General features: G+C 35.0%; 1 protein-coding gene across 1 annotated transcript; it reads left to right on the top strand.

The window, feature by feature from the left end:
- Positions 1–17,783: 17,783 nt before the first annotated feature.
- LOC142230966 (uncharacterized) lies at positions 17,784–71,330 on the top strand. Its single transcript, XM_075301584.1, has 4 exons — positions 17,784–18,464; positions 22,920–23,242; positions 64,916–69,240; positions 70,642–71,330. The coding sequence occupies exons 3-4, from the start codon at positions 64,920–64,922 to the stop codon at positions 71,328–71,330; spliced, it is 5,010 nt and encodes a 1,669-aa protein (XP_075157699.1). The 5' UTR covers positions 17,784–18,464; positions 22,920–23,242; positions 64,916–64,919.
- The last annotated feature ends 759 nt before the right edge of the window (positions 71,331–72,089 follow it).

Genomic DNA, 72,089 nt, shown 5'->3' with positions numbered 1-72,089 from the left:
ATAAGACCTATGATTTATTTAATGGCCAATACCAATATTTAAGTTGTGTTTTGTATACGAAAATATTTAAAAGAATGATAACTTTAGCCAATATATTGTGGTTCACGTAGAAAAACAAGCGAGTAAAGTAGAAAGTAGGTACGGGGCCGACTATATCATAGGTGGCAGTCCGATGTTTTAGGCACACTTAGACTATTCAGTCCATTGTAATACCATACTCTAAACAACCCCAAACTTATTAAAATAAGTTTGGGAAATAAAACGCATTTAAGAAACTACGCTCGGAGAAGGAATATGATCACCCCAAACATGTTGCAGGAGCAAAATGTTATTTTTGGACGGTGAACATAGAACATGTTTGTCGAAACCAGGGATCCGGAGCGGAGCGGAGCGGAGCAAGCCCTTTTTTTGCCGGAGCGGGAGCGGAGCGGGAGCGGCATTTCTAAAATCCGGAGCGGAGCGGGAGCGGAGCGGTTTCCAAATGAAAAACCGCTCCGCTCCGAATAAAATATTACTTGAATGAAATGTGTAACTTTGAAATTACACTTTGTAGGTAATTTCAAATTTAGCTAGTACTTAGCGTAGTGTGAGTAAACGTTTAAAATGTACGATATGTATTTTTGTACGTACGTACATTGGGGAAAACACAACGTGTTTTTTAGTAATTGTTTTCAAAAACGGCAAATGTCAAAATATATATCTAGTATGTGTTGTAAAAGTAACAACAGTACTTTCGATCAATTTCATCCCGTATTACTACAAAGATGTTTGTAATGAACGTCAAATAAATGCAATTAAACGATCTTATTTATATTTAATTTTTTAGTTTTCGACACTGAAAAAAATATTGTCGTGAAGTCAAAGATTCCATGTCCTTAGAATAAGAATGCAAATTTGCTTAACATGAAAGACGCATTTCTCTAAAATAAAGTTTTTTTCTTGTCCAAAAGGCAATAAACTTTTGAATGAAGTTGTAATGTCCTTATAATTAAGTGATTTTACTTAAATATGTGTATCATAACATGAAAGATAAATTTTTTGAGGTAAGGTCAACGTGACTTTAATAATTAAGAAAAATTCTTTAAAATTAATAAAATTGTCATTAAATTTGTTTCCTTTTTGCATCTTGCCTACAAAGCAAAAAATCGTTAAAAAATAAGACATGTTTTTCAACACTTTATTTTAAAGACGCTTTTTACTTGAAACATAGCATAATTTCTACTGGAAGTCGAGTCTTAATATGGAAAAAAAAAATAACTCGTTAACTCGATTTTAGAGGATTTTGATAACAACTGACGAAAAAAAATCTAAAAAAATAAAAATTAACATTTGCTTCCCAGTAGCAAGTACATAACCCCCAAATTTAGAAGAGAATTACGTCTGTAAAGTATCCTTACTTGTATTCTCCGCTTCTTTGGCTCGGAATTAATACCCAAACTGTTAAAGTAAAGACAAAATCTTTGGAACCGGGCATGCTTTTTTTCATTCACATTTGCTTTACTATTGTACTATATCATAGCATTCTCTTATTTCTGATATTAGTTCTCGAAAATTTAATTAAAATTATGGATAGTTTCAATTTTGGTTGAAAAATGTGCGCATATACATTTATTATACAATAAAGGGGAAAAAAGCGAAATTAGGTAACACTAGATCTGAGTAAGAATATTCGTAGGTATACCACGGACTGATGTCGATGGAGGTTGTTGCAAACATAAACATGCACACACACATTGCAAATATAACAAAACCTCTTCTCTACGTCTGTTGCAAAACAAAAAAAAAAACTTTCGGAGAGTAGTTACTTCTACTCTGTGTATAGACTTTCAATTCCAATCAGCGTTGCGTTTTGGACCGATCGGACCAAAATTGGTCCAAAAGATTTCTATTTTTTAAATTTGGTCCGATGGTCAGACCAAAGAGAATTTGGTCCATTTTGGTCCATTTTCATAAATTTGGTTTCTATCACATATTAAATAGTAGATGGTGCACCGCAAAGAATATTGTCGGTAGGCCAAATATTTCACATGCTTAAAATACGAATACGAATTTTGCTTAGAATAGAAGACGTATTTCGCTGAAAAAAAGTTTTTCCTTGTCTAAAAGTCTCTAAACTTTTCAATGAAGTCTGTTTGTCCTTATAGCTAAGTGATTCGACATAAAAATGTGTATCCTAACATGAATGCAAATTTCGTTTTAATGAAGTCAAAATGGATTTAATATTTCTGAAAAAATCTTCAAAATGAATAAAATATTTCAACACATTGTTTTAAAGTCACTATACCCTAAACCACATAGTGGTTAGGGTATAATAAATTTGATCTGCCAAAAAATGTGCCTACAAGAAATATTGATTTTAGACCCCATAAAATCTATACCGATCGACTCAGAATCACCTCCTGAGTCGATCTAGCGCTTGGTGTCCGTCCGTCCATCCGTCCGTCTGTCAATGTATTTGTTGTTCACAGGATTTCGGTCGCAATTATTAACCGATTTTGATGAAATTTGGTACAGGGAGTTTTTTTGGGCACAAGGACGAACGTTATTGAATTTGGAAGATCAAATTTAGATATAGCTCCCATATATATGTATTGCCCGATTTCGACGAATGGGGTCACGTTGCACTTATTTTACTAACCGATCGTCGTCAAATTTAGCACAAAATAATCTTCTGTATCACCCTTTAAGTCTGAAAATTTCATCGAAATCGGTTCAGATTTAGATATAGGTCCCATATGTATGTATCGCCCGATTTTGTCAAATTAGGTCATAAAACCCTTATTTATCAACCGATCTTACTCAAAGTTGGCGAAATGTAATCTTCTATAGCACTAACTATATGTGCAAAAAATCATCGAAATCGGTTCAGATTTAGCTATACTCCCATATATGTACCGCCCGATTTTTATACCCTCCATCATAGGATGGGGGTATATTAACTTTGTCATTCCGTTTGTAACACATCGAAATATTGCTCTAAGACCCCATAAAGTATATATACTCTTATAGCTAAGTGATTCGACATAAAAATGTGTATCCTAACATGAATGCAAATTTCGTTTTAATGAAGTCAAAATGGATTTAATATTTCTGAAAAAATCTTCAAAATGAATAAAATATTTCAACACATTGTTTTAAAGTCACTATACCCTAAACCACATAGTGGTTAGGGTATAATAAATTTGATCTGCCAAAAAATGTGCCTACAAGAAATATTGATTTTAGACCCCATAAAATCTATACCGATCGACTCAGAATCACCTCCTGAGTCGATCTAGCGCTTGGTGTCCGTCCGTCCATCCGTCCGTCTGTCAATGTATTTGTTGTTCACAGGATTTCGGTCGCAATTATTAACCGATTTTGATGAAATTTGGTACAGGGAGTTTTTTTGGGCACAAGGACGAACGTTATTGAATTTGGAAGATCAAATTTAGATATAGCTCCCATATATATGTATTGCCCGATTTCGACGAATGGGGTCACGTTGCACTTATTTTACTAACCGATCGTCGTCAAATTTAGCACAAAATAATCTTCTGTATCACCCTTTAAGTCTGAAAATTTCATCGAAATCGGTTCAGATTTAGATATAGGTCCCATATGTATGTATCGCCCGATTTTGTCAAATTAGGTCATAAAACCCTTATTTATCAACCGATCTTACTCAAAGTTGGCGAAATGTAATCTTCTATAGCACTAACTATATGTGCAAAAAATCATCGAAATCGGTTCAGATTTAGCTATACTCCCATATATGTACCGCCCGATTTTTATACCCTCCATCATAGGATGGGGGTATATTAACTTTGTCATTCCGTTTGTAACACATCGAAATATTGCTCTAAGACCCCATAAAGTATATATATTCTGGGTCGTGGTGAAATTCTGAGTCGATCTAAGCATGTCCGTCCGTCCGTCTGTTGAAATCACGCTAACTTCCGAACGAAACAAGCTATCGACTTGAAACTTGGCACAAGTAGTTATTATCGATGTAGGTCGGATGGTATTGAAAATGGGCCATATCGGTCCACTTTTAAGTATAGCCCCCATATAAACGGACCCTCAGATTTGGCTTGTGGAGCCTCTAACAGAAGCATATTTCATCCGATCCGGCTGAAATTTGGTATATGGTGTTGGTATATGGTCCCTAACAACCATGCAAAAATTGGTCCACATCGGTCCATAATTATATATAGCCCCCATATAAACCGATCCCCAGATTTGGCTTGCGGAGCCTCAAAGAGAAGCAAATTTCATCCGATCCGGCTGAAATTTGGTACATGATGTTGGTATATGGTCTCTAACAATCATGCAAAAATTGGTCCACATCGGTCCATAATTATATGTAGCCCCCATATAAACCGATCCCCAGATTTGGCTTGCGGAGCCTCAAAGAGAAGCAGATTTAATCCGATCCGGCTGAAATTTGGTACATGATGTTGGTATATGGTCTCTAACAACCATGCAATAATTGGTCCAAATCGGTCCATAATTATATATAGACCCCATATAAACCGATATCCAGATTTGGCTTGCGAAGCCTCGAAGAGGAGCAAATTGCATCCAAATTGCATCACACAAAAATTGGTCCATATCGGTTCATAATCATGGTTGCCACTAGAGCCAAAAATAATCTACCAAAATTTTATTTCTATAGAAAATTTTGTCAAAATTTTATTTCTATAGAAAATTTTGTCAAAATTTTATTTCTATAGAAAATTTTGTTCAAATTTTATTCGGTTCATAATCATGGTTGCCACTCGAGCCAAAAATAACCTACCAAGATTTTATTTCTATAGAAAATTTTGTCAAAAGTTTATTTCTATAGAAAATTTTGTTAAAATTTTATTTCTGTAGACATTTTTGTCAAAATTTTCTTTCTATAGAAAATTTGTCAAAATTTTTATTACTATAGAAAATTTTGTGAAAATTTTATTTCTATAGAAAATTTTGTTAAAATTTTATTTCTGTAGAAAATTTTGTCAAAATTTTATGTCTACTTTGTCAAACTGAATTATATACGTATTGGATCGATCTTTTTTGATTTAATATATACCACGTATGGACTTACATACAATTTAGAAGATGGTGTTAGGAGGTTTTAAGATACCTTGCCATCGGCAAGCGTTACCGCAACTTAAGTAATTCGATTGTGGATGGCAGTGTTTAGATGAAGTTTCTACGCAATCCATGATGGAGGGTACATAAGCTTCGGCCTGGCCGAACTTACGGCCGTATATACTTGTTCTAAATAAAATAAAACTCAATTGAACAAATAATACAATGTTTGTACTATAATTTTCTCGAAGAGGAGCGGAGCGGAGCGTGGAGCGGAGCGGAGCGATTTTTTTTTTCTCGGAGCGGAGCGAGGAGCGGAGCGGTTTTTTTTTCTCCGGAGCGGGAGCGGAGCGGAGCGAAAAAAATGGACCGCTCCGGATCCCTGGTCGAAACCATGTCATTTTTTCGAAAATGTTTTTGATTTTGGTTTGTCGAGAAAAAACATTTTTGCGACAAAAATGTTCCACGTTCACAATCCAAAAATAACATTTTGTTCTTGAAACATGTTTGGGGTGATCATATTTTTTCTCTGCGTGTAAGGAGTACTTGTTTATTGGAGCTTTATCTAAATCTGAACAGAAATGCTTGATACTTCTCAAATCCAGAAGCTGTTGAAAAGTATTAGCCTACACTAAATTTAGATAAAATCGGTTAACACATGAGGGTATAGGTGGGTATTAAGTTCGAGTTTAGCCGCTAAAATCGTCATTTTTTCACGATTACTTTTTTGGATTTCTGGTCTGACACATAGATGGCGTCGCTAGTATTAAATGCATATTATTTTTATATAGTACCAACCTTCAAATGATTCGTGTCAAAATTTGACGTCTGTAAGTCAATTAGTTTGTGAGATAGAGCGTCTTTTGTGAAGCAACTTTTGTTACTGTGAAAAAATGAAAAAAAAAGAATTTCGTGTTTTGATAAAATACTGTTTTCTGAAGGGGAAAAATACGGTGGAAGCAAAAACTTGGCTTGATAATGAGTTTCCGGACTCTGCCCCAGGGAAATCAACAATAATTGATTTGTATGCAAAATTCAAGCGTGGTGAAATGAGCACGGAGGACGGTGAACGCAGTGGACGCCCGAAAGAGGTGGTTACCGACGAAAACATCAAAAAAGTCCACAAAATGATTTTGAATGACCGTAAATGAAGTTGATCGAGATAGCAGAGGCCTTAAAGATATCAAAGGAACGTGTTGGTCATATCATTCATCAATATTTGGATATGCGGAAGTTTTGTGCAAAATGGGTGCCGCACGAGCTCACATTTGACAATGATTCTGAGCGGTGTCTGCAGCTGTTAACTCGTAATACACCCGAGTTTTTCCGTCGATATGTGACAATGGATGAAACATGGCTCCATCACTACACTTCTGAGTCCAATCGACAGCGACCGGTGAACCGTCTCCGAAGCGTGGAAAGACTCAAAAGTCCGCTGTCAAAGTAATGGCCTCTGTTTTTTGGGATGCGCATGGAATAATTTTTATCGATTATCTTGAGAAGGAAAAAACCATCAACAGTGACTATTATATGGCGTTAGTGGGGCGTTTGAAGGTCGAAATCGCGGCAAGAAGGCCCCAATGAAGAAGAAAAAAGTGTTGTTCCACCAAGACAACGCACCGTGCCACAAGTCATTGAGAACGATAGCAAAAATTCATGAATTGGGCTTCGAATTGCTTCCCCACCCACCGTATTCCAGATCTGGCCCCCAGCGACTTTTTCTTGTTCTCAGACCTCAAAAGGATGCTCGCAGGGAAAAAAATCGCCGAGATTGAGGCCTATTTTGAGGCAAAACCGAAGGAGTACTACCAAAATGGTATCAAAAAATTGGAAGGTCGTTATAATCGTTGTATCGCTCTTGAAGGGAACTATGTTGAATAATAAAAACAAATTTTGACAAAAAAGTGTGTTTTCTTTGTTAGACCGGGGACTTATCAGCCAACCTGTTAGACAACTTAAAAAAAGAAAATATTAAGAATAATGGGATTCGCAAAGTAAAATGTGACCATATTGTGAAACTTAGAGCAATCGGAAGCGAATATGGAGATGAAGTTGAGGCCATAAAATCGAATAAAGGATCCAACGGTTATGGGAGCCCTAGCACAAATATTACAAAAAAAGCGAATTTATCTACAAAGCCTCCTTTGAGATTGACTCCCTTATTGTGTGATAGTAATAATGGCATAAAGGATGGGGACAAAGTGAGGGATAATTCTCCTAAAATAACAAAATTAATAAGAGTGAAATGTCACAACATACGACCCTCACAAGAAAATCAATCGACATTACAAAAAAATTAAGAAATATTTAAATAGAAGTCGAAAATCAGAAGATATTAGAAGGAGGCGGTAGTAAGGATGTAGAGAAAAGATTAACAAAACAGAAAGATGCCAATGAATAGGATTAAACTTGTGATGGTCTTGACGAGGATGAAGTGTGTGGTTCTTCTGGCGGTAAAACATTTTGTATTATAAAGCGTAATGACAATAAGACGACTTCAACGTTAGATGCAAACAATGTTTCTTCCAAACTTAAAAACTATAAGCTATTAAAATCTAGAGTTAATATGTTAATAGATACCTATACTGAAATGAAGGACACCGTTCGTGATGACTATTGGTCAAACGACAGTGGGAATAGTTCCTCACTACCACCAATTGCAAAGCAGAGACTTGCGCCAGCCGATTTTAAGCCGGCTTCGGCGAGCCGCCGCCGCCGAGATTTTGACGGCTGGAAACGGCTTAAAATAAGCCGCCGAACGAATTTACAAAGTCGCCGAAAATTGTCAAAAACTTGCTTTTTTGAGGTTTTAAAAAGTATAAAAACCAAAAAATGTATGTCCAATTTTACGTATATTTTATTCATTTACTGTATAAAGTATCCTATTTGTAGGGCAATTATATTGTTACGGAGCGCATGCACTTACGCACTACTTTAGGTTCGAAGTAGGTTATCGTAAAGTAAAAAGTGAATAATTAGTAACCAATATTTGAGTATGTGTGTGTACCTGTAGTTAAATTTTACAGTTATTCCAAATCCTACACCATCATTTTGAATATTGTGAAATAAAAATGACAGACAAATGTAAAATAACACAATTTTTCAAACGTGCAAGAATAGAAGATTCTTATGAATCTGAAGTTGATGAAAACAACGAGCAACAAAGTGATATCGCAGATTATCAAATGTTATTAAAAACAAAACGCGATTTTTTGCAGTAAGGCGAAAATTGAACTTACCAATAAACATGCGACTGGTTCGCTAGTATGGGAACATTTTGGTCAATGATATATTCTAAAGGTAAAATTACATACCATGCGTTCAATGCGTTAAATGCGTCCGATGATTGAAGAGTTGACATTTCTCTTTGTAATCAAAAGCTCGAATAGTCTGCCGCAAACAGAAAAAATCAACCCTTCCATCATCGCACGGATTGACGCTTGGTGTGTAATTCAACCTTAAAAGAAATATTTTGCCCAAATTGAATATGTGTAAACATTGTTATGAATATGATCCACCAACATTTAAAGGGTAAGTTTTTAAATGTTATTTAGTTATTCAATTAAACTTTTTTTTATTTTCTTTAGGTTTGCGAAAACAACATCGCAAATTTAGCAAATCATCTGCTATTCACACATAACATTGAAGTTGCTTCAAAGTACGTTGATATTTCCAACAAAAAAAACGAATAAATTTTTGTGTGGAGATGATACTATCCTCAACAAATCTGAAACCCAAAAATGTGCAAACGCAAGATTGTTGGTACAAATGTGCTGTCGCGATCTTCGACCATTTAACATAGTTGAACAACCTGGATTCGTCGAATATATTCAACACATCAAACCGGGCACGAACATGCCTCGAGCGTCAACTCTATCGTGTTCAGCTTTAAATGATGTTTATTCCACGTACGAATCTGCGTTGAAACATCACTTAAGTACGAGCCCAACTAACATAGCTATCGTACATGATATGTGGACGGCCTCTTATAAGAGGTTGAGCTATATTAATATTAGAACCCACTATGTTGAAAATTTTGAGCCCTTTTGCATATCTTTAAAAACAGAACAATTTTCACATCCCCCTAATCAATTTACAATAGCGACGAGTTTAGTGTTTAATTTTTGAAGAAGTTTTTTAGACTTTATTAATCGAACAATTGAAAAATAAATTTAAAAAATAGAAATTGGTAAGAGGTAAAGTGACTAATCTTCAACAATTACAAAAAATGGGAAAAAATCAGTATATATAGTTATAGTCATCACATTCACATCATAGAAAAGAACACTGTACAATTAAAGTAAACATGTTGATTTCTTAAAAATATTTTAAGGCGAAAAATTAAAATTCATTTGTTTTTGCACATCACCTGATTGTTTTCTAGTGATATCGGCCTTTTATTACCGAGTATTGTAATTGGTACAAAAAGTAATCGTCGTCGTCGCCGTCGCCACTTCACAGGAATACCAATTGAATGACGAGACGACTTAAAAGCGACAGACGACAAAAAGCGACGGCGACTTCAGGAATAAGGTTGATTATTAATATTGGTGGAAGCTGATAAGGAGGAAATTGTTCTTAATACAATGGAAAAGGAGTTAATAGATGCATTTTTAAATTTTCTGGAGACATTTGAAAACGCCATCAAATTTCTACAAGGACGTAAATCTCCGACATCTATCTTAGTAGTAGTATACTATGAAAAAATTATGGATGATTTGAAAAAGAAAACGCAGGCCGTTTCTTTTGACGAAGTCATAAAAATTTATTCATTCACAATTGCTCAATTTCCTGTTTGATTTAAAATCTTCAAGCTACACGTAATAGCATCACTACTCGATCCCACACAGAAAAATTGGACGGTGTTAGAAAAATGGATACAAAGAATTCCTGATTTTAAAGTTGATTTGGACTACAAATTGAATGAAAATTCAAGAATTTACAATACAAACAAACACAATCTTTTATATAAAGAAATTCAAATTCATTTTGCGACAGATTGTGATGTCCCATCTACTTCTAAGGGGAATAAAACTATGGTAATATAATTTTTCATAATATTTGTTCTACACCGAAAAAACATTTACAGCCAATTTCTCATATCCGAAACGAATGCTTTCGTTCGTCTGTGGTGCCCAAAACAGCTGAATTTATAAAGGAAAATCAGCTGGTTTTGGCATTTCAGTCGAACGAAAGCGTTCGTTTCGTATATGAGAAATTGGCTGTTAATTTTTATTTGTTTTAGTGTTCTGAAAATACTGCAAGGGACGAAGTTCTTTCATGTATAGCCTCAACTTCAAAAGCGACATAATCTAATAGTATAGATCTAGAAATCATTACATATTTCGATGCGGAAGTCGATGAAACTGATATATTTATTTGGTGGAAGAAAAATCAACAGGTATATTGAAAATTCCGTAGGTATCCGTTTTTCGAAGTTTTATTAATTTTAATTTTCTTTAATTTAGAATTTCCCGAAATTGGCAATGTTAGCTCAAAAGGTTTTGAGCCCTCCAGCTACTAGCGCTTCATTCGAAGAAGCTTTTTCTAGTGCAGGGGCACTAATAACAGCTAAAAAATCTCGGTTAAATCCAAACACTGTAAAGAAAGTGTTATTTATACATGACAACCATGATATATTTAAACATATAACAAAATAACCAGAAAAACTGTTTGTTTTATTGAAGCCGCCGATAACGCCTAAATCTATCGGCTGTGAGCCGGCTTCGGGCCGCCGCCGCATTTTTTTCGTCAGCAGCCGCCGACCAAAAGTACTAGGCGCAAAACTCTGTTGCAAAGTTACAAGATTCAAAGGGTACCAGATTACCGGAACCCCCTGACTCATCAAGATATTGTCCAAAATGCGGAAACAGGATGTGTAAAAATTAGTTAATGAACAATAGTTTTACGGGGGAGAGATTGTTATTTAATATTGTTAATTATTAATTTGTTTAGCAGGATGCCTTTGAAATATTTATTAATTTGAACTGAACAATTTTGATTGAAGTTTATAATTTATCTCTTTATTAATGTTGAAAATTTGTATAAATCGGATACGAAAATTGTAAGTTATTATTAATAAAGTAGCATTGGACGGTATGATTCTAAGGCAAAAGTGGGGGGAAATTGAGAACGCGATGTCTGGTGTCCACTCAGAGGTTCGAAAAAAGTTTCCCGGACCAAGTCCTCGACGGCAAGATGCTGGATGGTATCAAGGACGATATAAGTTAATAGCTTTTGCGGACCAGAGGTCTATGGATTGCTTTAAAGCTGCATTGATGCTAATTGGTGAAGTTTGGGAATCAGCCGCTTTGGAGTTAGTCGATAAAAAAGACATATCGGCTAAACCTAGAGCACATGCATGGATACCGGAAAACCCTCCTGATCCTGAGTCAATACTAGAGAGACTAAAAGAATGTAACCCAGATCTTCCAACCGCCGATTGGAAGGTTGCTGAGGTGGATGGACCAAGACGACATGCGGTGTTTATATTAAACATAGAGTCGCTGCCACATCTAGCCCAGACCCAAGGACGTGTAAGTTATGGTTTTGGACGTCACGTTGACCTCTAGGGAACTGAATGATAAGATATCTGAGTGGCAAGTTTTGAGGGAACATAGCTTCTCAGATCATCGCTACATCAGTTTCAGATTGGCTGTTCGTACTTCAAAGACCATATTTCCGCCAAATGTTAGGAAAGCTGATTGGAATATGGATATGGTATATGGAATCGTTCAATTTGATGATACCGGAAATGCCAGAGGCAAATATGAGCACTGTGCAAGACATCGAACACGCAGTGGAGCGGATTACTAAGGCCTTCAACATGTCACTGAAAGCTGCTTGCCCTAGAGGAAAGCCAAGGGGAAAAAATCGGCCGCCATGGTGGATTACGGAGTTAAGTAATATGAGGAAATCCTGCAGGCAGCTCTTTAACAAAGCAAAGTCCACAAGAGCTCCGGAGGATTGGGGCACTTACAAGATAAATCTGAGAGCATATAAACGAGAACTGAGAAGGTCTCAACAAAACTCTTGGGATGATTACTGTAGCAGTATTGAGAATACGTCAGAGGCTTCCAGACTACGGAAGGTACTAGCATCCACTAACACCGCTCTAGGTTTCATTAAAACATCGGAGGGAAATTGGACAACGTCCAGTGAGGAGACGTTGGAGGTACTTTTGGACACACACTTCCCTGGAAATTAGACGGTTGAACCATGTTCTGGCGGTGTAACAGAGGCTCAGCGGTCATTTCCTATAGAGGAAATTGTGTCGGAATCTAGAATAAAATGGGCTTTAAATAGCTTTGGACCATTCAAATCCCCCGGACCTGATGGAATTACTCCGGCGGAATTACAAGCAGTGGCTGAAAGAATTATCCCCTGGTTGACGGTGATATATAAACGTTGTGTAAACTTAGCATATATTCCAGAAAAGTGGAGGGAAACATAAGTCGTCTTCATACCTAAAGCAGGAAAAGCCTCTCACTCGAGTGCGAAGGATTTCCGACCAATCAGCTTATCCTCATTCCTACTTAAGACTCTGGAGATGACGATAGACATGTATCTTAGAACTAGTGTGGATTCAAGTTTGCTCTCGAAACGACAGCATGCATACTCGAAGGGCAGGTCTACTGAGACCGCATTGCGCATTGAGCTTTCAATAAAGCCGACTAGTTGGCTTTATTGAAAGCTCACTATCTGTCAAAGAATACACAATCGTGGCGTTTCTAGACATCGAAGGGGCGTTCAATAATGTCCATCCGAGCTCGCTATTAAATGGACTGACAACTCTGAATGTTGATCCATGTATACTTAGGCTGTTAGACGAACTTCTAATAAAGAGGCGTATTTCAGCTACACTAGGGCAAGCAAACATACGAAGGTATGTGAACAGAGGCACTCCCCAAGGAGGAGTTCTATCACCTCTTCTTTGGAATGTTGCTATAAACAACCTTCTGGTTTCCCTAGAAAAAGAAACGATAGGTGGCATACGCAGATGATGCGGCGCTAGCAGTCAGGGGAAAATTCCCATCCACAATCAGAGATATTATACAGAGAGCTCTCCGGATGACTGAGAAATGGGCGAAAGATAATGGTCTTGGTGTAAATCCAGCAAAGACAGAACTAGTCATGTACTGCAAAGATCGCAAAACTCCCACGGTTAGGCCCATTTCCTTAGGGGGTACTGAAATTCCCTTTGGTGAGTGTGCAAAATACCTTGGCGTTATTTTGGACAGGAAGCTGAATTTTGGGCCTAATATTGAAGAGAGGGCGAGAAAAGCCACGGTAGCTTTGTACTCGTGCAAAAAGGCAATAGGGAAAAAGTGGGGACTAAAACCAACAATTGTGCATTGGCTATAGACGGCAGTAGTTTGACCTATAATGCTATATGGTGTTATAGTCTGGTGGCCGGCACTTCAGAAACCGACTTGTTTAGATAAAGTTCAGTGTATGGCGAGCTTATGTATCTCAGGCGCATTTAGTAAGACAGGAACAGACTCCCTTAATGTCATGCTACATCTATTGCCTTTAGACATTTTGGCCAAACAGTCAGCTGCAACAACGGCTGTGCGGTTGCGCGAGCTATCGCTGTGGTCGGAAAAAATGTACGGTCATAGTTCGGTCCTCAAAGTAATGCCAGATGTGCCTAACGTACGTAGTGGATTACATCCTGGCAAAACCACTTTTCGACAAAAAGTTTGAAACTCTAATTCCCAACAGTGAGGCGTGGTGTACCCAGACCCCGGGGAATAAAAGATATATAGATTTCTATACTGATGGCTCCAAATTTAATGGACAAGTGGGAGAATATTCTAAAGATCTGGAAATTCGAATAGCGAAAAGATTACCTAATCACTGTAGTGTTTTTCAGGCTGAAATATTGGCAATAAGAGAAGTGGTGAATTGGCTGAGAAGTAATGTTCCAACAAATATTGGCATTAATATATACTCAGACAGTAAACCTGCAATAAAATCCTTGGACTCTGTGTTCCTTAACTCGAACGCAGAGTCCATCGACTGCCGCAAATCTCTCAACGAGATGGCTGAGCAGTACAATATTCACCTAATATGGGTGCCTGGCAATAGGAACATACCGGGGAACTGCGAAGCAGATGTATTAGCAAGGCTAGGAACTACCTTACATATTCCAGGGGAACTAGAATCTGTTGGTATGTCTCTGGCCACCTGCAAGCTCCTACTGCGTGAGAAGGCTGTTATGATGGCCAACATTCGATGGGAGAATTGCAAGGGTTGTAACGACACCAAGCAAATATGGCCCCATTTAAACTTAAACCGCACACTAGATATGCTAGTGCTCTCAAGGCGTCAGATAGCACTCCTGATCGCTGCCTGATCGGCGAATTTGCAAAAACTATAGGTGCGAAGTATAATGACTATTGTATAAGCTGTCATGATGTGGAGGAAAAGGAATCAATTAAACACCTCTTGTGTGAGTGTCCTGCACTTTGTGTAAGGCGTAAGCGCATTTTAGGAGCATATAGCTTTAGATTACTGGCGGACCTGGAAAACGTTAACTGTTTTTGGAGCAATCTGGTTGGTTCCACAAAAGTAAATAATAGAGAAGGTTCAGTGGTTAAGACTAGAAGTGCCCATATGTAATAGGTACTTTTAGTTAAATGTGGTATCACAATGGACTGAATAGTCTAAGTGAGCCTGAAATGTAATCGGGCTGCCACGTTAACCTAACCTAACCTAAGTTATTTTGATTGTATGTGAAATTTATTGTAACTCATAATTAAGTTCAGCAAAAAAACAAACGCTTACAATTGTCCATGAAGCTGTTTATTTAATTTCGTTAAGTTTTCAACACCATTTGTTTCACAATCTCTTCTTTTTAAGAGCATCCCGGTGTCCTTCTTCAATTATTTACACTTCCGATAAATGCAAGTAAAAGTAAAAAAAAAGCAAGTAAAAAAATAAAATTGTTCACCACTGCGATGATTTGAACCTGTCCCTGTTGACTTTTTTACTTCCATAGAAGCTCAAACGTGCAAATTACTAGAATTTTTTATTGAGTTTAAATGGAAATATATATTTCTAAAAAATATATGCGGAAAATAACAAAATAACGATGTACAACATAAAATCAATCTTTTGAAAAAATATTTATTAAAAAATATTTACCGCTGTTGAGATTTGAACCTGTTTTCTCTATTTTTCTTTCATACTAATAAAGAACATATCGAGAAGTAGTTAGTATGTTATGCTTTGATGTCATATTGCGATCATATCACAAACATTTGAATAGACATTTCGACGTTTTCAATGGCGTTTGTGGCTGAGTGTGCTAAGGCGTTCTGTTATGATGCCAACATACCCTGGTTGATATTTGATATTTAGAATATAAAAGTGTAATAAAAAATATTGATAAAAAATAAAAAGTGAAACTGGTGAAAAACCTTTTTTTAAGTTTCGTTTTTTAATTTCTTCATTCAAATTAACTGCCAAGGCACAACTTCTAAAACAATGCTCCGAAAAATTGTCTAAAATTATCCTACATGTTTTTGTAGTGTAAAATATACGAAATTCTTCTTTCTTATAAAAGCTAAAGTGAACTATAAGAAACGTAAATATCATTGAGTCCAAAATAATTACCATATTAAACATGGTGTAGTTCATTCTTGCTGTTTTTGAAAAACTTCATCTTTAGTTCACATTGAGCTTATTTATACGGTCATTTAAAATACCCACGTGCAATTCATAAAACTACGATATATGCTAGAAAAATGAAAATATCTTTGGGCTGGGTAAAATTAAAAACAAACTAAACCAAATTATTTTTTTGAAATAAACTAAAGTTAATTTAAGCATCATTGTAACGACAGATTTGATTTTTGTCCACCGAATGTAGAGAGCCTACGTAATTTGATACGATCAATGCCCCTAGAAAAACGACCACGAAATTTTTTAAGTCGATTTAACTTTATTTTAGTTCATGAAAATTAGTTGGTTTCAGTTCAATTTTGCCAAATGTGAGCAATTTTTTGTTATTTTAATTATTTTTTGCTTATTTTAATGACGTAAACTAAAAATGAGGAAAAAAGTTTTAGTTTAGGTTAGTTTAGTTCATATTTTCCTAAAATGGTAGAAGTTTGCCGAATATGAGTTCATCAGATTCTGAAATGAGTACATTTTACTTAATCTGTGTCTGTGTACAACTTCATATAGTGCTAAAGAAATTTTAACAATTTTTAATTGCAAATTTTCCTCCAAAATATAAAATTTTATTAAACAACAAAAAAAAATATTATTATAAATTTGGCAAAAATTATTAATTTATTTGTATCATGTTGCAATTTTCTAATATAAAGTCGATGGACCTAACTGTAGTTCGATGTAGACTAGAATTGACAAAGCAGCGCTTTAGTTTTGCCGGACCTACAGAGTATAACCTTTTGCCACCTCATTTAACCCTAGGGTAGGCGATACGCTTTCGATCACTAAGCGCTCAAAGTCAAATTTGGTCTGGCTAGACCAAGTAGTCTATCCTAGGGTTGAAAAGTGTCCAATGTTTATCAACTTTTAAGATTAATCTAAAGACATTTTTGTTGAAGGACGTGGAAACTTAGATATGAATTTAATTAGTTGCCAAATAGCTTCTATAAAGTAATTTCGCTGCTGAGGCAATTTAATATTTTATGTAGACTTATATGAATTTCTTAATAAAGAAAATATTTATAAAAAACTACATTTTCTTTCATGGCGGGTTCACTTTTTTCTGGGTGTTCGGAAATGCCATGGAATCATCCATACTTCCATTTAGCAAAATGTTAATAAAGAATACAGAAGGAAAATTTAATGATTTGTATGCTAATGAAACGTTCTTGTAGAAGAAAAATGAACTAAAAGTACTGAAAAATACCGTTGGCGCCAAATTATCTTCTTAATGTACAAAGATTTACGCAGATGGAAAGGACTATTTCATTGGGCTTTCGATATTTTTTATAAACTACCACAAAATAATTATATATTTGCAACAAAAATAAGTCAAATTTAGCATCAGTTAACGAAGGCAAATATCTGAATCGCTCGTCTTCACATTTTGCATATTACAAGTTCCGATTGGAATTCTTACTATGGTTGGGAATTCTATGATGATTTTCTTCGGCATAGTTTACGTTGATTTTATTTGTATAGCCGTTGGATTTTATATCCACTTTAATTGATGTTTTTGAGTTATATTTGCAATAGAGAAGATTTCATTGAATTGTGTAAAATTTCGAAAAAAAAGTATCTAAGGATCGAAATTGCACGAAACAAACCAACTATAGCCTTTAAGATTCAACTGGGTCAAATTTACATTCGCTATATATTTTTTAATTTCCGCATTACCATAGTTATTTTATTAATACTTTTGTTAATAATTAATTAATAGTTAATGCTGACAGAGTATTTGAAAAATATTCAATAAATCCCCATGTCTAAAGTACCGTCCCCATTCTAAACAAAAAAAAATACACCAAATACTGGCATACGACAACAGAGAATAAAACTAAAAGGGAGAGTGTTGTGCAGAAGAGAACCATAGAATGAACGAATGAGAGCGAGAGAGCCAAATTGCCAAAGACACTCATTGTTACAAAAAACAAAGTAAATAAACACACCAAGAAGAAGAGGAGGCCGATACGACGACACCAACAACAACAGTTCATTATGTTTTTCAGCGAAGTCATTTCAGCTAGCGGCAAACAGTCATCTGCAGCAGCAGCACTAGTACCAGTTTCGACTCCCAATTCATGTAAATTGGAATCCAGTATTGTGCCGAAAATCTTATAGATACCTTGTGTTCCCGGTTGGAATTTCGCATAAAAATTATATTGAGCCAAAGACTAGCAGCACTCACCACACATTCGATTGATGGTGTGTGTAATCGTGTGTGTTTCTCACGGTGTGCGTGTGTGTGGTTTGGTGGACAACAATTCGAAGAACCACCAAACTTAAATGCAAAATAAATATAAATAGAGAAGATAACAAATATGATTAACAACTAATAATGCAAAAGTGGAAAATTGTTAATGAAAAAATCATAATAAAACATGTGCCAGTATAACAAAAGTCAAAAGAAGAAGAAAATATTATAAAGAAAACCTCGAGGCGACGGTAAAAACGCGTTGTATTGCCCCCTTGCGGTTGAAAAAAAAAAGAAAATGTAAAAATTGTACGCCATGTAATTATGGATAGGAGAGGGGTGTCAGAAGACAAGGTAGTCTTTGTGAATGTGTGAGAAGAAAAATTTTAACAACAAAAAATGCAAAAAATATTTAAATAAAATTGTGTTAAAAAATAAATACAAATAAAAACTTAAAACTGCTTGTCATCAATAGTTGTAGCAGCCAGGGGAGCCCAAAAAAAAACCATAAACGCGCCCAGTTTTTAATGAGGTTTTTTATGATGAAATTTTCTTTGGGTTTTTCTTTTCATTCCATATTCAAGGCAATTTATACGAATTTGTTTAATTCTCGTTATACGCTGTTATAGCCCAATATATATTAATGATTTTTTCGCGTCTTTTATTTATTTTTTGGCATTATTTTTTCCCATTATAAACAATTTTTTCCATTGTCGATATTTTGTGTATGTGTATCTATGAATTTTTTCATGTAGTTTGTTTTTGGCTGTTCGGAATCTGTAAAGTATCTACAAGATATCCCATCAATGAGTAATGTGAGTGAGCATTTCTACATGTGCTCTATGTCTCTCTCGTTCTCAGTGTCTCTCACTCACACAGCATGTGGTAATAATGCAGAATACACTCAATTACTTTGATGGATGCAAAATAACATTGGAAAGCCGGGGTATATGTGTGAGTGCATATGTGAAGGAAGAGCGCGAGAGAGTGTTGCCCCCTTTGTGTGTTATTCAGCTGAGAGCAGTTGTGGCGGCATAGTATTGTGACGACATTGAAATAGATTTTTTTGTTATTTTGTTTATATTAAGAAATACAATTTGCATGAATTACCTTTTGTTTTGATTTTGTGTTTTGCAAAATAAAATGGAAAAACAAGAAATAAATAATAAGCGAATAATGAGAAAATAAACAGACGAGACACATAATCGATTTAAACGGCTGTTTGTCTACATGTGAATTGGAAAAATGAATTACAACAATTATAAATAATAAATTCAACCGGCAAAAAAGGCATAATAAATCCTTTCGTATAGCAATATTTTCAATTATTTCTTCGGTATCAAACAAAGCAACATTACAAGACACAAGCTTACGAAATATGGTAAACTCTTGGAAAGAAAATTAAAAAGAAAATAAATTAAATCCGGGCACCGAGTTTGAAATGGATCGGCTGAAATTGAACAGACAAAAATATAGTTGTGACAATGATAAATTATATTAATGTTAAATATGTTGGTTGCTCACAAGATACAGATGACATTTAGTGAAGGGAGAGTTTTTGTGCACAAGAACAAATCTCATTGAACATTTAGATGCAGCTCCAATAGTTTTAGTTAAAGGCCGGTATTAAGTTGGCATTATTGCTTTAATATAACCATTTTTTGTCGTCAATTTTCTTTAATAATTCATTTTACAGAAAATAAACATTTGCAGCACGAAGACACAACTTTTGTTCTGTTTTTGCAGATTTATTTATGATTTTAGCGGCTAAACTCGAACTTTGTACCCACACGCAGAAAAGCAATATGATCACCCCAAATATGTTTCAAGAGCACTAGTTACTTTTTCACGGGGAACATGTTATCGCAACCATGTTATGTTCTCCAAAATTATGTAACTGATTTCAGCAATCATAATATGTTGGCGAAACATGTTTGGGGAGATCATATTCCTTCTCTGGGTGCACCTTTAAGCCGTTATTTTAAGGATCACTTAACCACTTGTGGAATCACATTAAGGGCCGAATGGAGATTCTTTCGTACGCACAATTCTACGTTGGTTTCAATGAAGATTCAAATTTTGTCGTGAAAATAGAATAATTTATCAAAGAAGGAAAAAGTTTTGGTTAATTTTAGAAAATTTAGATTATCTTTAGAAAATATTAACTACACACAAAAAAATTTTTTCTGATTCAATCACCAAATTAATTGATCCAATTAATTTTTTAATTGAAATGTCGTCAATCACGAAAATGATAGTATCAATCACAGTTTTAATTGGGTATAGAAAAAATTCTTGATTAAAAAATTAATTGATTTTTTGTAGCAAATTTCAATTAATTTTTTAATTGATTCAATTAAAAATTTAATTGATGTTGATTGCAAAACTCAATTAATTTATTAATTAAACAAGGTAACTATTTTTAATTACTTTCTGAATTGGCTTAGAGTTTTTATTTGGATTAACAAATGATTGTTTGAAATACATTTTTAATTAAAAATTTTAAAAAAATCAGCACTTTTTATACCCTTCACCACTACTGTGGTACAGGGTATAATAAGTTTGTGCATTTGTATGTAACGCCAAGAAGGAAAAGTCATCGTTTAGTATACCGATCGTCTTAGAATTAAATTCTGAGTCGACTTAGCGATGTCCGTCTGTCTGTCTGTCTGTCCGTCTGTCTGCCTGTCTGTTGATGTATTTTTGTGTGCAAAGTACAGCTCGCAGTTTTAGTCCGTTTGTCCTAAAATTTGGTATGGGGTCCTGTTTCGGCTCAAAGACGATCCCTATTGATTTTGGAAAAAATCGGTTCAGATTTAGATATAGCTGCCATATATATTTTTCACCGATCTGGTCATAATTGGCGTGTATATCAACCGATCTTCCTCAAATTCCGTACATCCCAATATTTTATGAGTCTCGAAAAACTTGCAAAATATCATCCAAATCGGTTCAGATTTAGATATAGCTCCCATATATAGCTTTTGCCCGATTTACACTCCTTTGTTCACAGAGGTCAATTTTTTGCTCCGATTTAGTTGAAATTTTGCACAGGGAGTAGAATTAGCATTATAGCTATGCGTGTCAAATTTGGTGGAAATCGGTTCAGATTTAGATATAGCTCCCATATATAGCTTTCGCCCGATTTACACTCATATGACCACAGAGGCTAATTTTTTGCTCCGATTTAGTTGAAATTTTGCACAGGGAGTAGAATTAGCATTATTGCTATACGTGCCAAATTGTTTTTCTATATGTTTATATGTTTTTCTGATTTCGACAAAAATGGTCAAAATAGCAACATTTTCCTTGTAAAATCGCCACTGCTTAGTCGAATAGTTGAAAAAATGACTCTAATTTTCTTAAACTTCTAATACATATATATCGAGCGATAAATCATAAATAAACTTTTGCGAAGTTTCCTTAAGATTGCTTCAGATTTAAATGTTTCCCATATTTTTTTACTAACATTGTGTTCCACCCTAGTGCATTAGCCGACTTAAATTTTGAGTCTATAGATTTTGTAGAAGTCTATCAAATTCTGTCCAAATCGAGTGATATTTAAATGTATGTATTTGGGACAAACCTTTATATATAGCACCCAACACATTTGACAGATGTGATATGGTATCGAAAATTTATATATATATATATAAAGTGGTGCAGGGTATAATATAGTCGGCCCCGCCCGACTTTAGACTTTCCTTACTTGTTTCTAACTGAATTAGTCTTCCGAATTTGATTAAAAAGTTAATTGTATCAATTAATTTTTTAATTAAAAATTTTAAAATGTTCAATCATTGACTTAATTTACTTAATGTTTCTATCATGATTAAAAAGTTAATTGTATCAATTAATTTATTAATTGAAAAAATTGTCAACTTCAATTAACTTTTTAATTGGAAATATTTTGGTGCTATTTTTTTCTGTGTAAGCAGTATTGAAAATATTGACATCGCGCTGATATCTTAAAAAGTAAGTAAAAATTTTTCGACAAATTCCAGAAAATTTATTAGATATAATTATTTTTTTTCACTTGTTTAAGAAAATTTTGTAGTTTGAAGGACCAAAATTTGCAAGAGTCTTTAGTTCCATACGAAGTTCAAGGTGATCGCATTTATAGTAAAATTTACTAATTTAAGGAAATAATGAATATTTGTTGAGAAGCACGAATTTAGTAAATCTTTATGCTTCATTTGAGTATATGTAATTTTTTTCCGTTTTCTAGTTCATTTAACTAACATACTCAAAAAATAATTAGAGTAAAGGACATTTTCTCAAAACATAGGTTAGTTTAGGTTAGGTTAGGTGGCAGCCCGATGTATCAGGCTCGCTTAGACTATTCAGTCCATTGTGATACCACATCGGTGAACTTCTCTCTTATCACTGAGTGCTGCCCGATTCCATGTTAAGCTCAATGACAAGGGACCTCCTTTTTATAGCCGAGTCCGAACGGCGTTCCACATTGCAGTGAAACCACTTAGAGAAGCTTTGAGAACCCTCAGAAATGTCACCAGCATTATTGAGGTGGGATAATCCACCGCTGAAAAACTTTTTGGTGTTTGGTCGAAGCAGGAATCGAACCCACGACCTTGTGTATGCAAGGCGGGCATGCTAACCATTGCACCACGGTGGCTCCCTTCTCCAAACATAACAATTCCATGAACCAAAATAAAGTTACATTTGCTGTAGTGCAATAGAGGTTTCATTTTTTTTGAGTGTAAGAAGGATTTTAAAATGTTTGAAACTATCAGTTTCGACAGAGAAATGCAATAGGTATTTTTAGTTAACGTTGTCACTAACACCAAAACTTTACAATTACCAAATGTTAAAAAAAAAATCCGCTTTTTTAAAATCATAAATTAAATTTGCGTTACTCGTATAATGCCATTTGCCGGGATATGGAATGAAAAATCCAACAAAAAAAATTAACGGAAAATTTATACGGAAAATCGTTTATTGATAAAAAATTTTTCTATTATTTAAGCCATAAAAAAGAAAATATGAGCGGCGAAAAAGTGTAAAGAAAAATGTGAAAAATATTTTAATGAAGAATGCAACCATAAAAGTATTAAAAATAATATACATGAGAAAAATGATATGAGAAAGGTTGATTACAATAAAAATAAGTGCAAGAGTAACGAAGCCTTTTCAACAATGAAAGCTTTAAACGTTACCAAGTGAAACCGGGAATACCCACACTGTTGAATGAATAAAAGAAAGGATATAGTGAAGTCGTCTATTCAAAATTAATTTATTTGTTCCAGTAATGATAAACGGATTATTTTAGAAAAGGGTTCGCATGTAAAGGTAAGTCATTACTTTTGAGGCTATCTTACATGCCTTCTATACACATATACTAACATTTAATATGCTCTCAGTTTTGTTCGCAGTTTTTTTGCACACTGATCTTGACGTAGTCTTCATTATTGGGGTGATCATTAATTGACTATTATTCGTAGAACTTAAGTGACATAGATTGTCAAAGTATGATCATCTCAAATATGTTTCAAGAGTAAAAAGTTTATTTTTGTATGGCAAACATGTAACACGTTTGTCGCAACCAGGGCTGTGGAGCCGGAGTCGGATTCGGAGTCTGAAGATTTTGCTGGAGTCGGAGCCGGAGTCGTAAAAAATTTGCTCGATTCCGACTCCGGCTAAACCAAATTTTTTAAAACACTTCACATTTTTGTAACTAAGCAAGTTTTTACGCAAATTAGTTTCCATTGCGTTATTCATTCGATCAATGTACAGCATGATTTTAAATGAAAATCAACTTCCAATTACGGCTATCTTTCGATGTTTCCTAGAATGTTAGACTAGCAGATGGGCTGAATCGATCAATTTTAATGCCCGAAATTATTTTTTTTTTAATTTTATTTTAAGGCCATATACATATGTGGAATATTGACAGAACATTTTTTCAAAGTTGTTTTTTATAGAAAATTTTGTCAAAATATTATTTTTATAAAAGGTTTTGTCAAAATTTTATTTCTATAGCAAATTTTGTCAAAATTTTATTTCTATAAAAAATTTATTCAAAATTTTATTACTATAGAAATATTTTTTTCTATAGAAAATTTAGTCAAAATTTTATTTCTATAGAAAATTGAGTCAAAATTTTGTTTCTGTAGAAAATTTTGCAAAATTTTATTTACTAAAATTTTGTTTACTAAAATTTTTTTTCCAAAATTGTATGCTCACTGATACTCACTGCTAAGTCGAAAACTTGTAGAAATGACCCAAATTTTCAATTTTTTCAATGAATGAATCATAAATGCATTTTTGCGAAATTGTCTAAACAACTATAAATATTTCCCAAATATTGGCCGAGATTTTGTAGAAGTCTGATGTGAGATTTTATCAAAATGTAGATCTAAACACAAAGTTGTGCAGAGTATGTTATAATCGGCCCGCCCGACTTTAGACTTTCCTTGCATTTTTATTTTTTGTTAAAATTGTGTTACGTCCCATAACGTTAGATTTAAATTTAAAGTACATAGATTTTGTAGAAGTATATACAATTTTGTCTAAATCGATTCAGATTTAAATTCATGCATATGGGAATATAAACCTTTATATAGCTCGCAACAAATTTAAAGGATTTGAGATAGTATCAATAATTTTGGTCCACAAATACATAACATATACTGTTGGTATCTTCTCATATTATGATGGGTATTTATAGCATTATTTTATTTATTAAACATTGCCCTAAATTTGAAATATAGAGTTTAATTGGCATCTAATGTGAAATTAAGACCGTTTTTTTTGCACACATAAATAAATACGATACTTTATATCGATCCACTTACGGTACCCCCACAACAGAACTGCAAATTAGTGGTATTAAAATGAGATTTATTTATATTACCCGGAGTCGACTCCGGAGTCGGAGTCGAGCTGATGAAAAATGCTGGAGTCGGAGTCGGAGTCGAGCAAAATTGGCTCGACTCCACAGCCCTGGTCGCAACCATGTTTCTGCAATAATTTTATGTTTCGCGAGAAAACAAAATTTTTGTGGCAAAAATGTTCCATTTTTCCTAGACAAAGATAAGATTTTGCTTTTGAAACATGTTTGACACCTCATCAAATTGCTTTCGTTTGAAATATCTTATATAGTATTTGAGTATGTTGATTCTAGCAAGGTATAATGTAATGCATCGGCCTTGAGGAATGGGCTCAAATGGATAAATCCTTAGATAAAACAAAACATACTTAAATTCAGACAATTTGGTGAGGCGCCCAAAAAATTCAGTTACTCCATATGCAGCAATCTTCTGAAGAAAAGGATTGCAGGACTAGACCCTTCGTCACTAGAGAGGGGGAATAGTGGTAGACTCACAACTGCTAGTATTATCTTTTACAAAGTGGGAGAAAGGCAGATTGTGTTGCAGGCAATGTGATGGCATCTGAAACCTGAAACCTTGGGAAACATTTAGATGGAAAGAATGAAGTAATACAGATACTAATTGTAAAAGCGAAAATTACTCCTAATTAATGGACGTTTTTAGAAAATAAACTAAATATATGTTCTTGAGTACGAATCTCGTGTAAATCGTTTTAGCCCAAAATTTGGACTCTGTCCATAGGTGGAAGTTTTAAGCCCCGGCCGAAGGCCTCACAGCACGCAATACGAAAATATAGAGAGAAATAATGCTATTTGGAAGAAGACCAGATTGTGAAACTCTGATCTGGTTATGAATCGGGAGGGTTTGGCAGGACAAACGAAAAGGTGACACGTGTCAATTGTCCCTTAATTATAGATAAGAAACACGTCCGCATCGCTGTCACTCAATCACTGATTGGAAGGAATTGAGGCGGTTCAATCTGATCTTAGTTGGGCTAAAATATCCTAGGACTCTTTCCTCCGGTGCTATGGGCGGTGGTTGCACTGCATGAAAAGGATAAGCCTTGTGCATCTCACCACTTCAACTACATTGTCCTCAAACATCCTGTTCAGACATGCCTAGCATGCTGCCTGATCTAAATGCTCTCTTTTATAGTATTGGATCTAGATAGTGAAGATGAAACCTGTCGAATCCCTGGAAGCATTTAGGTGTTTTATCGTCTTTCGCTAAAATGTTTCTATTTCGGATCGCCAGGAAGTTTTCTGCTAGTAATATCTCAAACACTTCAACAATAAAAGCTCCAACAGTGATGTTTATACGATAGCTTCAGGATTTTTATTTATGTTAGGCAAGGTGCATTCATAGAGGTTAAATCATGAGACAGGTCAGATAGATTCGATCTGAAACGGTAGAATGAGGCATACGCTTTTCTGAACTTTCTCTTTACGATGTTCTCTTCTGACCTAACCTAACATCTTTACCCTGAGCCTCGATTTCAATACGCACTTTGTTCCTAAGAAGACATGAACAATTTCTATGAGTCTCAATAAGATATTCGGGTGATATGTATATATGTATGTGTACCAGCTTCAGGTTGTTATCACTTCTAAGCCGGCCGACTGAAAGCTGACCGATTTCCAGTGACAGTTCATTTTATTGTTTACAAACTTTGAAGATATGAAGATAAAGCCCTCCAGAATTTAAATGTGAATAAATCTTTTGTTTCTCTTAACATTGTTCGTTACTGTGGTACTGGCAGTGTTGCATCGCGCCCAAACAGTCGACAAAAGCGGTAACAAGAATAGAAATTATCCGAAAAGGGATAGAAAACTTGCTCGTGAATTGAATATATGGTGCACTGAAAAAAAAGCATACTCGGTTTCAAAGATTTTGTCTTTACTTTAAAAAAATTGGTATTGATTCCGAGCCAAAGAAGCGGAGAATACAAGTAAGGATACTTTTAAGACACAATTCTCTTTTAAATTTAGGTTTTGTGTACTTGCTTCTAGGAAGCAAATTTTAATTTTTCGCTTTCTCAGCTTTTTTTCTTCATATGCTATCAAAGTCCTTTAAAAAGGAGTTAACGGCAACTTTATTTTCCAAATTAGGACTCGACTTCCAGTAGAAATTATGCTATGTTTGAAGTAAAAAACTTCTTTAAAATAAGGTTTTGAAAAACATGTCCTATATTTGAACGATTTATTGCTTTGTAGTCAAGATGCAAAAATACAACAAATTTAAAGACAATTTCATTAAATTTAAAGAATTTTTCTGAATTATTAAAGTCAAGTTGACCTTGGCCTATAAATTTTTTCTTTCATGTTAAGATACCCATTTTTAAGTCAAATCACTTAATTATAAGGACAATACGACTTCATTGAAAAGTTTATCGACTTTTGGACAAGGAAAATAACTTTATTTTAGGAAAATGCGTCTTCTATGCCAAGCAAAATTTGTATTCGTATTTTAAAGACATGAAATCTTTGACCTCACGACAATATTTTTTTCAGTGTGAGAGCGGATGCAACACATATTTAAAAATGAACTTGGACTAAAAATTTCGATTTGCCACCAGAACTCCAGTGTCGCCGTTAGAGATAATGTGGGCCCCGAGCTAATTTCGCCGGTTATGGCTTTGCCGGTCAATTGGAACAAATCTCAGCTTATTTTAAAATTTAATGTATTTCATATGAGCCAACTTGTGAACCAAGTTGTCGGTTATCCGAAAAAATTGGTTAAGGGTGATTTTTTTTAACAGCATGCATGTAATAGGAGCGATGAAAGACCCTTTTGAATTGAAGGAAATTGTCTCAGACTGTCAAAAATATCAAGAGGATTGAAGAAGGTATGAGTGAAGAGATGGGGACGATATTGATACCATCTCAAATCCTTCCATGTTAATTCTACCGCCAGGCAAGATTTCACGTAAATGGTAGTAAAACTTTGACCTATGTGGTCATACGAGTGCAAATGGGGCTATATACGTTAGCTGCGTCTAAAACTAACACGATTTCAATGAAATTTAGCACACTTGACGATGCTACCAGTTGTACTCCTTGTACAACATTTGAAGCAAAGGCAAGACTCTGACATCTGGGTACAATTAAGTGCACGTCGAGTGCAAGAAATATATGAAAGCTGTACCTAAAGGTGGGTATTAAGTTCGAGTTTAGCCGCTAAAATCGCTAAAGTGAAAACTAAATCAGTAAAAAAAAGTCATACAATTATACAAATTTTGTAGCAAATTTTATTATAACTTGATGGGGAATAGCCCAAAGCAAATTTTCACAGAGTTTGTATTCCTTAAAGTGGATTAATTAAGAAAAGTAATCGTGAAAAAAATAGCAATTTTAGCGGCTAAACTCGAACTTAATACCCACCTTAAAGGTGAGTACTATGTTCGGGTTTTCCACCAACACACTAAATTAAAAGTACAAATATATTTATGAAGACGATTATATTTTGATCAAGTCTTGCCAAATAATGGATTGTAAAAGTCCAAGGAATTGATTGCAAATAATTTTATATTTCTAAATTAATCAATTAAAAAAAGTAACCGTGAAAACAAACTGGTTTTCAGCTTGAAAACTGAACATAGTACTCAGCTTAAATGTGAATTTTTCTGATTTTTACCAAATCTGGCGTGCTAGATAGAAAGTTTATTCTACTTCCTGTTCAAAATTTCGCGTAAATCGGAGTAAAACTTTGGCTCCGTGGTCATATGAGTGTAAATAGGGCGAAAGATATATGTATATGGGATCTATATCTAAATCTGAACTGATTTCAATTAAATTTAGCGCACTTGTCGGCACTATCAATTGCACTTCTTCTGGAAAACTTTAAGCAAATAAGAGTAACGCTCTGGATTCTGGGGTCATATGAGTGTATACACGGACGAAAAAGATCGTTTTTCATATGTTTGGGTGTAAAAGTTATATGTTTGGAATTCAAATTTTTTAAAATAATATTTTTAAATGCAAACATATAATGTTCATAAACTAGCATAACATGTTTGGGACATATATGTTAATATGTTGGAACATATTATGTTTGGGAGCCACCGTGGTGCAATGGTTAGCATGCCCGCCTTGCATATACAAGGTCGTGGGTTCGATTCCTGCTACGACCGAACACCAAAAAGTTTTTCAGCGGTGGATTATCCCACCTCCGTAATGTTGGTGACATTTCTGAGAGTTTCAAAGCTCCTCTAAGTGGTTTCACTGGAATGTGGAACGCCGTTCGGACTCGGCTATAAGAAGGAGGTCCCTTGTCATTGAGCTTAACATGGAATCGGGCAGCACTCAGTGATAAGAGAGAAGTTCACCACTGTGGTATCACAATGGACTGAATAGTCTAAGTGAGCCTGATACATCGGGCTGCCACATAACCTAACCTAACCTATCATATTATGTTTGGGACATAAAATATTTGTAAATATAATATGCTTAGATGCAAACATATATTAGTTTAGGAATAGCCTATAAACATATATGTGTTTAGAAAGAGAGACCTAGAGAGTATGCTGCAAGTAAAATAATTAAACTAACCAATTGGCGCTTTAAAACTATATCTAGACAAAGAAAATGTCATTAAAATTTTTTACTACCAGTGTGTGAGGCTGTATCGAGTGAAAGATTTATACGGGACCTAACAGGTTGGCTGATAAGTCCCCGGTCTAACAAAGAAAAACACATTTTGTTTGTCAAAATTCGTTTTTATTATTCAACATATTTCCCTTCAAGAGCGTTATAACGATTATAACGACCTTCCTATTTTTTGATACCATTTTGGTAGTATTCCCTCGGTTTTGCCTCAAAATAGGCCTCAGTTTCGATCACTTCTTCTTTGCAGCCAAATTTTTTCTCTGCGAGCGTCCTTTTGAGGTTTGAGAACAAGAAAAAGTCGCTGGGGGCCAGATCTGGAGAATACGGTGGGTGGTGAAGCAATTCGAAGCCAAATTCATGAATTTTTGCCATCGTTCTCAACGACTTGTGGCACGGTGCATTGTCTTGGTGGAACAACACTTTTTTCTTCTTCATATGGGGCCGTTTTGCCGCGATTTCGACCTTCAAACGGTCCAACAACGCCATATAATAGTCACTGTTGATGGTTTTTCCCTTCTCAAGATAATCGATAAAAATTATTCCATGCGTATCCCAAAAAACAGAGGCTATTACTTTGCCAGCGGACTTTTGAGTCTTTTCACGCTTCGGAGACGGTTCACCGGTCGCTGTCCACTCTGCCGACTGTCGATTGGACTCAGGAGTGTAGTGATGGAGCCATGTTTCATCCATTGTCACATATCGACGGAAAAACTCGGGTGTATTACGAGTCAACAGCTGCAAACACCGCTCAGAATCATCAACACGTTGTTGTTTTTGGTCAAATGTGAGCTCGCGCGACACCCATTTTGCACAGAGCTTCCGCATATCCAAATATTGATGAATGATATGACCAACACGTTCCTTTGATATCTTTAAGGTCTCTGCTATCTCGATCAACTTTATTTTACGGTCATTCAAAATCATTTTTTGGATTTTTTTGATGTTTTCGTCGGTAACCACCTCTTTCGGGCGTCTACTGGGTTCACCGTCCTCCGAGCTCATTTCACCACGCTTGAATTTTGCATACCAATCTATTATTGTTGATTTCCCTGGGGGCAGAGTCCGGAAACTCTTTATCAAGCCAAGTTTTTGCTTCCACCGTATTTTTTCCCTTCAGAAAACAGTATTTTATCAAAACACGAAATTCCTTTTTTTTCCATTTTTTCACAATAACAAAAGTTGCTTCACAAAAGAAGCTCTATCTCACAAACTAATTGACTTACAGACGTCAAATTTGGCACGAATCATTTGAAGGTTAGTACTATATAAAAATAATATGCATTTAATACTAGCGACGCCATCTATGTGTCAGACCGGGGACTTATCAGCCAACCTGTTATATCTAAATCTGAACCGATTTCAATTAAATTTAGCACACTTGACGGCACTATCAATTCCACTTCTTCTGGAAAACTTTAAATAAATCAAAGTAACACTCTGAGTTTTGGGACCATATAAGTGCATATGTGGCTCTGTAGTCATATGACTGTAAATCTTAACCGATTTATAAAATTTAGCACACTCAATTGTATTTCTTGTTGACAATTTTAAGCAAATCAGGAGTCTCTCTAGATTCTGGAGTTATATAAGTGTATATCGGGCGAAAGATATTCGCGGGCGCCATATCTAAATCTATACCGTTTTCTTCCCAAATCAATAGGGATTAATCTGACCCAAATTACATAATTGTGTCTAATTTCGATTGGCCAAAAACTGCGACCTGCTCTTTAATTACAAAAGTTTGTTAGCAGACAGAAGGACGGACATCACTAGATCGTCATAGTGGCCGGCACTGAGCAAGATTACCAAAGACACCTTTTGTCTATCTCGTCCTATTCTGGGTGTTGCAAACATATGCTCTAACTTATAACACCGTGTCCCACATAGACGTTCAGAATAGAAATATGGGTTAATTTTAGTAAAATTCAATTTTATTAAAATTTCATAAAAATAAATAAATTTTCTTAACATCCATTTGGCTGAATTTGCTTTTCATTATTAACGGCATACCTTCTTCATTATTATGAAAAATTATGTTTTTCTTCGAATACCAAAAACTCTTTACTAAAACGAATGAATTGCACTTAAACTGCTATGAAAATAATATCATCATAATTTCTGATGTCTACGATGCATATGTTTTGTCTTTAGATATTTTTGGAGAGTGAAAATTTAATGGTGAAACTCTTGGGATTAATTTTCTTATTAGATTCTTTACATTTTGTATATTTCACTTAAATTTCAATCTTCGGTGCAACATTGTTTTGTCGGAATGGTTGGCCGAGATGGTGGTAGTTTTGTTTTGTTATTTCATTTCACACATTTCAGATTTCTACCGACAATAACAACAACAATGAACAGACATGTGTTTGCAGATTCAGCACAAATAGCTCTTGTTTTTAAAACTCTCTGCTCTCTCTCTCTCTCTGTAATTCCCTTTGTGGTGGTTCAATTGAAATTGTACTGTATACTTGATCATTTAGGCAAAGATAGATTGAAAATATTTCGTAAATAAATGTTAACTCCTTGGTCATAGAGAGAAAGAGTGAAATTGTGTTTGAAATGTGAGGCGCGTGCCTGGTGAGAAGCAATTTGTTGTCATCTGTCAAAACCTGCATTGAGAGTAATCACCATAGTTGTCATTCTTCTAGAATCTAGATTCATTCTTTTATAATGTTGTGTGTGTGTGTATAGGTGTATGACTTAATATTTTTTGACTTTTGATAGTAAAAAATACCAGTGTTTTTGTTATTGCTTCTGTTTTGTTTACTGGCAGATGTAAGGCAAATAACCATAGAGGTAGAAGAAGCAGCATCCCCAAAACACACATATTCACACATCCTAACACACATATTCACACATCCTCGTGTGCATCCATATGTATTTTCGTATATTTATGGAAATTGGATTATGAAAGCGGAAGTTCTTTAAAATTCATATTCCTCGACTCAATGCACGTTGTCTTGTTTCGTTTTTGTGTTGTTGTTGTTACTGTGAGTTGTTAAATTTCCATTTCCACAAAGAAATATCACTACAAAGTGAATGGCCTCTGAAAAATAGGACATTTCAACTGAACAATTTTGTTTTGATGTTGAGTTTTATGCATTTAACAACAGAATGTTTCATCTGCCGATAATGGGAAGAGCAAGGAACCGTTATCCGCATAAAACAATTACTTTTTCTAACAGGTTAAGGTTTTTTCCACCAAAATACTAAATTAAAAGTACAAATATATTTATGAAGACGATTATATTTTGATCAAGTCTTGCCAAATAATGGATGGAAAAGATGCAAGGAATTAGGTTAGGTTAGGTGGTAGCCCGATGTATCAGGCTCACTTAGACTATTCAGTCTATTGTGATACCACATTGGTGAACTTCTCTCCAAGGAATTGATTGCAAATAATTTTAATTAATTCAAAAAAGTAACCGTGCAATCGAGCTGGTTTTCAGCTTGAAAACTGAACATAGTACTCAGCGTTAATTGAAAAAGTCCCCGGTACATTGTACAGATTTCGGAATGTAAAATTATGAATTATTATATTTTAATTAATTGTACCCAGCACCATAGGATGGTGATGGAGGTATAATAACTTTGTCATTCTTTTGTACCACACCGATTTTATAAAGGATATACAGTGGGGAACAAATCCGAGTGCATGTTTTCATTTTTGCACTCTTTATTAAATAGAAAATGTCTAGTTAGCCTCTCAAAGATTGGGCCGTTGATAACTGGAAATAGGTTATATGGTCAGATGAAACAAAAATAAACCTTTTTCTATCCGATGCAAAAAACCTTACTGGTAACTACCTCAGAATATTACTGGAAATCACCCAGTAAAACACCACGTCAACCAAATCGTTAAACATGGAGGGGAAGACATGGGGGGGGGGGGATGAAAATCATGGGTATAAGGAATCATGAAAAAAGTAGACAATTTTGATATTTGGCCAATTGTTTTTAAACAAGACGGCAAACCTAAGCATACTTAGGTTAGGTTAAAGTGGCAGCCCGATTAAGATTCAGGCTCACTTAGACTATTCAGTCCATTGTGATACCACATTAACTAAAAGCACCCATTACATATGGGCACTTCTAGTTTTAACCGCTGAACCTTCTTGATTATTTTTCTTTGTTGAACCAACCAGATTGTTCCAAAAATATTAGCAGACTGCTTAAGTTAACGTTTTCCAGATCCGCCAGTAATCTGAAGCTATATGCTCCTAAAAGTTGCTTGCGCTTTACACAAAATGCAGGACACTCACACAAGAGGTGTTTAATTGATTCTTTTTCCTCCGCATCATGACAGCTCATACAATAGTCATTATACTTCGCGCCAATAGTTTTTGCAAAATCTCCTATCAGGCAGCGACCCGTTATAGCAGATATCAGGAGTGATACCTGACGTCTCGAGAACATTAGCATATCTAGTGTGCGGTTTAAGTTGAAATGGGGCCATATTTGCTTGGTGTCGTTACAACCCTTGCAATTCTCCCATCGAACATTTGCCATCATAACAGCCTTCTCACGCAGCATGAGCTTGCAGGTAGCTAGGGGCATGCCAACAAATTCTAGTTCCCCTGGAATATGTAAGGTAGTCCCTAGCCTTGCCAACTCATCCGCTTCGCAGTTCCCCGGAATGTTCCTATGGCCAGGCACCCATATTAGGTGAATATTGTACTGCTCAGCCATCTCATTGAGAGATTTGCGGCAATCGATGGCCGTTTTCGAGTTGAGGAACACAGAGTCCAAGGATTTTATTGCAGGTTGACTGTCTGAGTATATATTAATGCCCACATTTTTTGGAACATTACTTCTCAGCCAATTCGCCACCTCTCTTATTGCTAATATTTCAGCCTGAAAAACACTACAGTGATTAGGTAATCTTTTCGCTATTTGAAGTTCCAGATCATTAGAATATACTCCGAAACCCACTTGTCCATCCAATTTGGAGCCATCAGTGTAGAAATCTATATATTCTTTATTCCCCGGGGTATGTGTGCACCACGCCTCACTGTTGGGGATTAGAGTCTCAAACTTTTTGTCGAAAAGTGGACTCGCCAAAGTGTAATCCACTACGTTAGGCACATCTGACATTATTTTGAGGACAGAACTGTGACCGTAACCATTTTCCGACCACAGCGATAGTTCGCGCAACCGCACAGCCGTTGTTGCAGCTGACTGTTTGGCCAAAATGTCTAAAGGCAATAGATGCATCATGACATTAAGGGAATTTGTTCCTGTCTTGCTGAATGCGCCTGAAATACACAAACACGCCATACGCTGAACTTTATCTAAACCAGTCGGTTTCTGAAGTGCCGGCCACCAGACCACAACACCATATAGCATTATAGGTCTAACCACTGCCGTGTATAGCCAATGCACAATTTTTGGTTTTAGTCCCCACTTTTTTCCTATTGCCTTTTTGCACGAGTACAAAGCTACAGTTGCCTTCCTCGCCCTTTCTTCAATATTAAGCTTAAAGTTCAGCTTCCTGTCCAAAATAACGCCAAGGTATTTTGCACAATCACCAAAGGGAATTTCAATACCCCCTAAGGAAATAGGCCTAACCGTGGGAGTTTTGCGATCTTTGCAGTACATGACTAATTCTGTCTTTGCAGGATTTACCCCAAGACCATTGTCTTTCGCCCATTGTTCAGTCATCCGGAGGGCCCTCTGAATAATATCTCTGATTGTGGATGGGAATTTTCCCCTGACTGCCAGAGCTACATCATCTGCGTATGCCACCACTTTTATCCTTTCTTTTTCTAGAGTAACCAGAAGGCTATTTATAGCAACATTCCAAAGAAGAGGTGATAGAACTCCTCCTTTGGGAGTGCCTCTGTTCACATACTTTTGTATGTTTGCTTGTCCTAGTGTGGCTGAAATACGTCTCTTCATTAGCAGTTCGTCTAACAGCCTGAGTATACATGGATCAACATTCAGAGTTGTCAGTCCATTTAATATCGAGCTCGGATGGACATTATTGAACGCCCCTTCGATGTCTAGAAACGCCACGATTGTGTATTCTTTGACAGATAGTGAGCTTTCAATAAAGCTGACTAGTTCATGTAGTGCGGTCTCAGTAGACCTGCCCTTCGAGTATGCATGCTGTCGTTTCGAGAACAAACTTGAATCGATGCTAGTTCTAAGATAAATATCTATCATCCTCTCCAGAGTCTTAAGTAGGAATGAGGATAAGCTGATTGCTGAGCCTTATGCTGAGCCTTTCTCAGTTCTCGCTTGTATCCTCTCAGATTCTTCTTGTAAGCGTCCCAGTCCTCAGGGGCTCTGGTGAACTTTGCCTTGTTAAAGAGCTTCCTGCAGGATTTCCTCATATTACTTATTTCCGTAGACCACCATGGTGGTCGATGTTTCCCCCTTGGCTTTCCTCTAGGGCATGCAGCTTTCAGTGAGATGTTGAAGGCCTTAGTAATCCGCTCCACTGCGTGTTCGATATCTTGCACATTTCTCATATTTGTCTCTGTTATTTCCGGTATCATCATATTGAACGATTCCCTATACCTATTCCAGTCAGCTTTCCTAACATTTGGCGGAAATATGATTTTGGTGATATGAACATCAAATTTGAAACTGATGTAGCGATGATCTGAGAAGCTGTGTTCACTTAAAACCTGCCACTCAGATATCATTTCATTCAGTTCTTGCGAGGCCAAGGTGATGTCCAACACGTCTTGCCTGTTTTTAGTGACAAAGGTTGGGACATCTCCCTTGTTGCAAACTACCAGATTAGTACGCAAAATAAACTCTATTAGCGACTCTCCCCTTGCATTAGTATCACTACTTCCCCATATACTATGATGTGCATTCGCATCGCATCCCATAATGAGTTTCGTCTTTGTTTTCAGTGACTCCTCCACTAAGGTCTTAACGGCATATGGAGGCATCTCCCTGTCATGTCCCATGTAGACCGAAGATACCCAATATTTGCATTTGGCTATTTCTAAACTTGCAACGACAGTGTCTGTATTGCACATTGAAGGAAGCAGAAACAAGTTGAGCTCGTTTTTAGCCATTATACAGGCTCGATTTACATCATTACCAGTATACTGCAATAGTTTGAACCCCGGAGTACTTAATTCACATATTTTGTTTTTATAAACATATGGTTCTTGAATAAGAAGAGAACTTTTAAGGCAGCACATGCAGCCTTACAATGATGAAGATTTATCTGGAGGATCCGTAGGACCATCGAGATTTTCAACAACCGTCACATCAGCCGCTTCAATCGAGTCATCAAGAATGTCCTCTTCAGAGATATCGGTGACTCTCGCAATAACCATAGGTTCAACTTTGGTGAGTTCTGAGGCAATAGAAGCCTCCTCACGCATACGGTATCTATCCATGTCTTCAAATGTCTTGGTATCCCCCTCGACTTCGCAAGAGGATCCGCTTACTTCTGATTCAGACAGAGGCTTGTCCATTTCTGAATCCTTTAGCTGATCGTTTTTATACACCTTCATTTGGATATAATGAAAGCCATAACATACACGGCCCTGGGACTTTGCTAGATGTGGCAAAGACTGAGTGTTCAATATAAACACTGCATGCCGTCTTGGCCCATCCACTTCATCCAAACGGCCAACCTTCCAATCAGCTGTTGGAAGATCTGGATTGCATTGTTTCAGTCTATTTAAAATAGATTCAGGGTCAGGAGGGTTTGCAGGTATCCACGCATGTGCTCTTGGTCTAGCCGGTATGTCTTTCTTCTCGACTAACTCTAGAGCAGCTCCTTCCCAAACTTCACCAATTAGTATCAAAGCAGCTTTAAAACATTCTATAGACCTCTGGTCCTCAAATGCGACTAGCTTAAATCGTCCTTGATACCAACCAGCCTCTTGGTGTCGAGGATCCAGCACCTGTGAGTAGACGCCAGACAAAGCATTCTCAATTTCCCCCCATTTTTGCTTTGGAACCATACCGTCCAATGCTCCTTTATTTATGATAGCCATCACAAGGCTGTCTTTAGCAACTGAGGCAAACGATCGTTGATCCCTTTTGGAGGATGGCAGCTCATCCGGTGATCGTTCCCTTTTTCCAGCCTCAAGAATTCCTTGAGCCCATTTTAAGGAATCGCTTTGTTTAGCCGACAACGTGCTTCGGTCGACTGATCCTAATTTCTTTAGGATAAACAAAGCATTTCTGCGTTCTTTGAATCTCTTTCGTGAGGGATTACCTCCTTTTGATGCCGTTACCTTGGAAAAGGTCCGACTTGTCAAATTGTCGCCACCTGTCGACCCGTCTACAGGTCGACTAATTGGGCCTAACTCTTGGTCATTGCCCAAATTTATAACTCCAGTCGATACCCGTCCACTGGGCCCTGAAGTTAGCAACCCAGTGGATGTCTTTGAATTTCTCTGCATGGTGGCCTAATATCCCACCACACTTGAAATTCGTAGTAGGTACTTATTACGATGATTTTATCCGCTATTAAAAAACACGTCCGTTCCGTTCGACGGTTGAAATAATAAGCATACTTACAAAATAGTAAAGAAGTAGTAGTCGGAACAAAGCTTTCCAATGCTCAAATGGCCACCACAAAGCCCCGATTTCAATCCCATTGAGAATTTAAGGTCTCTGGCTAAAAGGCGCTAGAAATTAACCCAAAGAGCAACAAAAAATAGCGATGAGCTCTAGAACCAAGTTCAGCACAATTAGTCTAGAACCAAGTTCAGCACAATTATGTTCCAACAGAAATAATGAAAAACTCAGTAGAAAGTATGTCAAGACGAGTTAAAACCGTAATCAGAGAATGAATGTCAGCCTACGGCTGACACTAAATTTTTGCCTCCGGCGGCGGCGGCGGCTTGACAACTAAGCCGACATAAATTTGTCTATTCGGCGGCGGACAATTATCCATTATAAAACCAATTTTAAGTTATCCGAACGGTAATGAGATTAGTTGTACAACTAATCTTATAATCAATTGATTGATTGTGGTTGGAAGGTTCAAAATGTTTGGCAAAAATACAACGATTATTAATTAATTTTTTATTATTATACCCTAAAAGTGAGTAGTTCTCACTAAAATCCGCTAAAATCAAAATAAATCAGTAAACAAAAAGTATAAAATTATACCTCTCTGAGCAAATTTTAATAAAACTTGATGGGGAATAGCCCAAAGCAACTTTTTATAAAGTTTAAATTCTTTAAAATGGATTATTAAAGAAAAGTAATCGTGAAAAATGGCGATTTTAGCGGCTAAAGGCCAGCATTAAGTTGGCATTATCGCACTAAATTGGCCATTTTTTCACGCTTACTTTTCTTTAATAATTCATTTCACCGATTAATATTTGCATTGGATTATTCCCCATCAAGGTATAATAAAATTTGCAATAAGAAGATATAATTTTTTGGATCTGCCAAAAAATGTGCCTATTAGAAATTTTAGACCCCATGCAATATACACCGATCGATTCAGAAACACCTCCTGAGTTGATTTAGCCCTTGGTGTCCGTCCGTCCGTCTGTCCATGTATTTGTTGTTCGCAGGATTCCGGTCGCAATTATTAACCGATTTTGATGAAATTTTGTATATGGCGTGTTTTTGGCACCGGAACGAACGCTATTCAATTTGAACAAGTATATACGGCCGTAAGTTCGGCCCAGGCCGAATCTTATGTACCCTCCACCATGTATTGCGTAGAAACTTCTACGAAAGACTGCCATCCACAAATTTCAACACACTCGGATGAAATTTGCTCCTCCAAGAGGCTCCAAAACCAAATCTCGGGATCGGTTTATATGGGGGCTATAAATGATTATGGACTGATATGGACCACTTTTGGCATGGTTGTTAAATGTCATATACTACCACCACGTACCAAATTTCAACCAGATCGGATGAATTTATATGGGTTTATATGGGGCCTATATATAATTATGGACCGATATCGACCAATTTTTGCATGGGTGTTTGACGCCATATATTAACATCACGTACCAAATTTCAACTGAATCAGATGAATTTTGATCTTCCAAGAGGCTCTGGAGTCAAATCTGGTGATCGGTTTATATGGGGGCGATATATAATTATGGACCGATATGGACCAATTTTTGCATGGTCATTGGAGACCATATACTAACATCATGTACCAAATTTCAGCCGGATCGGATGAAATTTGTTTCTCTTAGAGGATCTGCAAGTCAAATCGGGGATTCGGTTTATATGGGGGCTATATATAATTATGGACCGATGTGGACCGATTTGTGCATGGTTGTTAGAGACCATATACTTACACCATGTACCAAATTTCAGCCGAATCGGATGAAATTTGCTTCACTTAGAGGCCTCGCAAGCCAAATTTGGGGGTCCGTTTATATGAGGGCTATACGTAAAAGTGGACCGATATGGCCCATTTGCAATATCATCCGACCTACATCAATAACAACTACTTGTGCCAAGTTTCAAGTCGATAGCTTGTTTCGTTCGGAAGTTAGCGTGATTTCAACAGACGGACGGACGGACATGCTCAGATCGACTCAGAATTTCACCACGACCCAGAATATATATACTTTATGGGGTCTTAGAGCAATATTTCGGAATAACAAAGTTAATATACCCCCATCTTATGGTGGAGGGTATAAAAATCGGATCAAATTTAGATATAGCTGTCATATATATGTATCGCCCGATTTCAGCAAATGGGGTCAGATTGCGCTCATTTACTAACCGATCGGCGTCAAATTTGCCACAAAGTAATCTAATGTACCATCTTTTAAGTGTTCCACATTTCATCGAAATCGGTTCAGATTTAGATATAGCTCCCATATATATGTATCGCCCGATTTTCCAAAATTTGGTGTTAAGTCCCTTATTCATAAACCGATCTTACTCAAAGTTGGCTTACTCTAATCTTCTATAGTACTGATTATATGTGCAAAAAATCATTGAAATCGGTTCAGATTTAAATATAGCTCCCATATATATGTACTGCCCGATTTTCGAAAATTTGGTCTTAATAGCCTTATTTATTAACCGATCTTACTCAAATTTAGCACAAAATAACCTTTTGTGGTATCAACCAAACCTGTAAAATATCATCCAAATCGGTTCAAATTTAGATGAGCTATATATATGTATCGCCCGATTTCGAAGAATTTGCCCCTAGATTTTTGACCATAGTGGCCTCATTTATTAACCGATCGAATTAAGCGATTTCCTCTTTTTATACCCTAAACCACATAGTGGTCAGTGTATAATTTAATAATGGAATCAGTATTTGTGGCATACTAACTCTATAAGTTCAGAATAAACTATAGCTCCTAATATCAGACATTTCTGTTCAGATTGTGATAAATCTCCCATACACATGTACCTATTTATGTTATTAAATATGGAAATACGGTTTATTTCCAAACCTATACCATGCCCCACAAAAAATTCAGTAGGGGTGGTTTAGGGTATGATATAGTCAGCCTCGTCCGACTTTCTACTTTACTTACTTGTTTAAATTAAAATTTTTGATTAATTGGCAGCTAAATTTGAGTCAAGAAGAGTCAACGCAATCGGCGGCGGCGTCTACTGGCAATAAATAGTCGTCGGCGCGACTTGGCGGCATCATTCTCTGACCATAATTCGAAGCAATGGACTATGCCTTAAATCTATAACATTTGATTTTAATGTATTATGCATAATGTGCTTATTTGTATTTTATTAAATGAAGAAGTAGAAGGGAATATAATTTATCAGAATGTTCAGATTTGTTTGTCAAGAAATAACATAAAGTATAAATGAAAGAAGCAAATAAAGTATACTCGTAAGTGGTAAACATGCCATCGGTTTTGATACCCACTCTTGATCAGGGAAAAATTCTAAGACTATATAACGATGTTCGTCTACCTGTCTGAAATTTTGCATAAACTCTTTTGTCTACAGGCAGGTGAAGTTTGAAAATGGGCTATATCGGCCCATGTTTCGATTCATCGATTTGACTTCGTCAGCGCCTATCTATATGACGCCTTTCTTCCGATTATCATGAAATTGGAAACCTAGAAATTTGGTTTATATCGGTCCATGATATAGCCTCTCATAAATACCTATCTCACGAGATGAATTCTTGAGGACATGGAATCCGCAATTTTCATAAGATTTGCTTGAAATTTTAAATCCGATGGTATTTTGGGGCCATAAACAGCTGTGCCAAATTTGGTATATATCGGTTCATGGTTTGATATTTGATACCGATCTCTCGATTTGACTTTTTGAGCATATAAATGCCGTTACTTTTATCCGATTTTCATAAAATTGGAAACCTAGAAATTTGCTGCATATCAGTCCATGTTTTGATATAATGTTCATATAGACCGAAATTTCGATTTAACTACATTGGGGCATGCAATTTTTATCAGATTCGCTTGAAATTTTAAATCCGATGGTATTTTTGGACCAAAAAGAGCTGACCAAATTCGGTATATATCAGTCCATGTTTTGCTGTAGCCCGCATATAGACCGATCTCCATATTTGTCTTCTCGATCAATGCTTCGGTATAACTCCCTAATAGACCAATCTCCCGACATGACTTCTTGTAGAAATAGAAACAGATTAACACGACCCGTTTCGATCAATAACCTTTCATTGTATAAATCTACAAAATTTGGGTCTCGACTCATATGAAAGGCAATATTTTCATAAGATTTTCTTGAAAGTATAGACAGAAGTTATAGAAATTAAACCAAAATCTTCTTACAAATCTAAAATCTAAAACTGTACCATTAGAACCAATTGTCTTGAAAGAGTGATATGTTTGACTTGAAATTCTAAGTCAAACAGAGTTAGAGTTAAGTGATTCTACTTTAAAATGGGTATAATTACATGAAAGAAAATGTTGTTGTACTAAGGACAACTTGGCATTAATAATTCTGATTTTTTGTTTTCAAAATTTTAAAATCTTCTTTAAATTCGTTGAATTTTAGCATATTGGTAGAAAGCGAATAGCGTTTGAACTAACGTCATTGCACCACCGTGGTGCAATGGTTAGCATGCCCGCCTTGCATACACAAGGTCGTGGGTTCGATTCTTGCTTCGACCGAACACCAAAAAGTTTTTCAGCGGTGGATTATCCCACCTCAGTAATGCTGGTGACATTTCTGAGGGTTTCAAAGCTTCTCTAAGTGGTTTCACTGCAATGTGGAACGCCGTTCGGACTCGGCTATAAAAAGGAGGTCCTTGTCATTGAGCTTAACATGGAATCGGGCAGTACTCAGTGATAAGAGAGAAGTTCACCAATGTGGTATCACAATGGACTGAATAGTTTAAGTGAGCCTGATACATCGGGCTGCCACCTAACCTAACCTAACCTAACATAACGTCAAATTGGCTATAATAAATCTGAAAGAATTCTTCAATATTAATAAAATTGTCTATAGAAATAGCAGACGTACTTGAAGACTTAACTTTAATGATGTTTTTACTTGAAACCCTACAAATTTTATATTTGAAATCAAGTTTGAATTTCGAATTTTACAGTTGCAGTTGCGATGAAGAAGAACGGGCTCAGGGAATACATAAGAATACCCGGACGGCGGAGCACAATCCCTTCAAGTTGCTCTGTGGACTGCTAGTAGCAGTAGATGCCTTGTCATTGGGGTAGAGAGAAATTCGCCACTGTAGTATTACCATGGACTGAATAAACGATTTGCCAGTATACCCAACTTAACCATCGTTACTACGGCCGTTAACCACTTTCCACGACCTATTGAGGATTCTATCCAAAAATGGTTCTAAGTACTTTATTATCTTCACACAAAGAAAATTTCATTAAAATTGAGCCAACGAAAATTTTTCATTGATATAACGAAAAATGTTAATTTATACAATGAAATAAGTCATTAGTAGTACGAAACGTTACATTGATTAACAGAAAATTCGTTATAATAACGAAAAATTTCATTGTATTAACGAATTTGTTTCATTGGCTCACTTTTAATGAAGCATTTCGTTAATATAACGAAACTTTTTCTATCAGTGTTAACACATGAATATGCAACATATGTAACTTAGAATATAAATTTGTATTACCACCACGGTTGCCACAATTGGTAGAATTCTACCCAAATTAGTAATCTTTTTTGTTAAATCTCTATAAAAATAAAATTTTGGAAAAAGTTTCTATAAACAAATTTTTGTGAGAAATTTTTCTATAGAAATAAAATTTTGACAATAAATTCTATAGAAATAAAATTTTGAGAAAAAATTCCACAGAAATAAAATTTTGAGAAAATTTTTTATAGAAATAATATTTTGAAAAAAATTTCTATAGAAATAGAACTTTGACAAAATGTTCTACAGAATTAAAATGTTGACAAAATTTTCTACAGGAATAAAGTTTTGACAAAAATTTCTATAGAAATATTTGTTTGGTAGATTTGTGGTAATCTTCAAATTTTGTTAGATTTTTTTTTTGGCACGAGTGGTAACTGTTGTTACCACACATTGTTAAAGATCAAGCCTTGCCGGCTTCTAATTTCCTCCTCTAGAGCCACCAAAATGTAAAAATTATTACAAATTGTGTTGAGTGAAAATGTCCTACATTGTGTTACACACATAGAAAAAATCATGAACGGCGTGGTCATTTCGAAACGATCCGTTCAGGAAAGTGAATCAATACACATGTGTTGTCAAATTGAGAACAGACGGGAGTCAATCTGACAACGTAAAATTGACACCATGTGTTGTCAAAACAACAACCAGCGTTCATGATCTGAAAACGTAATGGTTACGAATTTATAAACAAAATTAAAAAAAGATTTCCGCTACCGCGACTCGAGCCTTTGTTGCCTGCACATTGCATCAACGGCGGAGTTACCATAACAACGTCTAACGATTATTTCAAGACTTTTCATGGCCAAAGAAAACCGTATACCGTTCATGAAATCGTGAACGCCCGTGGACGAAATCGTGAACATTCCGTTTTGATTTTTTGTAAACGTTTCCGTTTCATTTTGACACCGTCCGTTCACAATTGTGGAACGCAATTTCTATACACTCCACCATAGGATGTGGGTATATTAACTTTGTCATACCGTTTGTAACACATCGAAATATTGCTCTAAGACCCCATAAAGTATATATATTCTGGGTCGTGGTGAAATTCTGAGTCAATCTGACCATGTCCGTCCGTCCGTCCGTCTGTTGAAATCACGCTAACTTCCGAACGAAACAAGCTATCGACTTGAAACTTGGCACAGGTAGTTGTTATTGATGTAGGTCGGTCGGTATTGCAAATGGGCCATATCGGTTCACTTTTACGTATAGCCCCCATATAAACGGACCCCCAGATTTGGCTTGCGGAGCCTGTAAGAGAAGCAAATGTCATCCGATTCGGCTGAAATTTGGTATATGGTGTTTGTATATGGTCTCTAATGACCATGCAAAAATTGGTCCACATCGGTCCATAATTATATATAGCCCCCATATAAACCGATCTCCAGATTTGACCTCCGGAGCCTCCTGGAAGACCAAAATTCATCTGATTCAGTTGAAATTTGGTACGTGGTGTTAATATATGGCCTCAAACACCCATGCAAAAATTTAAATTGAAATCGGTCAATAATTATATATGTAGGCCCCATATAAACCGATCCCCAGATTTGACCTCCGGAGCCCCTTGGAAGAGCAAAATTCATCCGATTCGGTTGAAATTTGGTACGTGATCTTAGTATATGGTATCCACCAACCAGAAATGGTTCATATCAGTCCATAATTATATATAGCCCCAATATAGACCGACCCCGGGATTTGGTTTTGGAGCCTCTTGGAGGAGCAAATTTCATCCGAGTCAGCTGAAATTTGGTACATTGTGCTAGTATATGGCCCTGAACAAGCATGCCTAACTAGGTCCATATCGGTCTATAGTTATATATAGCCCTCAGATAAGTCGATCCCCAATCACACAAAAATTGGTCCATATCAAATTCATAATACTATATAGGCCCCATATAAGAAATTTTAGGACACCACAACGCAAGTAATTCGATAGGGAGCCGCCGTGGTGCAATGGTTAGCATGCATACACAAGGACGTGGGTTCGATTCCTGCTTCGACCGAACACCAAAAAGTTTTTCAGCGGTGGATTATCCCACCTCAGTAATGCTGGTGACATTTCTGAGGGTTTCAAAGCTTCTCTAAGTGGTTTCACTGCAATGTGGAACGCCGTTCGGACTCGGCTATAAAAAGGAGGTCCTTTGTCATTGAGATTAACATGGAATCGGGCAGCACTCAGTGATAAGAGAGAAGTTCACCAATGGGGTATCACAATGAACTGAATAGTCTAAGTGAGCCTGATACATCGGGCTGCCACCTAACCTAACCTAACGTAAGTAATTCGATTGTGGATGACAGTCTTTCGTAGAAGTTTCTACGCAATCCATGATGGAGGGTACATAAGATTCGGCTTAGCCGAACTTACGGCCGTATATACTTGTTTTTTATTAGTGTAGGGATGACATAGGACTGTGCAGAGCCCAGAGCCCAATATTTCGAACGGAGATTTTTGAGAATGGTCATTCTAGCATGGCGATGTTGAAAAATGTACGAAGCGTAAAAAGAACAAACCATCAAAGCAAAGAGGAAGTTTTCCCTGAGGAGAGCGGCGAATGCAGTGGCAACTTCCGATCATGACCATTGAGTAGCGTTTCTGATGCTAGAAAGTCTTGGGCGAGTAGGTTAGTTTAGGTTCATATGGCAGCCCGATAAATTCGCTTTCGCCTTATATAAAATGCAGAAGGCTCGCACAAGAGGTGTTTAATTGATTCGTTTTCCACCGCATCATGACAGCTCATGCAGTAGTCATTATACTTCACGCCAACCAGGGCTGTGGAGCCGGAGTCGGAGTCTTGGAGTCGGAGCCTGAAGATTTTGCTGGAGTCGGAGTCGGAGTCGTAAAAATTTTGCTCGACTCCGACTACGGCTAAACCCAATTTTTAAAACACTTCACATTTTTGTAACTAAGCAAGTTTTTACGCAAATTAGTTTCCATTGCGTTATTCAGTCGATCAATGTACAGCATGATTGTAAATGAAAATTTTCAATTACGGCTATCTTTTTATGTTTCCTAGAATGTTAGACTAGCAGATGGGCTGGATCGACCCATATTAATGTCGATATCAATTTATTTGAAATATTTCGAACAATCGAAATTATTTTTTTTTTATTTTATTTTAAGGCCATATACATATGTGGAATATTGACAGAAAATTTTTTCAAAGTTGTTTTTTATAGAAAATTTTGTCAAAATGTTATTTCTATAAAAAGTTTTGTCAAAATTTTATTTCTATAGCAAATTTTGTCAAAATGTTATTTCTATAAAAAATTTCTTCAAAATTTTATTACTATAGAAATATGTTTTTCTATAGAAAATGTAGTCAAAATTTTATTTCTATAGAAAATTGAGTCAAAATTTTGTTTCTATAGAATATTTTGCAAAATTTTATTTCTAACGTAAAGAAAATGTTGCAAAATTTTGTTTATTACACAAAAGTTTTTTCAAAATTTTATTTCTATTGATAATTTTATTTCTATAAAAATGTAAGTCAAAATTTTATTTCTAAAGAAAATTTTGCCAAAAATTTTATAGTAATAGATTTTTTTATTAGAAAATTTGGTGAAAATTTTATTTCTATAGAAAATTTTGTCAAATTTTTATTTCTATAGAAAATGTAGTCAAAATTTTGTTTCTGTAGAATATTTTGCAGAATTTTATTTACTACACAAAAATTTTTCGAAAATTATTTTTTTATTGATAATTTTTTCAAAATTTTATTTCTCTAAGAAAAAATTTTCAAATTTTATTTCTATAGCAAATTTTCTCAAAATTTTTTTTCTTACTGATGCTCACTGATACTCACTGCTATAAAAAATGTATTCAAAATTTTATTACTATAGAAATATTTTTTTCTATATAAAATTTAGTCAAAATTTTATTTCTATAGAAAATTTAGTTAAAATTTTGTTTCTATAGAATATTTTGCAAAATTTTATTTCTATAGAAAATTTTGTTTGCTACACTATTTTTTTTAATTGTATTTCTATTGATAATTTTTTCAAACTTTTATTTCTATAAAAAATTTTGCCAAATTTTATTTCTATAAAAATTTTATTCAAAATTGTGTTTCTATATATTTGGTCAACATTTGATTTCTATAGAAAATTTTGCCAAAATTTTATTTCTATAGAAAATTTAGTCAAAGTTTTGTATCTGTAGAAAATTTTGCAAAATTTGATTTCTATATAAAAATGAATAGTGAAAAAATGAATGCAAAATGTTATTTACTAGACAAAATTTTTTCCAAAATTGTATGCTCACTGATACTCACTGCTAAGTCGAAAACTTGTAGAAATGACTCAAATTTTCAAATTTTTCAATGAATGAATCATAAATGCATTTTTGCGAATTTGTCTAAACAATTATAAATATTTCCCAAATATTGCCCGTGATTTTGTAGAAGTCTGATTTGAGATATTATGATATGATATTATAATCGGCCCGCCCGACTTTAGACTTTCTTTGCATTTCTATTTTTTGTTAAAATTGTGTTACGTCCTATAACATTTAAATTTTAAGTACATAGATTTTGTAGAAGTATATACAATTTTGTCTAAATCGATTCAAATTCATGCATATGGGAATATAAACCTCTATATAGCTCGCAACAAATTTAAAGGATTTGAGATAGTATCAATAATTTTGGTCCACAAATACATATACTGTTGGTATCTTCTCATATTATGATGGGTATTTATATCACTATTTTATTTATTAAACATTGCCCTAAATTTGAAATATAGAGTTCAATTGGCATCTAATGACCTATTTTGCACACATAAATAAATACGATACTTTATATCGATCCACTTACGGTACCCCCACAATAGAACTACAAATTAGTGGTATTAAAACGAGATTTAGTTATATTACCCGGAGTCGACTCCGGAGTCGGAGTCGAGCTGATGAAAAATGCTGGAGTCGGAGTCGAGCAAAATTGGCTCGACTCCACAGCCCTAACGCCAACAGTGTTTGCAAACTCGCCTATCTTAAAGCGATCCGTTATTGCAGCTATCTGGAGAGATATCTGACGTCTTGAGAACATATGAGGTCATATTTGCTAGGTGTCGTTGAACCCTCGCAATTTTCCTATTCGCCATCATAACCAAAGATAATAAAAGAGGAAGATGGGAGATTGGCTACTGAGCACATTAAACCATTTACCACATTAGTTTAATACTCAAACCAAACGCGTATACGACAAGTATTGACATAGCATTAAAATGCAAATAAAAATAAATTAATAGCACGAAATAAATTTCCATAAAGGGGAAAATGTAATTTTTGTTTGTTACCTAAAATTTTACATTGCTTCATTAAGAAAATAACATTTTTCATTTAAAACACAAAAACGAAAAACAACTAAAAGATTACAAACATGTATTAAACTAATCTGGTAAATGCAACATTTGGTATGACGCAAGCCAATTTCCTATCTTCCTCAAATCTATAATCTTTGATCATAACAGCCTTCATCCGCTTCGCAGTTCCCTGGTATCTTCCTGTGGCCAGGGAACTACATTAAGTGAAAATTCTACTGCCCAGCCATCTCGTTGAGAGATTTGCGGCAGTCTATGGCCGTTTTCGAGTTATTGCTAATATTTCAGCCTGAAAAATATTATAGTGATTAGACAATCTTTTCGATATTTTAAGTTTCAGGTGTACTTCGAAATTCACTTGTCCATCCAATTTGAAATTTGACTTATAAATCCACAATTTAATCTATATATTTTCAAGCAACTCTACAAGTATACGACGGGGGATTTTCTTAGAAAACTGTTACATTTTATCCATAGTGGTGGGTACTTAAGACTTTCACCCGCAAATTGGGTCATAATACTATTAATTATTAATTTATTTTTAAGAGAAATGGACCTCAATCAAGCAATTAGAGAATGCATCGCAGTTTCAGTGGTGCTATTATCGCTAATGCGTGTTACTAGGTGGAAAACAAAATTTTAAAACTGAAATAAGTGAATTCACTATATTTAATAACCATCTTAACCACCATAATTTGTCACCACAAAGCATTTTGCGTGACGTTCTTTATTTATTATTCATTATTTTTTATTATTGTAGTTTCTGCATTTGTCAATTGTATTGTGTTTTCTTATTGTTACTACCTTCCTCACACTTCACCCCTAGGCAGATTTAGTACACAACATGTTCGAAATTCATCGTTTGTTTATCTTGTCGTAGTTCGTAGAACTCAGCGGAATGCGCATGGCAGCAAGTAAGAACTACTTTGTCATTACATTGGCTGTTAAGGAGAGCTTGACCGAGACAGAGAGAGAGCTATGTAGTTACAAACCTGTGGTAGTATTTTAACATGGTCTGTTAATAGAATCTGTTGTAAAATGTTATAATCAAAAATGAAATGAGAATGTAAACAATATAGGCACATACTATATAGTGGCAGAGAAGCAAGTGAGAGACGTGGGAGGGAAGACACGAAATAGTGAGAATCAAAGTGGAACCGAGAGAATTAAGAACTTGGCATGTGACATGCAACAAATTGCAAAATAGCGCCACTTGCCCCAAGGCATTTTGTAGATACATTTCAGATTACATGTAATTACCATGTACCATACATACAAATGTACAAACCTAACATATATATACATGCAAATGTTTATATATACATAGATAAATAGCTGTAGCTATATTGTGTTCTTGGGAAATCTTTGTGTACATGGTCATGTAAAAGTTAATTATTATAATTATGGTTTATTGTTTTGTATTCATAAATAAAGCTGTATCGTTTTGTTTTTTATTAATATTACGAAAAAAGAAAAGCTATTTTTCATTGGTAGTTAACAAAGAAGGTAGTTTACACCATGTGTTACCAAATTCGCACTGGTACATCTCATCAACTAGAAATGACCGTTATATTATATTTGATTTAATGATAACAACATTTTCTATTGAAATAAAATTTTGGTAAAATTTTCTATAGAAATAAAATTTTGATAAAATTTTCTATACAAATAACATTTTGGCAAAATTTTCCATAGAAACAAAATGTAGGCAAAATTTGCTATAAAAATAAAATTTTGGCAAATTTGACGAATCTTCTATAGAAATAAAATTTTGGCAAAATTTTCTATAGAAATAGAATTTTGGCAAAATTTTCAATAGAAATAAAAATTTGGCAAAATTTTCTATAGAATAAAATTTTGACAAAATTTTCTGTAGACATAACATTTTGGCAAAATTGGCTATGGAAATAAAATTTTGACAAAATTTTCTACAGAAATAAAATTTTGACAAAATTTTCTATAGAAAACAATTTTTGGCAAAATTTACTATAAAAAAATTGGCAGAATTTTCTATAGACATACAATTTTGACACAATTTTCTACAGAAATAAAATTTTGCAAAAATTTCCTATAGAAATAAAATTTTGGCAAAATTTTCTATGGAAATAAAATTTTGGCAAAATTTTCTATGGAAATAAAATTTTGACAAAATTTTCTATAGAAAAAAATGTTTGCAAAATTTTTTATAGAAAACAAATTTTGGCATAATTTTCTATAGAAATAAAATTTTGGCAAAATTTTCTATAGAAATAAAATTTTGGCAAACTTTTCAATAGATATAAAATTTTGGCAAAATTTTCCATAGAAATAAAATTTTGACAACATTTTCTATAGAAAAAAATGTTTGCAAAATTTTTTATAGAAAACAAATTTTGGCAAAACTTACTATAAAAAAAATTGGCAAAATTTTCTATAGTCATAAATTTTGACACAATTATCTATAGAAATAAACTTTTGCAAAAATTTCCTATAGAAATAAAATTTTTACAAAATTTCTTATACAAATAAAATTTTAGCAAAATTTTCTATATATATAAAATTTTGGCAAATGTTCTGTAGAAATAAAATGTTGGCAAAATTTTCTATAGAAATAAAATTTTGGCAAATTTTCCTATAAAATAAAGTTTTGGCAAAATTTCCTATAAAAATAAAATTTTGAAAAAATTTTCTATAGAAATAAAATTTTGTGAAAATTTTCTATAGAAATAAAATTTTGGCAAAATTTTCTACAGAAACATAATTTTGGAAAAATTTTCTATAGAAATAAAATTTTGGCAAACTTTTCTATAGAAATAAAATTTTGGCAAATTTTTCCATAGAAATAAAATTTTGACAAAATTTTCCATAGAAATAAAATTTTACAAAAATTCTTATAGAAATACAATTTAGCAAAAATTTCTATAGAAATAAAATGTTGGCAAATGTTCTATAGAAAAAAAATGTTGGCAAAATTTTGTATAGAAATAAAATTTTGGCAAATTTTCCTATAAGAATAAAATTTTGAACAAATTTTCTATAGAAGTAAAAGTTTGCGAAAATTTTCTATAGGAATAAAAATTTGGCAAATTTTCTACTGAAGTATAATTTTGAAAAAATTTTCTATAGAAATATATTTTTGAAAAATTTTTTATAGAAATAAAATTTTGGCAAATTTTTCTATAGAAATAAAATTTTGGCAAATTTTTCTATAGAAAAAAAAAAATATATTGGAAAATTTTTCTATACAAATAAAATTTGACAAGATTTTCTATAAAAATAAAATTTTCTATAGAAATAGCATTTCGGCCATCAGCAGAAATTTTGATAATATGTTCTGTAGATATCAAATTTTGGCCAAATTATCTATAGACGTAAAATTTTGGAAATATTTTGTATATTATTTTCCTTAGGCATTAGTGAGACCGGCATACATTCAATATTGGACGAACATTTAATTAACAAAAAACTATTTCGCGTTGGATCTCACACAATTTTTCAATCGTTCAAAAAAAAGTTTGTGTCGCATGACCGAGAGAAATGCTCCAAAAATACGATTGCGGTGCTTCGAAACACGTCTATCACATCGTGACACACTGAAGAAAAGCATGCCCAGTGCCAAAGATTTTGTCTTTATACTAATGATTTTGGTATCGATTCCGAACCAAGGAAGCGGAGAATTGAAGTAAGGAAATTCCCTTTAAAATTTGAGCTTTGCGTACTTGATTCTAGAAACATATTTTAAATTTCTTAGTTTTTCTAGGCATTGTTCAATACAGGTTATGAATCGTGTATTTATGTGTATGAGCTGGAAAGTAAACAGTAGTCTACTGTTCGATGCTTTCAGAATGTATGTTTCGGCGATACCTCAATCAGATTATTAATATTTGTTTTTGCTCTCTAATCCCAAAATATAAAAGGCAACTCTCGTACCATATTTAGGCATCGCATTGCACTGGATTAATTGAGAGTAGAGTCCACATCCACGTTAAAAGAGATATCCACTTTGGCTTTCGATTTCTAGAAAATTATCCCATTTCCATTAAAAAAAATCTTCTATCGCCAACAGTGATTTGACGTCAAACCGTATATCACTCTGCTGATCCACAGACTATAATACCAAAATGCCAAAAAGAATACAGTAACAACCTCAAAAATTCAATTTCATTTTATGTCACAAAGTCCATCACCATAATCAACCACTGGCTGTTGTGATTGTTGTCCTTTGGTGTTGGCAAAACCGTAAGCATGCTATGATGATAACGATCATCGTCATTGCCATCGTCATCATGAGTTAAAGTCCTAAAACTGGCGTTCATGAGGGCGTATGAATGACGATTTCCGTGAAAAACACTACCAGCGTGTCGGATTATTTACTTGTTTTCACAGTATATCTGCGTGTGTTCGTATGTGTGCGTGGGTGAGTATTGTTGGCACACGTTTGTGTGTGTGTGTATGAGCTTTTGGAGCATCTGGAAAATGGCAAATATGTGTTACCGGAACCTTATTGCACTATGATGAACGAAAAGGGGTGTATACAGCAGGAAGGATATTCATTTTCCTTTTCCATGCCTTCAGCATTGAAATGTTTCCCACGGAATGCCCTTACCTATAGTTCTACGAATGCTCTGCCGTGACAACTTTACGAAAGTAAACGGTTTCATGACGGAAATGTATTCCAACTAAACCCCGAGCAATTGTTTACAAACGCACGCACCTAGCCAGCCAAACAGCCATAACATCCTTGCATACAACCAGCGTCATAGATTACGTTCATTTTCTCCTACAGGACATTCGTGAATATGTGCACATGTGTGCAGAGCAATGTCGTGTATGAATTGGTGAGAATATTTACACGAATACTGTTCTTTTTTCTAGTGTTTGTATATTTACGCTTTGCCAAAAGGCCACAAAGATCGCATTTATTCCGACAACACAACTAAATGTAACACTTCTTCCAGTGTTTGCCATTTTTTATTCGCGTTTAATTTGTTTAAATTTGCATTGGTTTTGTAGGCGAGTGTGTGTCTGTGTTGATCAATTGTGTAGAATATTTGAGGAATGCGGAACGTTTTAGGGGTAACCAAAAGTAAAACTAAATAGCATACTTCATGTGATACAATCAGCCACAAATATACACGGACGAAAAATACATTTATTCATATGTTTGGGTGTAAAAATAGTATCTTTGAACAATGCAGACAATATTTTGTTTGGACCAATCCTGAAAATGTGTTTGGGGTATATGTTACAGAAGCGATTTTTTTGAGGGTGTATGTTAGTTGGGCGAATTACTACCTCAGATGAAAGGATGCTATTTATTTATATTCCTTTCTTAGGTTTTCTCCAAATTTACTAAATTTTAATCATAGGATTTTCGTTTAGTACTTGATACCTAGAAAAAGAAAGGATAATAACACAAGAAAAGATGCGAAAATTTAAGACCAGCACTCAGTGATGAGAGAGAAGTACACCAATGTGGTATCACAATGGACTGAATAGTCTACGTGAGCCTGATACATCGGGCTGTCACCTAACCTAACCTAAGACCAGATTTGATCAAAATCTACAGTGGTAGAAAATTTGCAAATTGAGCAAAATGATCGGTTCTACTTGCCAAAAAAATTACACCTTCGATTGGTGATCAGAGCTGAAGCTCCGTTGATGGTAATGGTATGGGCTGAGGTAAACGCCGATTATGGCTTCCCGTTCAACATAAATGCCGAATATTATCGGGAAAATGTTTGAAAGACAATATTGAAGCCCTGGACAGACAAAAGTTTCAGTCGCAGGCAAATGGACATTCCAATAGGACTAGGCATCATCGCACTCATCACGCACCAACCAACAATAGCTTAATAAGGTTGTTCGTCGCTTCATTTCTATCGTTGGACTTTTGCGCCTGGGGAATTTTGGAGACTAATAACAGGTTGGCTGATAAGTCCCCGGTCTGACACATAGATGGCGTCGCTAATATTAAATGCATATTATTTTTATATAGTACCAATCTTCAAATGATTCGTGTCAAAATTTGACGTCTGTAAGTCAATTAGTTTGTGAGATAGAGCGTCTTTTGTGAAGCAACTTTTTTTATTGTGAAAAAATTGAAAAAAAGGAATTTCGTGTTTTGATAAAATACTGTTTTCTGAAGGGAAAAAATACGGTGGAAGCAAAAACTTGCCTTGATAATGAGTTTCCGGACTCTGCCCCAGGGAAATCAACAATAATTGGTATGCAAAATCCAAGCGTGGTGAAATGAGCACGGAGGACGATGAATGCAGTGGACGCCCGAAAGAGGTGGTTACCGACGAAAACATCAAAAAAAAAAAAATCCACAAAATGATTTTGAATGACCGTAAAATGAAGTTGACCGAGATAGCAGAGGCCTTAAAAAGATATCAAAGGAACGTGTTGGTCATATCATTCATCAATATTTGGATATGCGGAAGCTCTGTGCAAAATGGGTGCCGCGCGAGCTCACATTTGACCAAAAACAACAACGTGTTGATGATTCTGAGCGGTGTTTGCAGCTGTTAACTCGTAATACATCCGAGTTTTTCCGTCGATATGTGACAATGGATGAAACATAGCTCCATCACTACACTCCTGAGTCCAATCGACTGTCGGCTGAGTGCACAGCGACCGGTGAACCATGGTGAAGCGTGGAAAGACTCAAAAGTCCGCTGGCAAAGTAATGGCCTCTGTTTTTTGGGATGCGCATGGAATAATTTTTATCGATTATCTTGAGAAGGGAAAAACCATCAACAGTGACTATTATATGGCGTTATTGGAGCGTTTAAAGGTCGAAATCGCGGCAAATCGGCCCCATATGAAGAAGAAAAAAGTGTTGTTCCATCAAGACAACGCACCATGCCACAAGTCATTGAGAACGATGGCAAAAATTCATGAATTTGGCTTCAAATTGCTTCCAGATCGTATTCTCCAGATCTGGCCCCCAGCGACTTTTTCTTGTTCTCAGACCTCAAAAGGATACTCGCAGGGAAAAAAATTGGCGGCAATGAAGAGGTGATCGCCGAAACTGAGGCCCATTTTTAGGCAAAACCGAAGGAGTACTACCAAAATGGTATCAAAAAATTGGAAGGTCGTTATAATCGTTGTATCGCTCTTGAAGGGAACTATGTTGAATAATAAAAACGAATTTTGACAAAAAATGTGTTTTTCTTTGTTAGACCGGAGATTTATCAGCCAACCTGTTAGCTTAAGGAGGCGCTTCGATGAGGATTTTCCGCAGAGCCACTTCGGTGCAGCGTGTGATGTCTTCGTCGGCCATTTGAACGCCATAATACGTGCCAATTCGAACAAATCTAAACTGATTCTAAAAGTTTATGTTATTTCCCATATTTTTGGGTTTTGAACAATAAATTAAAAAAAAAAATGAAAAAATTGAATGCTTTACCTTGTTGCATTACGTAGCACCTCTCTTTAGGCTAAGACTTCATTTGAGGATTTTGCATCTTTGGTTTATTACACTGAAAAAAAAAATATTTACGTGATATTAAAGATTATGCAACCTAAATATTAGGATGCGAAATTTACAAAATATTAAGGAGAAATTTAAAATAATGAAATTTTAATTAAAATAAAGTTGATAATCTTTGCTTCAATGTTTTTTTTTTTTCATTAAATTTAGAACTCAAATTTGTAAATTTGCGTGCCTCCGTTAAAGTCACATGTCTTTGAGTAAGGCTAATTTTCCTTAAAGTAAAGAAACTCATTTTTGATTTAGAGAAATTGTCCTTAAATTAACTGAAACATTGAAACTTTAGATTTAAGATAAAAACGCTTTAAATATAGGCTAAGACTTATTTTGAGGATTTAGCGTCTTTGGTTTAAAGTTTTTTTAGAATTAAGAAAAAAATTTTTACTTTGAAGTATCCATTATAATATGGATTTTTAAACTGGCATTTGTTTGTACGTGAGTACCTTTATTAATAAACCGCGAAAAGAGAATGCAAATTTTATAAATGAAATTTTAATTTTATGGGTTCTAGATTTAAAGCCAGATGGGTCGCTAAAATATTTCTTTATTTGAAAGAAGCCGCATCTTTGGCTCGGAATCAATACCAAAATCGTTAAGGGAAAGTCAAAATCTTTGGATCCAAGTAAACTTTTTTTTTTTTGAGTGTAAAAAATGCTTTTTACATTTTCTGTACCTTTTATGATATATGGGAGCCAACGTGGTGCAATGGTTAGCATGCCCGCCTTGCATACACAAGGTCGTGGGTTCGATTCCTGCTTCGATCGAACACCAACAAAGTTTTTCAGCGGTGGATTATCCCACCTCAGTAATAGTGGTGACATTTCTGAGGGTTTCAAAACTTCTCTAAGTGGTTTCACTGCAATGTGGAACGCCGTTCGGACTCGGCTATAAAAAGGAGGTCCCTTGTCATTGAGCTTAACATGGAATCGTGCAGCACTTAATGATAAGAGAGAAGTTCACCAATGTGGTATCACAATGGACTGAATAGTCTAAGTCGGGCTGCCACCTAACCTAACCGTATGATATATGGCAAACATAGAATGAAACTTCGACAAATGGTCACAGAATCAATACCAAAATCTTTTATGGAGGCTCAAATTCATTGAATTCAACTACACTCTTTTGAGTATTTTTGAGTGTAATTTTCGAGTCAAAGACCTCCCAATTCTTCATTCAATTCATTTTTATACCCTCCACCATAGGATGGGGGTATATTAACTTTGTCATTCCGTTTGTAACACATCGAAATATTGCTCTAAGACCCCATAAAGCATATATATTCTGGGTCGTGGTGGAATTCTGAGACGATCTGAGCATGTCCGTCCGTCTGTTGAAATCACGCTAACTTCCGAACGAAACAAGGTATCGACTTGAAACTTGGCACAAGTAGTTGTTATTGATGTAGGTCGGATGGTATTGTAAATGGGCCATATCGGTATACTTTTACGTATAGCCCCCATATAAACGGACCCCCAAATTTGGCTTGCGATTGCTCTAAGAGAAGCAAATTTCATCCGATCCGGCTGAAATTTGGTACATGGTGTTAGTATATGGTCTCTAACAACCATGCAAAAATTGGTCCATATCGGTCCATAATTACATATAGCCCCCATATAAACCGATCCCCCGATTTGGCTTGCGAAGCCTCTAAGAGAACAAAGTTTCATCCGATCCGACTGAAATTTGGTACAGGGTGTTAGCATTTTGTCTCTTACAACCATGCCAAAAGTGGTCCATAATTATATATAGCCCCCATATAAGATTTGACTTCCGGAGCCTCTTAGAAGAGCAAAATTCATCCGATCCGGTTGAAATTTGGTACGTGGTGTAAGTATATGGTCTCTAACAACCATGTAAGAATTGGTCCATATCGGTCCATAATTATATGTAGCCCCCATATAAACCGTTCCCCAGATTTGATCTCTGGAGCCTCTTGGAGGAGCAAAATTCATCCGATCCGGTTGAAATTTGCAACGTGGTGTTAGTATAAGGCCGCTTATAACCATGCCATAATTGGTCCATATCGGTCTATAGTTATATGTAGCCGATCCCCAATCACACAAAAATTGGTCCATATCGGTTCATAATCATGGTTGCCACCCGAGCCGAAAAATAATCTAGCAAAATTTTATTTTGTCAAAATTTTATTTCTATAGAAACTTTAAACTTAATTATAAACGTATTTAATCGGCCTTTTTTAGTTTAATATATACCACGTATGGACTATGTGTTATATATTACGGTGTAAGGAAGTTTTAAGATACCTTGCCATCGGCAAGTGTTGCCGCAACCCAAGTAATTCGATTGTGGATGATAGCCTTTAGTAGAAGTTCCTACGCAATCCATGGTGGAGGGTACATAAGATTCGGCCTGGCCGAACTTACGGCCGTATATACTTGTTTTTTTTTTCAATTTCGTATTGATGGTCGTAGTTTTCGTCATATGTGAAATATCCTGCTTTCTAACTATTAATAATAGCAAGTAATGATACTCCTGATTCCCATTTTCTTCATCCAAATTGAGTCTTTTAACCCATTACCGCCCTTTGTTCCCATATGAAGATACCTGTTTAAAGTCAAACAACTATGAACTATGAACCCGTTATTTTTGTAATTTTAAATACACGTACGACAACTTTATACTGCATTTGATCTATAAATAAAGACACTTGGTCGCATTTGATAAACAAGTGCGCTAATATTCTTGTTATTATTCGGATAATTTTCGTAAAATACTTTCAATAGTATTATCTAAAATCTATAATTTTTCGCATATAATATGTCGATTGTGTGTTTTTATATTTTAAGTTTAAAATTGTACTACAAGGTAATGGAGATTTTTGGATAATTTCCTACGTAATCTGCCCAATGTCCCCACATGGGGACATCCTTTTTTCTAAAAAGTGACAGTTTTTTTTTATTTAGTTGTTACTGAGTAAATAAAAGCCATAAAATCAATTATTCTCCGGCAGTTTCATTTTGGTCGTTAATGGGTTAAGAATTCTCTATCAAAAAACAAACAAAAAAAAAAAAACATTACTCTTCCGTCCATTGTGATTTTTGATTCTTTTATTTCTACGAATATAACAACATGAATTGTGTTAAATTTCCAAAGCAAATATTTCAATATTAGCTTTTCAATAGATTATCCAACACGTCCGAATATTGTTTTCGTTCGTATCGATAAAAATCACATTCACATGTAATCTCTTTTTTTTGCCCCAGGATTATTCGATGCCATTTGATTTATTTGAAAAGTTTTTGGGCAAAGTGATTGCTAATGTTTTCGTTTTTTTAAACAAACTTTAAATTTCAATTTCATTGGGAACTATGAAAGACTCATTCTAACAAACTTTTATTAGCCGGAAGGGGTATTGCGAACAAAAATTGATACGATTAAAAGTTTAAAGCTAACACCAAAAAAAAAGGTGATTTTATTGTATGAACTAAATTGGAAATGGAAGAGATGGTATTTAGATATTTAAACGGAATAATCATTGTGAAATTATTGTGGGGTGTGATGCTCATCATAAAGCAATAATCGAAAAATGGAGTCACACAGTTGCCATTCTACCAACCAAAAATGGAAGATTTTTTTTACTGTTTGGTAGTCCTTGAAGTTTTGGTAGATTTTACAAAATACTCTTCTCCAACTAAGAGATACTTCGCAAATTTTCTATAGAAATAAAATTTTGGCAAACTTTTCTAGAGAAACAAAATTTTGGCAAACTTTTCGATAGAAATAAAATGTTGACAGAATTTTCAATAGAAATAAAATTTTGACAAACTTTTCTAAAGAAACAAAATTTTGGCAAATTTTTCTATAGAAATAAAATTTTGACACAATTTTCTACAGAAATAAAATTTTAACAAAATTTGCTATATCAATAAAATTTTGACAAAATTTTCTATAGAAATAACATTTTGACAAAATTTTCTATAGAAATAAAGTCACTTGCCGGCAGTACTTGGGGTGCGGACAAAGAAACCTTGCTAACTACTTATAAGGCAATTGGCCGGTCAGTGGTAAACTATGCAGCGCCAGTGTGGACACCACAGACCAGTGATACGCAGTGAAATAACATACAAACCTGCCAGAACGCTGCTCTTAGAACTGCGACTGGGTGTCTCCGCAGCACACCCCTGGATCACCTTTATGTGGAGACAAAGATCATCCCTGTGCGAAGACACAACTACGTGTTGTCAAAGCAGTATCTCCTGGGTTGTTATCGCAGTAATCATCCAAACCACCATCTTATGGATACACAACCACCACCCAGGAACGTAAGGGTTGATATACATAATCTAGAGCGCGAGATCCAGCGCTATAAAAGAGAGCCTCTAGATCAAGCAGCGTACCAGGCAGGTTTGAACAGGATTCATGAGGATACTGTAGCTGAAGCGGTGAGAAGCTACAAGGTTAATCCTGTTCTTGGAGTCCGACCACCGCCCATAGCACCGGAGGAAAGAGACCTCCCACGGCAGACTAGGGTAGTTTTGGCCCAATTAAGATCAGGCAAGTGCAGCCGCCTCAATTCCTACTTATCGGTGATTGATAGCAGCGTAGCTGACGTTTGTCCAATTTGCAACCAAGGGCCACACGACACGCGTCATCTTTTCTCTTGGCCAGCCAAACCAACCCGACTTACCACCAGATCACTCTGGACACACCCCACCTTAGTCGCAGAGTTCCTTGATCTGCCAACAAGCTGATGTACCAAGCGTATAACATGAAATGGATGAGATCACAATAAACTGTTACAACAACATAGAAATAACATTTTGACAAAATTTTCTATAAAAATAAAATTTTTTATAGAAATAAAAAACTTGACAAAATATTTTTATAGGAATACAATTTTAACAAATTTTTATATAGAAATAAAATTTTTATAGAAATAAAAATTTATTCTGATAATTGGTTGATAGTTTTGCTGCAAGTAGAGGATGCTGATGAGGAATGTGGTAATTCCGAAACGTGCGTCCATCCAACCATCTTGCAGTCTATAGGGCTTTGCCCAAATAAATTTGACAAACATTCTTTTCCTCTGTTGGATAAGCTACACAATTTTGGCAAAATGTTCTATAGAAATAAAATTTTGACAAAATTTTCTGTAGAACTAAATTTTTGACAAACTTTTCTATAGAAATAAAATTTTGACATAATTTTCTATAGAAATAAAATTTTGACACAATTTTCTATAGAAATACAATTTTAACAAAATTTGCTATAGAAATAAAATTTTGACAAAATTTTCTATAAAAATAAATTTTTTATAGAAATAAAAAATTTGACAAAATATTTTTATAGAAACAAAATTGTGACAAAATTTTCTATAGAAATAAAATTTTGACAAAATTTTTATATAAAAATAAAATTTTAACAAAATTTGATATAGAAATAAAATTTTGACAAAATTTTCTATAGAAATAAAAAATTTTACAAAAATTATTATAGAAACAAAATTTTGACAAAATATTTATATAAAAATAAAATTTTAACAAAATTTGCTATAGAAATAAAATTTTGACAAAATTTTTATAGAAATACATTTTTTATGGAAATAAAAAATTTTATAAAAATGTTTATAGAAATAACATTTTTACAAAATTTTCTATAGAAACAAAATTTTCTATGTTAATAAAATTTTGACAAAATTTTCTATAGAAATAAAATTTTGACAAAATTTTCTGTAGAACTAAAATTTTGACAAACTTTTCTATAGAAATAAAATTTTGGCAGAATTTTCTATAAAAATAAAATTTTTTGACACAATTTTGTATAGAAATAAAATTTTAACAAACTTTGCTATTGAAATAAAATTTTGATAAAATCTTCTATAAAAATAAAGTGTTGACAAAATTTTCTATAGAAATAAAATTTTAACAAAATTTGCTATAGGAATAAAATTTTAACAAAATTTGCTATAGAAATAAAGTTATGACAAATTTAGAAATAAAATTTTGACAAAATTTTCTGTAGAACTAAAATTTTGACAAACTTTTCTATAGAAATAAAATTTTGGCAGAATTTTCTATAAAAATAAAATTTTTTGACACAATTTTGTATAGAAATAAAATTTTAACAAACTTTGCTATTGAAATAAAATTTTGATAAAATCTTCTATAAAAATAAAGTGTTGACAAAATTTTCTATAGAAATAAAATTTTAACAAAATTTGCTATAGGAATAAAATTTTAACAAAATTTGCTATAGAAATAAAGTTATGACAAATTTTTCTATAGAAATAAAATTTTAATAACATTTTCTATAAGAATAAAGTGTTGACAAAATTTTCTATAAAACTAAAGTGTTGACAACATTTTCTACAAAAATGAAATTTTGACAAAATTTTCTGTATAAATAATATTTTGAAAAATTTTTCTGTAGAAATAATATTTTGACAAACTTTTCTATAGAAATAAAATTTTGACATAATTTTCTATAGAAATAAAATTTTGGCACAATTTTCTATAGATATGAAATTTTAACAAAATTTGCTATAGAAATAAAATTTTGACAAAATTTGCTATAAACATAAAAATGTTTATAGAAATAAATTTGACAAAATATTTTTATAGAAACAAAATTTTCGATAGGAATAAAATTTTGACAAAATGTTTATATAAAAATAAAATTTTAACAAAATTTGCTATAGAAATAAAATTTTGACAAAATTTTCTTAGAAATAAAAAATTTTACAAAAATTTTTATAGAATTAAAATGTTGACAAAATTTTCTATAGAAATAAAATTTTGACAAAATATTTATATAAAACTAAAATTTTAGCAAAATTTGCTATAGAAATAAAATTTTTTATAGAAATAAAAAATTTTACAAAAATGGCAAAATTTTCTATGTTATTAAAATTTTGACAAAATTTTCTATAGAAATAAAATTTTGACAAAATTTTCTGTAGAACTAAAATTTTGACAAACTTTTGTATAGAAATAAAATTTTGACAAAATTTTCTATAGAAATAAAATTTTGACACAATTTTCTATAGAAATAAAATTTTAACAAAATTTGCTATAGAAATAAAATTTTTTATAGAAATAAAAAAATTGACAAAATATTTTTATAGAAATAAAATTGTGACAAAATTTTTATATAAAAATAAAATTTTAACAAAATTTGCTATTGAAATAAAGTTTTGACAAAATTTTCTATAGAAATAAATTTTTTTATAGAAATTAAAAATTTTACCAAAATTTTTATAGAAATAAAATTTTGACAAAATTTTCTATAGAAACAAAATTTTGGCAAAATTTTCTATGTTAATAAAACTTTGACAATATTTTCTATAGAAATAAAATGTTCATCAAAATTTCTATAAAATAAAGTGTTGACAAAATTTTCTATAGAAATAAAACTTTAACAAAATTTGCTATAGAAATAAAATTATGAAAAATTTTTCTATGGAGATAAAATGTTGACAACATTTTCTATAAGAATAAAGTGTTAACAAATTTTTCTATAAAACTAAAGTGTTGACAAAAGTTTCTACAAAAATGAAATTTTACAACATTTTCTGTATAAATAATATTTTGACAAATTTTTCTGTACACACAAAATTTTTACAAATTTTTCTATATAAATAAAATTTTGACAAATTTTCTGTAGAAATAATATTTTATTGTTGTTTTTGAATTCAGCTTAAAACAATGGATTGAGTAAACTACAAGTGTAGCTTAACCAACAGAGGAAGCAAGCATACTTGCTTGTCAAATTTATTTGGGCAAAGCCCTATAGACTGCAAGATGGTTGGATGTACAGCAGTTTCGGAATTACCACATTCCTCATCAGCATCCTCTACTTGCAGCAAAACTATCAACCAATTATCAGAATAAATTCGGTTAATTCACTGAACCCAAAGTGAACTACACTTGAACCTTCCGAAAAAAGGTTTAATAGTCGGCTACTGCCTAAACAAATTTGCAAGCATATCTCTTTTCCTGTGCCAAACTCAGATCATCGATTTGAATGTATCAATTATCAGAATAAATTCGGTTAATTCACTGAACCCAAAGTGAACTACACTTGAACCTTCCGAAAAAAGGTTTAATAGTCGGCTACTGCCTAAACAAATTTGCAAGCATATCTCTTTTCCTGTGCCAAACTCAGATCATCGATTTGAATGTAGTTGGCTGGGTTTGTTTTTGAGCGTGCTTCCTCTATCTTCATTCGTTTTGTTTGTTATTGTTGGTTTTCTCTTCAATCATTATTGTTGTTTTTGATTTCAGCTTAAATCCATGCATTGACTAAACTACAAGTGTAGCTTAACCAACAGAGGAAAAGTATGCTTGTCAAATTTATTTGGGCAAAGCCCTATAGACTGCATTTTGACAAACTTTTCTGTAGAAATAAAATTTTGATAAAATTTTCTATACACATAAAATTTTGATAAAACGTTCTATAGATATAAAACTTTTTGTATAGGAGATTGTTGAGTACTAGAAATTCCTAATATGCAGCAATGTTAGTACGATGCCAATTAAAATTCAATACCTTCAGCAGAAAAAAAAACATTCTACTCAATTTGAGGTTGACGTATGAGATCTCTTTAACTATCCTAAGGATATTTCCCAGATTTATTGGAGACGACTGTTTAAATATCTTTTCAAATTTTTAATTTTGTCATATTTTTATTTTCTTTCGTTTTTGCAGGGGGATGGGACCGAAAAGGCGTTTATCTGTTGCTGAGCGACAGCAACGTTCAAACGCTGCAACAACTTCGGCGAAAAAACAGCGTCCCGCCACTGGAAGTACCAGTTTGTCCCCAAGTGGTCGTAAACCACCAATAAAGTCTGTCACAACTCCAGTCTCCGGAACTCCTACAAAGAAGGACACTGCAAAGACAGCAGAACCATCAACTTCACCAGCTAAAAAATCGACTAAGGCAGGAGCAAAAGATAAACCAGAGATTACTCCTCAGTCACCAAGCAAAGATAGTGGTACTACAACGGTTGAGGAGAAAAAATCCAAAGAGAAAACAGAGGAGAAAAAGAGCACAACACGAGCTTCGTCAAGAGAAAATGCCAAACGATCTTCCTCGGAAGCTGCTAACGAGAGCGCCAATGCCAAAATAGTGGCTAAAGACTCCGATCAAAAACGAGAATCAAAAGACGAAAATCCAAGTTCAAGTTCCAGCACAACTAGCGATAGCAATAAACCGCAAGATACTAAAAAGGATGGCAAACATAAGGCAATCAGTAAAATGTTGAAAAATCTCGATATCAAAATAAGTGGCTTCGATAATCTACTGCCGAAAGAGCAAAACATACAAGAACTTGGCATGAAGTCATCCATATCGGAGAATGTGAAAACTAAATCTAGGGCAGCAGCAGTGAAGGTAATTGCCACTTTGACTACCCCCAAGCCAGTGAAAAGGCCAAAAGTAACGGATGAAGAGAAGAAGAAGACAGCAGCGAAATCTGGTAACACTCAAACGAAAGAGTTGGCCAAAGAAAAGGAGGAAGAGAAAATCCCAACGGCCCCAGAGACAAGTAAGAAAGTCCAAGTTCAAGAGTCAAAATCGGAAAAACCAAAAGAGAGTTTAGATTCAAATGTCCCCGAAAATAAAGAAGAAGCTGAAAAAATGTCAGATAGTGTGAGTAAAACGGAGGGAGAAATCATGCCTTTGATTGAAACGAAAAAGAAAATTGCTGCTAAAAAAGCAAGAATGGAAAATAATCAAAAACAAAAGAAATCCACTGTGAATAAAAGCAAAGCACAAGATAAACAAGAGGACAAAACAAATGCAGGGGATAATGATACAAAAGATATTAAAACTAAGGATGAGGAAGAAAAGAAGGATATAGGTGAAGATAAGCAGGTCGTCGATCACAAAAACGAACCAGAGATTGAATGCAAGGAGCAGGAGAAAACATCTCCTGAAAATAAAGAAACTCCTTCCAGGAAGAAGTCATCACCAAAACATACAACTACTTCAAAGGCAGAAGAAGCAGAAAAAGAATTAAAGAAAGATGAAATAAAAGAAAAGGAAGAAAATAAAATGGAAGACGAAGCTAATACGGAAAAATCCCCTGAGAGTCAAGAGCCAAAAGAGATCGCTCAAAATTCCCCCAGGAAATCTCCAATTCCCAAAACGTCTTTAGAAGACGATTTGTCCAATGACACAAAGTGCAATAAACTAGAAACAAATATAGAAAAATTGATCGAAGAGAAAGAGAAGGACGAAATACTCAAAGTTACCATTGACTCGAATACTGAAGTTGTACAAATGGAAATTGAAGAAATTCCTATAGAGAAATCACAAGTGGAAACTCTCCAAAACCAAGAGAGTGATATTCGAAACGACCCAAAGGAATCTAAAGAGATATTAGATGCGAATCCTCAAGAAGAATCGAAAAACCTTAGTCCCAAACCTATTCCAGCTAAAATAAAACCAAAAGTTTCCAATATAAATCAAAGATTACAACCCAAGTATAAAGTGAATCCCATAAAAACAAAAACACCCAAGCTAGTGACCAAGAAGACACAGTTCTCGAAAATAATTGTGATGACAAATACCAAGACGGAGTCGAAGGAGGGCGACAAGAATGATATCTATGATTTCAAATCGGGATCAGAGGATGAGGATAATATTAAAATGGAATTGCCAATATTGAAAAATTTAAGAGAATTCTCTGTAATAGAAGAAAAATCGAGTCCCAAGAAGACAACTCCCAAAAAGGACACTACGAAATTCACATCGCTCAAAGAGAAATTAAAGAAATCGGATGAAAATCCCGCAACCTCCAACGAAGGTGAGGGCGATTGTGATGAGGTGGGTGGAAAGGAGTCAATGGAAAAGGATACAATAACTCCTAAGACCACACCCATTAAGCAAAAGAATTCCGAAAATCAAAAGGAAATTTCCAAAGAAGAGATTTCCGATGAAGGCAAAGAGAATTCCAAGAATGATATAGAGACTCCTAACGATGATGTTGTCCTTAAGGAAGAAGAAAAGAAGTCCAATGATGAAGCTAGCGAAGAGGAGGGTGAGAAAAAGAAACAACCTCCAAAAACCAAAAAGGTTACAAAACAAACAAAAAAAGTTCTGGCCTCTAAACTGAAGAATCTCTCTAAGAAAACCATAAAACCCAAGAATCTCAAAGCTACAAAGCCACTCAACCCCAAACTCCCCAAGAAACTTCAACTGAGCAAAGGTTCCAAACCACAAAAAGTGGCTGCAAAATCTTCCTCCTCTGAGAGTAGTGATTCGGAGGATGATAAAAATTTAATAGTCTTCAGTCAGAAGAGACACCGCATGGCTTCTCTCAATGCCTTGGCCAAAGTCCAATGTCTATACGAAAATGAATCACGCACAGCCTATGAATTGGGTCTTTCGAAGGCCACTCTATTACCTCCTAAGATTCGAACTCTGGATAATAGCGATGAGGAGAAAGACAAACGTGATGAATCAAAGCAAAAAGAGAAAGATCTCGACAAAGATAAAGCTAAGGAGACGCCCAGTACTTCGAAGTCGGAAGAGAAACCGGCTAAAGGAAAGAAGGATAAAAAATCCGAAGATCCTTTGAAAATCGAAGATCCTCCAACCAAAGAAGAAACAGAAGAAGAACAACCTGTCGAAGAACCTGTGGGCGAACTCAAAAGAGAGCAACGTAACGATGCTGGAGGTCGAGGTTTTGGCAAATACTGGGAATTCGATAGCGATAGTGAATTAGATGAAATAGAGCAAATGAAAATCAAAAGAAAGAAACTACAAAAGAAATTGCAAGCTAAGAAGGAACGTGAATTGGAAAAGGAACGAGTACAGCAACAAAAGAATAAGGAAAAAGCCGAAGAAAAGACCAAGGAAGATCAACCGATTAAGGTGAAACGGAAATATACCAAAATTAAGAAACCTTTGAAAAAGGTGGTCAAGCTTGCCACTGGCTCCTCTGATGATGAAGCCAATTCGGAATCTTCCGATAAAGAGGACAACGCTGCCGAGAAGGAAAAACCTCAGAAGATTAAAATTCCCGAAGCCAAAAAGCCTCCTAAAAAACGTAAACGTATACTGAAAGAAGAGTTAATAGGTGATTACAAGGGCATATTGGCCCGTAAACGAATGGCTAGTCTGAATGCTAGTGCTATAGTGGCTGCCACTTATGAAGTGGAAAGGCATTTGGATAGAAATCTGGGACATTTGAGTGGTTATGAAACCTATGAAGATGAGCAAAAATCTCCAAGCAAAAAGATCAAGGAGGCCAAGGCTGCCACCAAGGATTCGAAATCAGCAAAAGTGTCGACTTCAACAACAACAGTTTCTGCTGTGACGACGACCACGTCATCGTCTACAGTTACCGCTCCAGTGTCTACAACGTCTCCAAGCAAGACCAGTACAGTTTCATCAACAACTGCTGCAACCACCACCAGCTCAACAGACACGAGTAACACCTCGACCTCCATACCAACATCTGCAATAACAGCAACAGCATCTTCCTCCTCCAATGAAAAGGAAACGAAAGCCACCTCCACTACAACTTCCACTTCTATAACTACTGTTACTATGTCCACTACACCAAAACCCACGGCAATTGTCGAAAATCCCAAGCCCTCAGCACCTCAGACACCCACTAAATGTGAAAAACCCTCCAACATTTGTGAGGAAAGTAACGATTCCAAATATTCCAAAGATACCAAAGAGACAAACACAGACACCACAACCACTACCACATCGAGTTCATCGGGTAGCAGTACCACCACAAGCAGCACAAAAGAGGCCAAAGATTCTAGTCGCCCCACCTCGTCTAGTGTGGTTATTGTCCAAGATACCGATGTTACCATTACCGGAGTCTATGTCAATTCCAGTGCTGGTGCTGGTCAAGAGGCCTATTGCAAAATGCAATATCGTGTTCAATCGAGTGTCACCGAGGAGCGTTTGTTGAGACCAGGTTCTGCAGAGCCACCACCCAAATCCTATACTCCGTTGAGTGCTTTGTCGAGTATGTTGCCGCCGGGTGCCACGACAGGTGGAAGTGAAGGTAAGGAAAATTGTGTGTGTGTAGTTTTAACTATTTTGGAGTTAAATATATCATGGAGGGAGGATTAATGGAAGTTATCTGGTCAGTTTGTCGGGAGAATACAGCTTTTGTATCTGTTGTCAGTACACGGAAAGAAATTGGGATTCCCAAGCATATTTTGCAATATCCGTTTTTTCCATCGGATAGAGAACTAAAAGATCTATCATTCACATATAAATCCGTATGCCCATTTTTTCCATATGGCCACAGAGGTCACATTTCTCTAGAGGAGAAGTGTGTTCACTTTTTTCTAGGCCATATAATGGGGCTATCTATCTTTCACATATAAATCTGGATGTCCATCGATTTTCCATTTGGACACAGTGATAACATTTCTCTAGAGGAGAAGTGCGCCCACTAAATTCGTGAGCGCACACATTTTGCAATATCCGTTTTTACCATCGGATAGAGGATATATCTTTTACATATAAATCTGGATGGCCATCCTTATTCATTTGGCCACAGAGTCCACATTTCTCTATACGAGAAGTGCGTCAACTTTTGGCTAACTAGGCCATCCATTGGGACTATCTATCATAGAGAAATAAATCTGGACGTCCATCTTTTTCCATATGGTCACCGTGGTCATATTTCTCTACACGTGAAGTGTGTCCCCTTTATTCTATGGCCACCGTGGTCACATTTCTCTACAAGTGAAGTGTGTCCCCTTTATTCTAGGCCATATAGTGAGACTATCTATCTTTCATGTATAAATCTGGAAGCCCATACTTTTCCATTTGGCCACAGATGACAGGTTTCTCTAGAGAAGAAGTGCGTCCACACTTTTCTAGGCCATATATTGGGTCCGCCAAACACATTTTGCAATATCCGTTTTTACCATCGGATAGAGGACCTATTCTGGATGCCCATCTTTTTCCATCTGGCCACAGTGGAGTACAGGAGAAGTGCGTCCCCTATATTGCGACTATCTATCTTTCACATATAAATTTGGATGCCAATATTTTCCCTATTGACCACAGAGGTCACATTTCTCTAGAGGAAACGTGTGTCCACTTTTTTCTAGGCCATATATTGGGGTAACAAAACACATTTTGCAATATCTATTCTAGATGCCCATCTTTTTCCATCTGGCCTCAGTGGTCACATTTCTCTAGAGGAGAAGTGCGTCAGATTTTGTCTAGGCCATCTATCTTTCACATATAAACCTATCTAAACCTATCTATCTTTCACATATAAACCTTGATGTCCATATTTGTCCATCTGGCCACAGTGGTAACGATTCTCTAGAGAAGAAGTGCATCATGATTTTTCGTATTAGGCCAATATTTTTTGCAGTGTACAGAGAAACATTCCCATTAATTGAGTACAAATCATTAACCTTCGATGTTCTTTTCCTTCCAGGCACTCCTGTTGTTTCACCACCTCCAACAACGGCAACATCACAAACGACTTCGGCATCTTCTTTGTCCGATACGCTCAATGCTGCCGCGGGTCTTTATAATCCTGCCGATTTGGGGATACATACCGAACAAGGCCCCATAGAGCATCATGGTCCTCCGCCACCATCATATGCTGCAGCGGCAGCAGCAGCAGCGGCTGCCTATCATGCTCATCATATGTCACCACATAGTGGTGGTGTCCATCATCAGCATCAATATGCTCTTCATGCTCATCATCAATATCAGCAGGCGGGTGCTGAACATCATGGCATGCCACCACCCCCACATCACTATGCCAGTGCTGGTCATCCACCGCCACCTTCACACTATGGACCACCACCAGGTCATTGTGAGGCTGGATCACCACCTCCTACATATCGCGCCAGCAGTGGTTATCCTACAAATGCACCTGGGGTTTCGACAGCTGGTGGACCACCAGTGGGCGCACAGCCGCCATTGTCGGCCGGATTGGGTGGTAGCGCTTTCTGTTCCACAAATATACATCATCAACAACAACAGCAGCAACAATCGCAGCAACAACAAGCATCACAACAACAGCCAGGATCTCAGAGTGGAAATAATGAAACAAGTGGTAAGTTCGATGTTTATTGGAAAATGGGCAAAGTGAATGATATTCGTTTTCATCCATAATGGTTTACACGAGAATACAAAGTAAAATATAGGAATCCTCTATATATTCGATGGTGAATAAAATTATAAACTATGGAGTTTGACTAATTATAAGAATTTTTATCCTCCAGGAGACTTAGGAAATCAAAACTGGGGATCGAATTATATATAAATTATATAAATAATTATGAACCACATTTTGCGTGGTACTCTGAAAAGAAAAGTATAATCAGGATACATTTAAGATGCAATTTATGTTAAATATATGTTTGGGGGATTTCAAACTAGCCACCAAGTATAAATTATAGCATTTTTTAAGTATAAACAAGTATATATGGCCGTAAGTTCGGCCAGGCCGAAGCTTATGTACCCTCCATCATGGATTGCGTAGAAACTTCTTCTAAACACTGCATTCCACACTTAAGTTGCGGTAACGCTTGCCGATGGCGAGGTATCTTAAAACCTCCTAACACCATCTTCTAAATTGTATGTAAGTCCATACGTGGTATATATTAAATCAAAAAAGATCGATCCAATACGTATATAATTCAGTTTGACAAAGTAGACATACAATTATGACAAAATTTTCTACAGAAATAAAATTTTAACAAAAATTTCTATAAAAATAAAATTTTCACAAAATTTTCTATAGAAATAAAAATTTTGACAAAATTTTCTGTAGAAAGAAAATTTTGACAAAAATTTCTACAGAAATAAAATTTTAACAAAATTTTCTATAGAAATAAACTTTTGACAAAATTTTCTATAGAAATAAAATCT

This window comes from Haematobia irritans, chromosome 3 (genome assembly GCF_050003625.1).
Source record: "Haematobia irritans isolate KBUSLIRL chromosome 3, ASM5000362v1, whole genome shotgun sequence".
NCBI lineage: Eukaryota > Metazoa > Arthropoda > Insecta > Diptera > Muscidae > Haematobia > Haematobia irritans.
This window is presented reverse-complemented; position numbering and strand designations above follow the sequence as displayed.

Coding starts and splice junctions, on each gene's coding strand:
- LOC142230966 (XM_075301584.1), top strand. CDS start 64,920: ATGGGACCGAAAAGGCGTTTATCTGTTGCTGAGCGACAGCAACGTTCA. Junction 69,241..70,641: donor CACGACAGGTGGAAGTGAAG/GTAAGGAAAATT, acceptor TTTTCCTTCCAG/GCACTCCTGTTGTTTCACCA.